At 43.8% G+C, this 72,089-nt stretch overlaps 2 protein-coding genes across 2 annotated transcripts; both read right to left on the reverse strand.

Moving 5' to 3' along the window:
- Window positions 1-270: 270 nt before the first annotated feature.
- On the reverse strand, window positions 271-32,895 carry LOC127427273 (histo-blood group ABO system transferase 2-like). Its single transcript, XM_051674774.1, has 7 exons — window positions 32,770-32,895; window positions 5,369-5,404; window positions 5,201-5,251; window positions 5,004-5,048; window positions 2,900-2,932; window positions 2,642-2,776; window positions 271-1,237 (listed from the first exon to the last, which is right to left on the reverse strand). Exons 1-7 carry the CDS (start codon window positions 32,829-32,831, stop codon window positions 547-549), a joined length of 1,053 nt encoding a protein of 350 aa, XP_051530734.1. The 5' UTR covers window positions 32,832-32,895; the 3' UTR covers window positions 271-546.
- A 29,329-nt stretch (window positions 32,896-62,224) lies between these two features.
- LOC127417399 (globoside alpha-1,3-N-acetylgalactosaminyltransferase 1-like) lies at window positions 62,225-63,855 on the reverse strand (the record flags this gene model as incomplete). Its single annotated transcript, XM_051657433.1, is given in 2 exon segments — window positions 62,225-63,228; window positions 63,231-63,855. Coding segments are annotated over 2 exon segments (714 nt in total), but the record flags the coding sequence as incomplete, so codon positions are not given.
- Between the last annotated feature and the right edge of the window lie 8,234 nt (window positions 63,856-72,089).

The following is a 72,089-nucleotide window of genomic DNA, read 5'->3' on the forward strand; positions in this document are numbered from 1 at the left end:
ACAACTAGAAACCAATAAATCCCCAAAAGTGAGATCATATTTAGGACACAGAAAATACTGAAAATGTAAATCATCTAATTTCACATACAATTTTTGCAGTTGTTCACTAAATAATGAGTTTTAATCTTGTGACCTGTTTGCTGCCATTAACTGAACTTCCTCCCTAAACTTCCTCTATACATCATATTATATTGAATAAAATAGTTCAGACTAAAGGGTTTTAGTTCCTCCAAAGCCAGGCTAAATCAAATGAATAAAAACCAAGAGGAAGAGATTCATATTGTGTTTTGTTGCACAATGAATTGAGAAATAGTGTACAAAGAATAGTTACATAACAAGTTGGTAATTTTCATCAGTTAAGAAGATTTTGTTCTTGATGTTACAGTCCCCATGAATGTCTGTACATGTCTGTGTTTCCAAATATTTTTGAGGCATCTCTGTTATCAGTTTAACCTGTTGAGATATCTGAGATTTGCAATGTATTTGTGGAGGCCTGCGAGGTCACAGCATGTCCATGTGGCTGAATGTTGCCAATGGCAACAGTTGCTATGAATTTGGGCGAACTTCTGCATTGTTTTTAGCCACATGAGAGAAGCGAATGACTCTCACTTGGCTCGTTTTGGCACTGATGTCCCGCCACAGATATTCAGGAGAGAGCAACTTACTGGGTTTGTTATAAAGTAAGTACTTGTTCAAGTGAGATTCATCATGCCATATTGCCTCAATTGACTTTGCAGCATCAATGCCCTGCTGTTCGCGGCAGGTTTTGGTGAGTTCATGTACTTCATTCAAAAAGCCACCAAACGCAGCAGCTGTGTAATAATAATCACCTTCCCCAGCTGGAATGAACGCTTGTGACTCTGGTCTACGTTCATATGTGAATTTATCCCGTGGGAAATCATAGAACCAAGGGTGTATCACAGCTACTAGACGACCTAAAGTCTCCACACCCCAGTGGCCGTAGAACTTTGTATCCACATCAAGGCAGAAAATGTAGTCAGCCTCATTGACCAGTTCGCTCTTAGTTAGTTCTTCCAATATTTTCATTCTGCCCATACTGATGTCCTGCCACCTGTTCAAACCCGGGACTTTCCGTACTGTTAGACGATGTTTGTCACCTAGCTTTACTTCAGGAACTACTTCTGGTTGATCTGTAAACAGGTAGTAATGAACTTGAAAACCAACAAAATAATGTTGCTCCGCAGACTCCAGAAAATCTTTAAGAAAACGTGTGTATCTGAAAAAGTAACAGACAGAGAAAAATAGGGAGTGATATTTCAGTAAATTTTCACATTCTACATTTCACATTAGCATTTCCAGAAAAAAAAAAAGGATTTTTACGTCTTTGCAGACTATTTATGGCCAAAGTAACTTTAAAGATAGTCTCAGCCACAGAAGGCATGCCCACAGATTGCCCATAGCCATTTAACTGACTGTCTGATGCATATAATTATGGAATCACCACACTTAGAGGATGTTCACCCAGATTTTTTACTTCATAGCAATTAAACAAATGACAGATATGACACAACATTTTTTGGTTTAATAGCAGAACATTCTGGCTTCGTGAAACACCCCTCAAACAAATTAAATAACATTATTTTAATTAATGGCATATTTTTTTTCCAGATCAAGTAGAGGAAAAAATTATGGAATCACTCAATGTTGAGAAAAAATTATGGAATCACTCAATGTTGAGAAAAAATTATGGAATCATAAAATTAAAAAAAAATAAAATAAATAAAAATAACAATTAGTACTTTGTTGCTCCTCTTCTGGCTTTTATGATGGCCTGTATTGTTTGAGGCATGGACTTCAATAATGTTAGTGGGGGTTAGTCTAAGGTGCTTCATGTACACTCACTGAGCACTTTATTAGGTACACCTGTACACCTACTTATTCATGCGATTATCCAATCAGCCAATCGTGTGGCAGCAATCAAATCACGCAGATATGGGTCAGGAGCTTCAGTTAATGTTCACATCAACCATCAGAATGGGGGAAAAAATGTATCTTAGTGATTTTGACCGTGGCATTATTGTTGGTGCCAGACGGGCTGGTTTGAGTATTTCTGTAACTGATGATCTCCTGGAATTTACACACACAACAGTCTCTAGAATTTACTCAGAATGGTGCCAAAACCAAAAAACATCCAGTGAACGTTAGTTCTGCAGATGGAAATGCCTTGTTGATGAGAGAGGTCAATGGAGAATGGCCAAACATGGTTTGAGCTGAAAGAAAGGCTACAGTAACTCAGATAACCACTCTGTACAATTGTACTGAGCAGAATACCAATTTAGAATGCACAACACTTCGAACCTTGAGGTGGATGGGCTACAACAGCAGAAGACCACGTCTGGCACTTTATTATGACCATAGTGTTCCTTATAAAGTGCTCAGTGTGTGTAATTTGTCACTGCTAAACTACAATAAAAACTTAAGCATCTTCAACTCAAGACCAAGATGTCCTTCCTTCCTTTTTGTATTTTTTTTTTCTTCCAATGTTGTCAACACCCTAATAACAATCACTCAGAATATATCATCTAACACTACAGTTGAGCCTACAGGGGAAATAAACACAAATCAGAGGGAAAAAAAGAGAAGGATTGATAGATAGAAAAAGGTATAATGTGGTGCTCACTTTCCCAAAGCAAACACTGTGGTTGCTATGGTGATGTTTTGTTGACTGTGCAGAGAGTCCATCAGTATGGGATCAAAAGTCCCCTCCCAAATAATTGGGGCCAACCATGGTGTCACAGAAGCAACATCTGTCCGACTGTTTAAAACACACAAATGCACACAGACACAGTGCTGTAATCATTGCACCTATCAGTGTAAACTGCAGAGCCAGTTAAACTGGAGCTAAAACAAGTTACTACTGCAAGCACATTATACTCACCCCACCAGGACACTGGGTTGACTGTATACAAACCTGTAACTCAAATGCAGAAAGAAAAACAGATATTCTTTCATTGGTTCATGGATAAACGAGTCGATGCACATAAAACTACAAGCTCTGTAGTCACTTTTTCATCTATTTTCCCTTTTTGAGCTGAAGTCCAGGAAGTGAGGAGCAGTGTTAGATGTAACTGGATTACAAAGTAATTAGTTACTGTAATCTAGTTAAAAAGTAGTGTAATGCATTACATTATAAATTCTTGTAATCTGATTACAGTTACTGTCTTTCATTGAAAGTAATACTTTTAAGTACATTACTTGGGTTATGTGTAATACAATTTAAATGTGAATTCATATGTTCTTATGTACGTCTGTTTGTGTTTCTGTGACAGCTGAAGGGTGTGCGACAATGACCAAGGAGAAAATAGACATTATTTTGAATTTGTGGAGCTGAAAAAAAAAAAACCCAATGCTTGTGACAAGTGTTTTAGAAAGTAACTTAAAAGTAAAGTAATTAGTAATGTAATAATTTTTTCAATTAAGTAATCAGTAAAGTAATCTGATTATAATTTTAGAGAAGTATTTAGTCATTGTAGTGCATTATTTTAGTAACTTACCAAACACTGTTGAGGAGGCAATATCATCACTAACCTCTCACTGGTCATCAGCTCTTTGAAGAGCTACCATATTCAGCACCATAATTTATTTTAATTTTTTTTCCCCAAAGCAGTAGTCCTCATTAAAGGTGAAGAGTGTATTTTTTGCAGCACCAAACGACATAGTGGCTTCATCTAAAAATGTAGGCAGCTGACTTACTGTTTAATGGCTTAAACCAGTGTTTCTCAACTGGTGGGTCATGACCCAAAAGTGGACTGGGTCCAAATTTTTCATTATACATCATCACCTTTACAAAATTGTTTCCCGATTTTACATGAGTAAAAGTAACTGTTATATTTTGACAAAATGTTATAGTTTCTTATTAAATAATCTAAAGGTAGAATCTATTAGACCTCATTTTATATCAACAGTGGCAGTTGTAGTTAAAGTTTCAAGAAATGTTTCAGCTAGTATTTATTTTTTCATAAATACTATAATTTGTTATTATTATTACTATTATTTAAGACTAGCTACACTGACCTAACCATGGTAATGAGGAGCCTTTCCTCCTGTGTAATATGTATGTTCTGTTTGAATTATGTTTGAAATTAGGAAACAAATGTGATAATAATGGGCTCATATAAATAAATATGCTCTTCAATTTGTAAAAGGGGGGAGAGAAAACTTCCTGTCGCTTTTGTTGTTGACGTCAGCAACAAAAATAATGTCACTTGATGCATGTCCTTGTACTTGAAAACCATGAACAAAACTATGCAACATAAAAGGAAATGCGACCCAGGATACATTAAATACAGGTTAGGTTTTTACAAAGGTGGGTCGCCACTTGATCTCCAATGTAAAATCTGGGTCCTGAAGCAAAACCAGTTGAGAACCACTGGTTTAATCGACAGCATTTTTGAATGAATTAAACTCTTAAGGAAACTGGTCTCAGTTTGAAAAGCTCCCTACCTCCATATACAGCCTCCGAAGGCAGAATTTTTCAATTTTCGGACGCATCGAAGTTTTCAGTTTTCAAACAGTTTTCCCAGAACATGCTCACTGCCTTCTATAAGTCGGACAAAGGATAGACCCGCCATAAAACCACGCTATTGGTTAAGCCAACATTGCTTTGCTGTGATGCTCAAACAAACAGAGCAATGTTTTAATAGTGCCACAAAGCCACAGTATTTACATTTTTGGGCAAGTCAATCAACCGAAGGCTTACTTATAGTTGTACATAAAAAATAAAATAAAAAAAGCTGTAAAAATCTGCATTATAGCTGCAAAACTGGAACAGGAGTATTTTAACATTAAACTTTTTTTTTTTTTTCACAGCTCATTGGATACTGTACTTGAATAAGTTTTTTTTTTTTTATATATTAATGAAATCCCGTGTAAAAAGAGAATAAAATTGTATTCTAGAAAATACAATGTTGATTGTCCTTTTATTAGGGGGTCCATCAACTTGCTAAGTACTATAACAACAGATGAAATGAAATTTTACACACCCTGGTGATGAGCGCAATCCTAAATTCTTCTGCTTCACCTCTGTCCTAATAATAACACAATCAGACTCTTATATGAATTGTTATCAAATGGTGTCTTTTGCTGTTTCTAAATAAAAATGTCTATATGAGTGTGTGCACATGTTTGTATGTTGAAGAGAGAGTGCATATATGTGTATAAGCATTTCATCAGTACTTACTTGACAGTAGCTGGTTCAGTTAGTTGTTGCTGTTGTTGTTGTTTTCTGCAACTACAAACAGCAACAAGATTATTATTCAGCATCGCACCATTTTCAAGTAGACAGCTATAGTTAGTGGTTGGTAATGGTGGGTGTTATGCAGTGGTAAAGTAGTTGTTCCAAACTCACCTGTCCTGGTTGAAGGTGTAGCTCAGGTACAGGACCCTGTGATGAAAGAAACAGAAAAACTCCATAATAAGAGATCTTTGGAAAGATGTGTGACTGTTCACTCCTCTTCTCTGAGTTTAAGTTCAAGTTGTATTTGATAAGTACACAGAATTGATTTATGTACACATGTAGTGGATGCAGACTAATGAATTATTTGCTCATTGGTGGGCCCACACACGTAATTGTAATTGCATCTTTATTGAATATTTTGGCTGATGAGTGTAGTACTCTAAGCTCCATTGAACACATTTTTATCATGTTTAAATTAATTCCAAAGAATAAATTTTTGCCCCTCAAAATCATGGCAAAAAATGCAAAAAAAAAAAAAAAAAAAAAATTCTGGGCCTTCACAGTTAGCAAATATGTGGATGTTAGTAAGGAATTAATTGAAATGTGGACAAAAAGAATCAGTTAATCCCTGATCCAGTAGCCTTTTTCCACCATAAGTCCAAACAATTCTCATCGCAAAACTGCAACGTTCCATGCCGTGGTTACAGCTTCTTTACCCACTGTGTTGCAGTGAAATCAGAAGAACGAATGTCCATAACAGATCCATCTGTGGCAACGGCATGAAAGGTAAACATTGGAGGGATTGCATTATGGAGGATGATCACATGTTCCGGTTCCCTATTTGTCACTCACTCGACGATGTGTCAATGTAGTGACACTAGGGGTCACACTTGGGAGCCCCAAACACCTCTGATATTTGAGAATAGGCCAATGAAAAATCGGCGAGTGGAATTTGCATGCCACTCCCCCGGACATACGCGTATAAAAGGAGCCGGCTTGCAACCACTCATTCAGATTTGTTCTTCGGAGCCGAGCGGTGTCTATGTACTCCACTGCTTTTCCATTCACCTCAAAAGAGCATTTTAAGCTGTTGGATATACAGTGCATTGCAGCGAGTTCTCCCCCTCTCGCACAGATAAGTGCAGAGAACGCCCCTGGGTGCTTCGACAGCCACACTAAAAGAGTATATTCCTCTAAAAGAGTGAGCACTGATGGAAAGCTTCTTTTTAAAGATTCCTTTCCATCTGTGTGTAGTTTCTGGATGTGGTCGATATCTCTCCGCTTCTGATGGCCACGATCGCTGCCTCACGTATATGGGCCGTAGCCACGTGGAGACAGCATTCGTAGATGGTTCATGTTCTCACTGCGAGAACATGACCATGGCAACGTTGCGGTCGTGGCTTTCCTTCTTCAGAGGGAAAGCCACCCTAGCCGCTCTCCACCCCGTTCCTTCTACCTACGTGTATCAGGCCGTGACGGTTAGCACTGGGGGCGATTTGGGGACCCCAATGGGAGTGGTTTCGCCGGGTGATCCTCCTGTGGCAGCAACACTGGCTCTGCCACAGCCTGAGCCAAGTGCTCGGCCCCGGTGTAGAGCCCCCTGCCCCCCATCCCACAAGCCGGTGGCAAGAACCCCAGGAAGTCTTTGAAGCGCCCCTGAGACGAGCGACCCAGGGGCGAGGAGTTCCGCTGGAAGTTTGGAGGTGGTGAACAGACCACTCCATCCCCCGGTGGAAGACCGGGAGGAGAATCTTTTGTTTCTTTTTGTGTTCATTTCGCTGCATGCCCGAGGGGCTGCTGTACCCACACTTTAAAAAAAGAGCGGTTTCCTCATTCCCTGGGTCACACACTCTGTGTTTACAGCTGTTGTTCTCACAACCGCTGGACATCGAACATTCGCGGCCAGGGCACTATGAATGCAATTTCCCCGCCTTCGCACACCCAGCTACAGCACATACACACCCATGCTCAGGTGGTTGTGACGAATCATGAGGATGCGCAGCCTCCTCCCCCATCACTGACTGGTCCTATGGTGGGCATGCGGAGCAAGGTAAGTGCTTGAGCGGTTCCTTCAGCACAGCCACAGGCTCGAGACACCAGGCTCCTCAACGTGGCAGTTCCTGCGAGGCCCCCGTTGGCGTCCGTTTCACCTCGGTAAGATGAGGACACCACTGTCCTGCGTGCGGAGATCGTAGTCCTTCTACAGAAGGACGTGATAGAGCCTGTCCCTCCAGCTGAGATGAAGAAGGGGTTCTACAGCCCCTACTTAATCGTACCAAAGAAAGGCGGTGGATTGCGGCCAATCTTGGACCTGTGAGCGCTGAATCGAGCCCTGCACACACTCCCGTTCAGGATGCTGATGCAGAAGCACATCCGGTTGTGCGTCCGACATCAAGAATTGTTTGCGGCGGTAGCCCTGAAGGACATGTACTTCCATGTCTTGATTTTGCCTCAGCACAGACCGTTTATTTGATTCGCTTTTGAGGGCCGGCATATCAGTACAAGGTCCTCCCCTTCGGTCTCTCCCTTTTGCTTCGCGTCTTTACGAAAGTCGCAGAGGCAACCCTTGCCCCGCTAAGGGAAGTGGCGCCCGCATCCTCAATTATCTCGACGACTGGCTGATTTTAGCTCACTCTCGAGATCTATTGTGTGCGCACAGGGACCTGGTGCTCAGACACCTCAGCCGACTGGGGCTTCAGGTCAACTGGGAAAAGAGCAAGCTCTTGCCAGCGCAGAACATCTCTTTTCTCAGGATGGAGTTGGACTCAGTCGCTATGATAGTGCGCCTCACGAACGAGCGCGCCCAGTCAGTGCTGAACTGCCTGAAGTCATTCAGGGGAAGAACAGAGGTCCCACTGAAGCAATTTCAGAGGCTCCTGGGGCATATGGCTTCTCGGCGGTGGTTACGCTGCTCAGGTTGATGCATATGAGACCGCTTCAGCACTGGCTTCAGACTCAAGTCCTGAGATGGGCATGGTGCTGCGGCACACATCACGTGGCTATCACGCCAATCTGTCGCCGCATGTTCAGCCCTTGGATGGACCTTGCATTTCTGCAGGCAGGGATCCCCTTACAGCAAGTGTCCAGGTGGGTCGTCGTCACGACAGACACCTCCAAGTTAGGCTGGGGTGCCATTTGCAACGGACATGCAGCCTCAGGTTCCTGGACAGGACCTCGACTGTGTTGGCATATCAACTGCCTCGAGTTTTTGGCAGTATGGCTGGCCCTGCGGAGGCTTCGGCCGTTGATCCAGGGTAAGCATGTGTTGGTCCAGACAGACAACACAGCGACAGTAGACAAGGCGGTTTACGCTCACGTCGCAAATTACCCGCCGTCTCCTCCTTTGGAGTCAGCAGCGACTGAAGTCGTTGCGGCCACTCACATCCTGGGCGATCTCAACTCTGCAGCGGATGCACTGTCATGACAAGTCACGCTCAGGGGAGAGTGGAGACTCCACCCCCAGGTGTTTCAGCTGATTTGGAGTCGATTCGGCGAAGCACAGATAGATCTTTTTGCTTCCCGGGAATCCTCCCACTGCCAGCTCTGGTACTCTCTGACCGAGGCCCCCCTTGGCACAGATGTGCTGGTACACAGCTGGCCCCGGGGCCTGCGCAAATATGTGTTTCCCCCTGTGAGCCTGCTTGCACAGACTTTGTGCAAGTTCAGGGAAGACAAAGAACAGGTCGTGTTGGTGGCACCGTACTGGCCCACCCAGACTTGGTTCTCGGAGGTCACACTCCTCCTGACAGCCCCTTCCTGGTGAGTTCCTCTGAGGAAGGACCACCTTTCACCTCTGGAATATCCACGTCTGGCTCCTGGACGGGACGTGGAAGACCTAAGACATTATCATTCAAGCCAGGGCTCCCTCTACGAGGAAGCTATATGCCTTGAAGTGGCGTCTGTATGCCAATTAGAATTCTTCCCGAGGTGAAGAACCCCAGAGATGTGCAGTCGGGTCGGTGCTTTCCTTCTTGCAAGAGAGGTTGGAGGGGCGGCTGTCCCCCTCCACCTTGAAAGTGTGCGTAACTGCTATAGTGGCACACCACAATGCGGTGGACGGTAAGTCTTTAGGGAAACACGATCTGATCATCAGGTACCTTAGAGGTGCTAGAAGGTTGAATCCTCATAGACCACGCCTCGTGCCCTTGTGGGATCTCTCAGTGGACCTGCTGGGCCTACGTAGAGCCACGTTTGAGCCCTTGGAGTCAGTTGAACTAATGGCCCTCTCCCTGAAGATGGCCCTCCTGACTGCGCTCACATTCATCAAGAGGGTTGGGGACCTGCAGGCGTTCTCTGGAGTTCGGTCCAGCATACTGTCACGTGGTCTTAGGACCTCGACCGGGCTGTCTCCAAATAGATGGCCCACTGGATCGTGGATGCCGTCACCTGGGCATATCAGGCCCAGGGCATGCCGTCCCCCCTGGGAGTATGAGCCCACTCCACTAGGAGTGTGGCATCCTCCTAGGCCTTGGCGAACGGCACCTCTCTAGCAGATATCTGTAGAGCAGTGGGCTGGGCGACACCCAATAACTTTTCAAGGTTTTATAATCTCTAGGTTGAGCCAGTGTCATCCTGTGTGTTGGCAGGTACGAACAGGTAAGTGGCGGGCAGCTGGCAGGGTGTACCGCTTGTACACAGCGCCTTTCCCCTCCCCGAGGTAAACCGTGCACTTTTTCCCCCATGTGACTTCCTGAGACCGGTGAACTCTGGATGTGTTTCCTCCTCAGCCCTGCGGCAGGTGAGTTCGGTAGAGAAATTCGATGCCGGGCCCAGTACTTGCGCTGGTATGCCCTGTACTGGGGTAGGTGCTCCACGTGTGAGGTTACCGATTGTAACCCCATGTGAGGTATTTTCCACGGTATGGTTTCCCTGATGGCAAACCCATGTCTTCCCTCGGGCAGAGCCTCCTCTGCCCCCAGCCACCACGTTTGTAGAGCTCCTCCCCTCTAGGTAGGACCTACCGCAGGGGCTTCTTTCCACATGTTTACTACCAGTTGGTAAGTCAATGTGACATATTCCCCACATGTTCACCTCCCCTTCGGGCAGGATGTGGTCTCCATGGTGTCTTTTCCTCTTGGGAAAAAGAACACCTTCCCCAACATGAATACATCTGGCCCCAGCTGAATGATTTTTCTTTTTTTTTTTTAAAGAGAAAGTGGGAGAAAAAGAAAATAAAAGGCCGAAGCGGCTGTCAGTACTAATGCTAATATTAATCTTTCATGAATATCTGGTTTATTTATCATTTTACAACTATATATCATGAATGTTGTCATGTTTATATCTCATTTTACAACTATATACCATTAGCTACTGTAAGAAGTGTCTTGGCATGAGGCATGTTTGTATTTGCTGCAAGTTCAAGATTATCCGTTGAACACAACAATGACTATATTTCAACCTGTACTGTTTTAAAATTCAGCAGGTAGCTGTTAGAAGACAAAGGGTTAAGATGAGATGATTCTTACTTAAAAAACAAAAACATATACAATTAACCAACATAAAAGAAAAAAGGTTCCACATATAAGTTTTAATAAAACTCATCTCTCTCCACTGCTTCTCCCTGGCAACCTTCTAAGATGGCCAGATAATTGCCCCACTTCTTCCCAAATGCACCCAGACTGCCCAGTTGTCTATGTGCCATCTCTTCGAACGCCGCCACTCTGCCCAGCTCTGTGCACCACTCATGAAATGAGGGCGCATCAGCCGACTTCCATCCCCTTAACATTACCTGCCTGCCGATCATCACGCTGGTAAGGACCCAGCTCTTTACATGTTTATTCATTATATTAATACCTGCCCCATCACCCAAAATACAAAGTCTGGGGCAAAATAAGATCCGAGTTCCCAAGACCTCACAAACAAAATTCTGAACCTTTGACCAAAACTCTTGAATCTTAGTATAGGACAAAAAACAAAGGCTTTGTCCCCATCCTCCAACTGGCATCGCCAGCAAGTGGGTGTGTCTTTAAGGCCAAGCCTATACAATCTGGAGGGAGTCCAATAAAAATGATGCAGAATCTTAAATTGAATGATGTGTACCCTTGCATCTCTAGATGCAAACTTGATGTTTTTTTTAATCTTACCCCATTCTCCATCTTCCAGTACTAAATTCAAGTCTCTCTCACATAACTTCTTAAGATGTTAAAACCTCGTCCCCTAAACTCTGAATTAGCCAGGAATAGTACACTGAAGCCTCGTGATCCTTTCCAAAAGCAGCAAGCACCATCTCAAGAGTATCTGCCGCTTTAGGGGGCTGCGTACTACACCCAAAGATGGTGCAAAGTAGATGGCGCAGCTGTAAGTACCTGAAGAATTGAGATCTGGGAATCCCAAACCACTGTATAATATTTTCAAAAGATTTCAATGCTCCATTTTCATACAGGCCACCCAGCGTAGGAACTCCCTTCTCAATCCATTATGTCCTCAATCCATTATGTCCAGCAGAAAGGGTACATGTTAATGCACAATTTAGGGGCTAACCAAATACTTGCGGCAACGTTCAGGTAAATGTCTGAACTGAACCTGCGGGAAACTTTTGTCCACACTAAATGCATGTGCGAGATAACGGGATGTGTCTTTACTTCTCCGGGCAGCTTGGTAGAAAGACTTTGCAATGGCAAGATAGGGGCAAGGACCTCCTGTTCAATAAAGAGCCAGGGAGGGGCTCTCTCAGGCGGAAGCGACCAATGAGCCAAATGTCTGACACCAAAAGCATAATAATAAAACAAAATCTTTGTCAACTGGCCTGTGTAACTTGTAAAAAAGCATCCGAGGATGTTTACCATTCCAGATAAAATATTTAGCAATACTATCAAATTGTTTAAAAGAGGGGAACTTCAATGGGGAGAGACTGTAGTAGGTAGTTGAATTTTGGAATATAATTCATTTTTATAACATTAACCTTTCCAGTCATAGATAAATGTAGTGAGGCCCACCTGTCCACATCGCTCAAAAACCTTTTTATTAAAGGGTCAAAATTAACTCTGACTAAATCACATAAATTTGCTAGGAATAAAATACCCAAATACTTAATGCCCTGTTTAGGCCACTGAAAGATGCCTGGCTGAAAAAACGTTACCGGGCAGTATGCTGTCAGAGCCAAAGATTCGGATTTAGACCAATTAGATAAGGAATTAATAATTCTGTGGATGCAAGGCATAGATCTAGTAGGGTCGGAAACGAATAATAAAATATCATCAGCATAAAGCAAAGGCTTATGCACCATACCTCCCGCCACCACCCCTGGAAAATCATCTTTCTTACTTATTGCGGCTGCTTATGGTTCCAGGGCAACACAGAACAATAATGGGGAAAGAGGGCAAACCTGCCGGGTGCCCCTATCCAGAGTAAAATAATCTGAAATTAATCCATTTGTTTGTACTGTTGCTGAGACTAAGATATTTCCAATTGAGCAATCCACAACAGATGAAATGAGGGACTTAGATATAAAAAAAAATCTATTCTAGAATAAATCTTATGGACTGATGAAAAAAATGTATAGTCCCTACCAGATGGGTTCAAAAGTCTCCAAATATCTGTAAGACCAAGATTTTTACACATCCTGTGAAGCATCAATGTTGCTCTAGGGGGCTTGCTCACTTTTGCTTCACTATGATCAAGGACTGAGTCCATCAAAAGATTAAAATCTCTTCCCTTATATCATAAGTGGTGCTAGCGGCTTGCAACATCCCTTCAAGATCAATAAAAAAGCCCTGATCATTAACGTTAGGTGTGTAAATATTAGCCAAAATCAACCTTTGCCCCTGAATTTCTGCTAAAACAATAATGACTCTTCCTAATTTATCTTTAATCTGTTTGAGACATTTGAATTGTAGATGCTTACTTATCAATGTAATGACTCCCCTGCTCTTACTTGAGCCAGCACTAAATAAAACATGTCCACCCCAGATCTTCCCAAATTTTTCAGCTTCTTGCAGGGAAAGGTGCATTTCTTGAAGAAACACAATATCATATTTCTTATGTTTAAGAAAAGTAATAGCCTTCCTTCTTTTTATGGGGTGCCCCAACCCATTCACATTCCACGTGGAGAGAGACAATCCACTCATATTAACATTTGATGTTTTCAAATATTAGAAAAAATAGATTGTGTGTCAAAAACAAGATTATAAAAACCACATTCCAACATTCCAACTCCAAACTTCCCCCTGAACCAAACAAACAGAAAAAAGAAAAATAACTTTGCCATCGGATTGCTCAAGTCCGGTGCTTCTATACAAATTTTGTGGGACAGAATTACATAACAGAAGAAAATCTATAAAACTGTGTTTTGGTGGTGTAGTGGGTAAAGCACATAACTGGTAATCAGAAGGTTGCTGGTTCAATCACCAGCCACCACCATTGTGTCCTTGAGCAAAACACTTAACTCCAGGTTGCTCTGGGGGGATTGTCCCTGTAATAGATGCACTGTAAGTCGCTTTCATAAAAGCGTCTTCTAAATGCATAAATGTAAATGTAAAACAAACTCCAGCCAATAGGCAGAATAAACACAAAGAACGTGTAGATTCATCCACATACTGTCCCAAAGGTGCGTTCCTCACCAAAACAAGCTCCGGCTTTTTTTTTTCTCTTCGGAGCCGAGCGGTTAATGCTCACTGAGCTGAATTCCCACGGCTGTTCATTCACCTCTGCTGGATCTGACGGCGCATTTCAGTGGCTTCTACCCCCTCTGCACTGATGCACTGCAGAGAACGCCCCTGGGTGCTTTGGCAGAATAAATGAGTATATTTCTCTAAAAGAGTATATTTCTCTAAAAGAGCGGCACACACGGAATGTCTTTTTAAAGACGCGTCTTTTTAAAGATGTCTTTCCGTTTGTGTGTTATTCCTGGTTGCAGTCATTATCTCTCGCTTTCTGACGGCCACGATCACTGTCTTTCGTGTCTGGGTGCTGCCCACACGGTTTGTGGATGGGTCATGTACTCATTGCGAGAACATGTCCATGGCAACGATGTGGTCGCGGCTTGCCTTCGTAAGAAAGCAAGCCACCCCAGAGGCTCCCTGCCTCGGTCCTTCTTCCCACGGGTATGAGGCCAGCGTGGCTAGCACTGGGGGCGATTTGGGGACCCCAATGGGACCACCTCCGCCAGGTATCCCCCCCACGGACCTCCCATAACCCCAGCACGCTCGTCTGCCCCGATTGGGCTTCCAGATGTGTCCACCGGCTTGTCTCACAGCGAGTTCGACCTCTTATTCGGAGCCTGCGAAGGTGATGAGCTCTCGAGCGCAGCATTGGAGAGCGGGCTCGTCCAGTTGGACGTGGAAGCCTCAGCTGGGCTCCTCCCTTCGGGTGCGGTCGCCCAGTCACAGGCTGACGCGGAGATGACGGACATGCTTTCCCGGTCAGCCGCGAGCGTTGGGCTAGAGTGGAACTCTCCGCTCTCTCCTGAACCCTCGCAGCTCGATGATTAGTTCCTGGGCTTGCGGCGCCGCTCACAGCCACGGCCCACCCCAGTTCCTTTCTTCCCGGAAGTGCACGAGGAGCTGACAAGGTCATGGGAGTGTTCTGAATGCACTAATGTAATAATATAATGCACTAAGTTCGATTGTGCTTTCGTGTTGGATGATAATGGGAAGTTCGGTGTGTGTGCACGTGCACGGCGCATGGGGGTGTGTGAGAGAGAAGTGAAGGAAAGATTTTGAGAAAGAATTGTTCATTAACTTTGTGTTGCCTCTTACCTGTTGTACGGCCAAGAATAAATCTCAGAAAAGTTGAACGACTGCACTCGTTCATTAACAGTGATTGTTACAGTAATAGACTATATTACAAGATGACCTTATGCATGTAATCCGCTGTGTTGAAATTTCCCCCTTAATTATCACTCCCTCCCTCCTCTGCTGCTGTCTGTCAGACCATAACAAAAGTTTACTCATGTGCCTGAAGCCAAACCGGGGAGGGAGAGATGATAATAGCACAGATCAAGGTAATCAAATAGCAAAAAAAAAAAAAAGGTCCCCTCTGACAAACCATCAGTAAAATCGCAAACCCTGTATCAACAAGCCATGTGATGTCATAAACCACTATATGGATGGGAATTGTTTTATTGTGGGTTGATAGAACTACTCATTGATTTTAATCTCGTCCAAAATGAGCATATCAGTATTTGTTCTGACTTTTTCCGGGAACGCCTGCAACAATAAAGATTACAGTGTTTTTATCTTCTATAAAATGCCCTTCAAAAAGAACCCAGGTAAAGGTGGCCCACTGTGAATTGGCATGCTGGTAAACAGCCAGTGAATATGTGCTGTCTGTGAGCACTTTAACTATTTTTGTTTCTGAAGTTCTCTGTGTCTTAAGTCATTGGTCAAAGACACCAGAAAATGATAAGACGCACTTCACATCCTCAAATAATCACTTAAGTTTATTTATTTATTTATTTTTTTACATGTACATGCAAAAATACACCTCCCACAACAACACCCCCAACATAAATCATCTTCCCACGGCCCTGGACACGTGGCTAGCCCACAGTATCATGTCTGACCATGCTCATGAAAATAAAAATAATTTTTCTCAGAAATACAGCAATGGTGATATTGTTTTACGCAGTGCTATTAGCTTAACTACAATTCCCAGTAGCGTCACTAGTTTTTAAATCATGTAGCTTTTCAGTAGCAAAGCTATTTTATTGATTAGGTAGAGGTGTAGTGTTGACAAAAGCTACAACTCCACATCATGCTATGTAGTATCAAAAGTATCAAAACAATTAAAAAAGTACCATGGCATTACCATGTTTTTGGACATACCATTACCTTGAAGCACCATATCAATACAATGGTATATGAATATGGTATTCATACTGTATATCGAAGTTCTGGTAGTACCATGGTATTCTTTGAATTACCTTGAAGCATCATGTTAATACAATGGTATGTGACTATAGTAATCATATATCAAAGTACCACAGTATGACCATGGTATTCTTTGAAGGACTTTGAAGCACCATGTACTGTAAATACAGAATGATAAATCATCAAAAAACATGGCACATTTATCATCGCATGCATATCGTCACACATTGAAAGATTTAGTTCATATTCGCAGAGGTACTCTGACTACGTATGTGTTACTGTGTCCTCAATTTGATTAACTTTTGATTGTTGGCAATGCGGAATATTGCTGTAGTGACGTTGAGCAGTTACTGATTGTCCTACTGAATAGCTGCTGGGCACAATCGATTTTCAGTGGATCCTCTCCTGACTAATATCTTGTAGCGAAAATTGAGCTTGGGAGGTTAAGGCTTATTGTAGTTACTAGTAACAAATGTAATTCTTACTAGTCATTTATGATGTAAGTATGTATATGAGAAACACTGTATACATTAGAAACATAATGCATGACATTCATAGTGTTTCTTTGATGTTTTCTTTTCCAACAACAGGACTCAACTGCTGCTGGACTGTGCATCCCAAGCACTCCCTGCATTCTTATCATGGGTTTGTAGTCTGTTGTATCATATTAACATATTTTCTCACCCAAGCTAACCTGTGTTATGTTTTTCACTTGTTTTTAGTTTTGCTGCTAAGACAATTTGATAATTTGGGACACAATTTTTAGTGCATTGCTGAAAATGTCTGGAGTTTGTTGATTTGAAATAGTGCTTCTGGACTATGTAGGTTGGTGGGGACAAAATCTTTAAATGTATGTAAAATTAAGAGTCTGGGAAAACAGAATGTCAAGAGAGAAAAAATGTTGGTTGCTGAATACCCTTTCAAGGCATTTTATGCTTGTTATTACCAAAACCATATATGGTCAGTAGAAAACCAAATTGTTTGAGTATGGAAGATTTAAACAACTATGTTTGGAGTGGTTTTCTGACGTGGACATGTAATGTTTTTCTTTTCATAATACCGTAATCTTATATGTTTAATCTGTTGATGCTCATTGACCCCACCCATGGGTTTGACTTTACTTTGCTTAAATGAGTTCACATTTACTATATAGTGTGCTGTTCAAAATTGTTCATAATGTTGACAAATTATACATCTTTATATGTCAACATTATTAACTCTTTTTTGACTAGACTATATAGTATATGTGAACTAATTTAAGCAAAGTGACATCAGTTCCATCGGTGATGTCCGATTCAAGATTGCTTTGGGGGCATGTGGAAGCGGGTTTCGCACAGGGCGCCATACAAGCTAGAACCTCCCTGGCCCTGAGCTACACTTTCTCTTTGTTTTATGTCATAAAATACCCAAAAGAGATGGCACTTACCCTGGAATTCATACAAAAGTAAGCAACACATTGTTTACGTTTTGAAATGTTGTGTATAGAGCATATTGTTGTGTTGCTGTTTATTAAATTGAACATTGTTGAATCTTGCTTTCCCCTGGATGAAATATATTGTAAGACGTAGTTGAGCTGACAAGCTCACATGGCAGATGCAAATGGCAAGCATTGGAAACATAAGTCATAGCATTTTAAATACAATGGTCGGTTTGGAAAGGATGGCAATTTCATGGTCTTAAAAATGTATGCAAAATTTTAGCACATCTAAGTCACAATGTAAATACTGTGTACCAAAGTTTGGCAACCCAGTCTGTTCTTGGCAACATCTTTAATGGATACAACTTACAAATGTTAACTTGTTCTAGTAGTTGTTCTGTTAGAAGTAGTACTTGCAGTAGCAGTGATATTAACAGTGGTAGCAGCTGCAGTACTATTTGCAGTGGTAGTTGCTATAGTAGTATCCAAAGTACTTGGTACATGTTCATCTAGTCTTAAGTTAAATTAATGCGAAGCAGGTTTTAATAAAGAAAATAGCAAATATTACAAATATGACTTAGCTGAAGCATGCACACCAATTAGTTTTATCATACTTTATGGGATGGAACTAAAATTAAATTCCCTGTGCCACAGACACTTTGGTTGCTATTGCTCTTTTCCCTGCTTATCTATGAGCATGTGTTTCACATTTCTTACCTCAAGTCTAGAGCACTGACAGAGTAAAAAAATTCACCCCGCATTAATTTGAACAAAGGAGGGCACAAAATGCACTGGCTTCCTGTTATGAATAGATCTTGCCTCATTTGCCTCGCAAATATTTTAAATCTGGCTGAACTTTGACCAAAATCACATTGCCGACATATGCTCAACTAAAACAAGAGGAAGTAGGCGGGCTTGGTCTCTACCATTTTGCTTAAAATTGGAAGAGGCTCTTTTTGTAGCGGTTTCAAAGTTGTTTATGTATTACACATGGTATGTATAATCTAATTGTTTACATAATTGTGAACTTCAACAAATTACTTTGGCAGTAAGCTTCCGGTTCCCACCTATTTTGCCACAACATTACTTGTCATTACTTGTGTAGCTAATAAAAACTTATCCATTTCCTTAAGAGTTTTCCTGGGAATTAATCCTGAACAAGGGACAAAGCTCAAAAGGGAACTTGTTGGACTGAGCATGCAGACAAAAGGAAAAACTGGAGGCTGTATTCAGTAGCTTGCTCACACTGGCACATGGAGAGAGGTACCAAGAGCATGCACGCATGGAGCCCTGCCTCTTGCTTCATGCTTGCTCTTCCCTCAACCTCTGATTGTACCATTTTCTTTTAGTTTCACATTGAATATTGTTGTCAGGCATGAGTGCTTGTGCAGCATTTTGAAATATTGGACAAAGATACAAGAAAGCATTGTTGCAGAACCATGCCAAATAAAATTGAACACTACCATAATTTAGCACTTGAATGAATTAGAGGTTAATAACCCAACCTAAAGAATATTTAATGCTCTGTTAAAGAAAAATGGCACCAACATTGAAACATTTCAATGGTGACAATAGAGTTGTTATGTAGCATAGCAATTGTTATTGATGATAAAAGCTGCAGCCCTGGCATTGTATGCCAGGTTTGGGTTGGTGCTTGTAATTTGTTTTTTGCCATGTATTTGAAAATGGTTTTGAATGTTGAAAGTTTCACTTGTTGTAAAGTTTAACTTTATTGTGACCACCCTTTGGTGCAACACCAATAATGTACAGGTACATTGCTCTTGTTTTGATTTGTTGTTTTAATTTTGTTTGTTGCTGTTTAAAGCAAAATAAAATAAAAAATCTTCCACAAAACAAGTACTTTTTAAATGGTGCTTTGCACATTGTTAAATGAATTGTTGTCATTTCAGTGTTTTAGTCTGTATGTTTAAAGCAAACTGTAGCAGCGGGGGCGTGGTCAAGCGTCTGTCCGGAGAGAGAGAAAGCGGTAAGGGCACTTGCACCTGAGCTAAATTATGTCTAACACCTGTCTCTAATTACAGTGAGCACGGGGAGAGCGGCATAAAAGAGCCACACCGCCAGCAGACCAGGGAGCAAGAGCCTGGGTCCAGAAAGTGATTGTTGTGAAGCTGAAGAGATTATTTTAAACTAAGTATTTATTATTGTGAAGCTAAGAATTTATTATTGTGAAACTGAAGAGAATAGTGTGTGAAGCTGTGAGTGCTGAAGTGTGGTCATTAAAAGCCTTACCTGTGAGTAGAGCAACCTGCATCCCGTGCCCTCCTTATCGACTGTCCTTACACTGGTGCCTAAACCCGGGAAATCTTGGTTGAAGATGGACGGAAGTCGCCCCGTAGAGTCCTCCCAGTTGGCGGAGATCCTCCAATCCCTCGCTGGCCTACATCAGAACCACCAGCAAACCCTGCTTGAGCTCCAGCAAGACCAAGATCACCGGTTTGTGGAGCTCCTACGGGCTCAAGCAGAGGACCCGCACGCCGTTGCCCCCGCCCACGTTACAGAAGATGGGGACGGCGGACGACCCAGAAGCGTTCCTTGATCTGTTTGAGCGCACCGCCGAGATCTGGGGAGGGCCGCTCGGCCAGTGGGCGGCCTGACTTATTCCGCTGTTGTACGGGGAAGCCCAGCTCGTGGCTCAACAACTGCCGGCAACGAGCCTCCTGGCTTATGATGACCTAAAAAAAGCCATCTTGCAACATGTTGGTCAGAGTCCGGAAGAGAATCGTCAACTCTTCCAGAGCCTGAAGCTGGAGAAGTCCGACCACCCTTTACCTTTGCCCAACGGCTCCGTGATGCCTGCCGGAGATGGCTGCTAGCGAGAGACAGCGGCATTGAGGGAATAATCGACCAGGTGGTACTGGAACAGCTAATACATCGACTGCCAAAAGGGATAGCAGAGTGGGTCCAGTGCCACCACCCAGCATTACTGGAGGAAGCCGTCCGGCTTGCGGATGACCACATGGTGGCGATTCCGAGGGTGGAAGAGTCCTCCTACTCTCTCTCCCCTCCCCCTGTGTTTTCCCCGTCTCATCCCCCTCCCCTCTCTCCTATCGTTCTGCTCTCTCCCCAGGGCCCGTTCCTGCCCCACGCAGGCGAGGAGGACTTCCACCACCGAGACCAGCTCCCCGGGCGTGGGAGGCAACACCTTCCCCTGCCCCAATGCCCCGCCGCTCTCCCTCTCAGGTGGGGGCATCTGCCGATGCAAGTGCGGGCATAGTGCCTGGGCCAGAATGCTGGAGGTGCGGAGACCCAGGCCACTTCCGGGATCAGTGCCCTCTGATGGAGCTGGGGACGGTGGTACGGGTCTCCGACATCCCGCAGACTGCCCCCGACTGGGCCGGAGCATACCGGATACTGGTAAGTGTCAAGGGGGGTACTCACCAAGCATTGGTTGACACCGGTTGTAATCGAACCACTATCCACCAATGCTTGGTTCAACCCAAGGCTTTGGGCACAGCTAAAATGGTGAGGGTGAAGTGTGTGCACGGGGATATTCACAAGTATCCTGTGGTGACTCTTACGATTAAATTCCGGGGGAAAAAGAATAGAGTAGAGGCCATGGTTAGTTCCCGCCTCAACCATCTGCTGATTTGGGGACGGACTGGCCTGATTTTAGAAATGTATTGAAGGTAATTTGTGCGGATGGGTCCTGCACTAAATTAGGGAGATGTGAAATATGCGATGCTCTGGCAGGGGAGGCAGAGCCGGTGCCATCCTCGACAGCTCCATGTCATAATGACGAGAGAGGGGGAGAGGCTGTAGCCCCTCCCCTTCTCAGGGAACTCCCTCAGGGAGATTTCCTTTTGGAGCAGTCGTGAGACGAAACCCTCAAACACGCCTTTGACCAAATGAGAGTCATCGATGGTCAACAACTCCAGCCAGACATCACCCTTTCATATCCCTGTTTTGCAATTATAAATGAGCGGTTGTATAGAGTGACGCAGGATGCTCAGACAAATACAACCCAGCTTTAGATTCCACGGAGCCGTCAGGAAATGGTATTCCAGGTGGCTCATTACAATCCCATGGTGGGTCACTTAGGAGAAAGGAAAACACTGAACCGTCTAATAGCCCGTTTCTATTGGCCGGGCATTGGCGGCGATGTCCGCAGGTGGTGTGCGGCATGCCACGAATGTCAGCTGGTTAAACCACCGGCCACCCCAAAAGTGCCATTGTGCCCCCTTCCATTGATCGAGGTCCCCTTTGAAAGAATTGGAATGGACCTCGTCGGGCCATTAGAACGGTCAGCACACGGACATCGTTTTGTATTGGTCCTAGTGGACTATGCAACGTGATATCCGGAAGCAGTGCCTCTTCACAACATCTCAGCACACAGTGTTGCGGAGGCACTCTTCACAATAATCTCCCGGGTGGGGATTCCGAAAGAAATCCTCACTGATCAAGGCACAACATTTATGTCATGGACACTACGCGAACTGTACGAATTATTGGGCATTAAATAGATTCGCACCAGCATGTACCATCCACAAACAGATGGCCTGGTGGAACAATTTAATAAAACCCTTAAAAACATGATTCGTAAGTTTGTGCACGACGATGCTAGAAATTGGGATAAGTGGCTCGACCCCCTGATATTCGCAGTACGAGAGGTCCCACAAGCCACCACTGGCTTCTCCCCATTTGAGCTGCTGTATGGGCGGCACCCACACGGTGTGCTTGATGTCTTGCGAGAAGCCTGGGAGGAGGGACCTTCAAATAGTAAGAATGAAATTCAATACGTTCTTGATCTTAGAACAAAACTCCACACTTTGGGGCAGCTAACACAGGAGAATTTGCTCCAAGCTCAAGAATAACAGCGCCGACTGTATGACAGGGGAACTCGGCTAAGGGAATTTGCACCGGGAGATAAAGTGCTTGTATTGCTTCCCACATCGAGCTCTAAATTACTCGCCAAGTGGCAAGGACCCTTTGAGGTCACACGACGAGTGGGGGATCTCGATTATGAGGTTAAACGAACCGATAGAGGGGGCGCACGTCAAATATACCACCTCAACCTCCTGAAATTGTGGAGGGAGGCGGTCCCTGTGACGTTGGCTATGGTAGTTCTGGAGAGGGCGGAGCTCAGGCCTGAGGTGAATTCAAAACACAAACAGTTCACCCCGGTCACTTGCGGAGACCACCTCTCACCGAGTCAACTTGCGGAGGTTGCCAGGTTGCAACAGGAGTTTGCAGATGTGTTCTCCCCTCTACCGGGTCATACGAACCTCATTCAGCACCACATCGAGACCGAGCCGGGGGTCGTGGTACGTAGCCGCCCCTACCAATTACCCGAGCACAAAAAGAAAATCGTTCAGGATGAATTGGATGCAATGCTCGATATGGGGGTAATCGAAGAATCCCACAGTGACTGGTCCAGCCCAGTTGTTCTAGTGCCTAAGAGCGACGAGTCTGTACGGTTCTGTGTGGATTATAGAAAAGTCAACGCGGTGTCTACATTTGACGCATACCCAATGCCTCGCGTTGATGAGTTGCTCGATCAGTTGGGCACTGCTCGATTTTATTCGACATTGGATTTGACGAAGGGTTATTGGCAGATCCCCTTGACACCAATTTCCTGTGAAAAAAACACCTTCTCCACACCGTTTGGATTACACCAGTTTGTGACACTTCCGTTTGGTTTGTTTGGTGCCCCGGCAACATTTCAGCGTCTCATGGACCGAATCCTCAGACCGCATTCAGCTTACGCCGCTGCCTATTTAGATGACATCATCATTTACAGCAATGATTGGCAGCGGCACATGCAGCATCTGAGGATGGTTCTGAGATCGCTGCATCGAGCGGGACTCACAGCAAACCCAAAGAAGTGCGCGATTGGGCGGGTGGAGGTACGGTATCTGGGGTTCCACTTGGGCCACGGCCAGGTGCATCCCCAAAATGATAAGATGGTGGTGATTGCGACCTGCCCGAGGCCCAAGACCAAAAAGGGGGTGAGACAGTTCCTGGGGCTGGCTGGCTATTATAGAAGATTCGTACCTAACTATTCGGACATCACCAGCCCGCTGACTGATCTCACTAAAAAGGGAGCTCCAGACCCGGTCCAGTGGACGGAGCAGTGCCAGCAGGCGTTCACACAAGTTAAAGCGGTGGTGGATTTATTTGATCACGTTGCGGTATTAGCTGTTTAAATAGTTATTTTATCACATTAGAACACTATATTGGGAGTCGCGTGGCGCCATACGAGGTTCGGATGTGTGAACGGCGAGCTCTGCACACTTTGCTAGTTTTAATACTTTTTGTGTCATAAACCGGTGAGATTCGACACACTCTGTTTCATAACTGTTCTATGAAGACAATAATGTCAAAGAATTCAAAATCCTTGGGCTCTGGAGACATTAAAAGACACTTAGGTGCTCAAGCTGAAGCCCCTGAACAATAGCTCGAAAGCCCAGGACTCAATTTGGCCAGTGTGGTGGGGGAGATTCAGCATCAACTGTCGAGCATGTCAGTAATGCTGACGAAGGTCGTTGCTGACTTGTTGGATCTTGCTGTAATACGTCAATCGATCACTGCCATGGAGAAGAAATTCACTGAGTTGGTTACAAGAGTGGGGTAAGTCGAGAAACGGATCGATTATCTGGAGTCATCGGAGAGGGAATTAGCTGCTAACCCACTAGCGACCAAGGTGGACTTGGAGTGCATTTGGGAAAAGTTGGAAGACCTTGAGAATCGTAACTGCCGAAACAACATCCGAATTGTTGGAATTCCTGAGGACGAAGAAGATGTGGTGAAATTCCTAGATGAGCTCTTCCCGAGTCTGTTCAAAATAACAGGCCATAAGCTGGAAATTGAGCAAGCTCACAGAGTTCCGGCTCAGAGATTTGCAGAAGGAGACAGGCCCCGATCAATTCTGGCCACATTTCTTTGATCATCCGATAAAGATCTTGTGTTACGAAAGGCGAGAAGTAAAGGAAGGCTTTCTTGGAAGAACCACAGCATTTTCTTGTTTCCAGACTTTGCGAATTCGACAAGAGAGAAACGTGATTGATTCAAAGAATGCAAGAAACTCTTACATCAATGGAAGGTCACTTTTACACTGATGTTCCTGGCCAAATTGAGAATAGATACTAAGGACGGCTGCAAAATATTTACATGCCCACAGCAAGCGATGTCCTTTATAAAGTCAATGGAGTGAGTAAGTCATTGTGTAATGCTCTCGATTCAGCCGAGTGGGCCTGACTCACTGAACATGCACTTGACCGTCCAAGGAAACTGGGCGCCTTTTTTGTTTCTTTTTGTGTTGTTTATGCCTAGTGGCTGGAGTTTGTTTTGTTGAATATTTCTTGAAAACATTGGAGTAGGGCATTTGTTGCACTCGTGTAACAGCCGAGTGGGCCTGACTCACTGAACATTCTCTTGACTGTCCAAGGAAACTGAGCACCTTCTTTTTCCTTTTTGTGCTGGTTCCGCCTAGCGGCTGGAGTATGTTTTGTGGAATAACACTACTTCGGGACATTTGTGGATGAATCTGCATGTTCGTTGTGCTTATGCCTCCTATTGGTTGGAGTTTGTTTTGTGGAATATTTCTTGCAAATCATTAGAGGGATTAGGGCATTTGTTACACTCTTGTAACAGCCGAATAGGCCTGCTCACTGAACATACGTTTGACTGCCTGAGGAAACTGAACATTCTTTTTTTGTGTGTGTGTGTGCTGGTTCCGCTAGTGGCTGGAGTTCGTTTTGTGGAGGAACACACCTTTGGCACAGTTATGCAGATGAATCTACATGTTTTGTGTGCTTATTCAGCCTATTGGCTGGTGTTTGTTTTATAGATTATTTTCTGTTGTGTATTTCTATGTCACAAAATTTGTATAGAAGCACCAGACTTGAGCAATCCAATGGCAAAGTTGTTGCGGGGACTATCATAGGCGTACATGGACTGAACCCCATAAAAAGAAGGAAAGTTATTTCTTTTCTTTCTTTTTCTCCCCAATTTGGAATGCCCAATTCCCAATGTGTTCTAAGTCCTCGTGGTGGCGTAGTGACTCAATCCGGGTGGCGGAGGACGAATCTCAGATGCCTCCGCGTCTGAGACTGTCAACCTGCACATCTTATCACATGGCTTGTTGCGTGTTATTGCGGAGACATAGTGCATGTGGAGGCTTCAAGCTATTCTCCGTGGCATCCACGCACAACTCACCACGCGCCCCACTGAGAGGTTACCCCATGTGACTCTACCCTCCCTAGCAACCGGGCCAATTTGGTTGCTTAGGAGACCTGGCTGGAGTCACTCAGCATGCCCTGGATTTGAACTCGCGACTCCAGGGGTGGTAGTCAACGTCTTTACTCGCTGAGCTACTCAGGCCCCCATAAACAGTTATTTCTTTTCTTAAACGTAAAAAAACATGATATAGTGTTTCTTCAAGAAACACATCTTTCCCTGCAGGAAGATGAAAAATTTGGGAAGATATGGAGTGGACATGTTTTCTTTAGTGCTGGCTTAAGTAAGAGCAGGGGAGACATTACATTGATAAGTAAGCATCTACAGTTCAAATGTCTCAAACAGATTAAAGATAAATTAATTAAATTACAGGAAGAGTCATTATTGTTTTGGCAGAAATTCAGGGGCAAATGTTGATTTTGGCTAATATTTACGCACCTAACGCTGATCAGGGCTTTTGTATAGATCTTGAAGGGATGTTGCAAGCTGCTGGCACCCCTCATGATATAATATTGGGAGGAGAATTTAACATTTTGATGGACTCAGTCCTTGATCATAGTGAAGCAAAAGTGTGTAAGCCCCCTAGAGCAACATTAACGCTTCACAGGATGTGTAAAAATCTTGGTTTTACAGATATTTGGAGACTTTTGAACTCATCTGGTAGGGACTATACATTTTTTCATCAGTTCATAAGATTTATTCTAGAATAGATTTTTTTTTTTTTATATCTAAGTCCCTCATTTCATCTGTTGTGGATTGCTCAATTGGAAACATCTTAGTTTCAGATCATGCCCAACAAATGTTAAAGGCTGAAATCAAAGTTTATATGGAGATCAACTGGTCTTCAGTATTCTCTGTGGGTGTGGCTTGGGAGGCACTTAAAGCGGTTCTTAGGGGTCAGATCATACAGCATGCCTCATTCATCAAAAAATCCAAAGCACGAGAACTCGTGGAGTTGGAAGAGAATATTAAAAGTGCCGAGGCAGAGTTGAAGTGCCGAATGTCGTCTGATGGCCTCAAAGAATTGACCCGATTGAAATACAGATATAATACTATTTTGTCACGGAAGGTGGAGTTTTGGCTATTCAGGGCAAGACAGTCATACTTTGAGTCGGGGGACAAAGCAGGGAAGCATTTGGCTAGATATATAAAGCAGAGAGAGTCTTTTTCTACCATTCCCTCAGTGAAATCTGCTGGTGGTGAAATTTTTACCTCAGCCACTGATATTAATAATGCGATTAAAGAATTCTATCATGATCTCTATAGTTCCACGTCTTCGTCTACTGATGAAGATATTAGAAACTTTGTGGAACCTGTTGGGCCTCATGTATTCAGATAGAAGACAAAGGCAGGCCTAATACAGTCGTAAAATCCTAACTCAAGCCCCCACCTTCCAAGTCGTAAATTTTACTGATAAAAATCGCGCCAAAATCAAACAAAGGGAGTCCAGAACAGACTACAAATCCATGAAGCCTTGCTCACTAAAGGATCGAACTCTCAACTCCTATTGGATGAGGCACACCACACAACGTCCCTCAAACATGACATCATCAGGAGTTGAAATACCTCTGAAATGCTTCCAGAGTGGCTTCCAGCGACTTTGCTCACCGAATATAGATGTAGCTCTTTGCTGCTCTCAGGTGCAACCTCGTGGCACAAGGAAGTAACGTCCGACTTGAAACTGTAGCCATACAATCTCCATCTCGCTGGATGAGTTGAGATTACTCTGTGTTCAACTGAACACTCTATGGATCCGAAGGAGACCACCGAGCAATTCGCATCTTCATCCGTTTGCCTACAGAAGTGAAGAGATTAAAGATTTCTCTTCCATCTTCAATCAAGTCGATATTTCTGAGTTCTCTGCCAGCCCGCCGAGAATCAACAGCCGTACCGCCCGCCGACAGAGCGAGGAAACGGCCTCCCGTCATCACCCGAGCCTCAAGGAACCAGGTCAGAGTTAAAGGACGGAGGAAAACACATTCTATCTGTGTCCTCATGCGATTCAAGTATGAGGTTTACGTCTGGGCAGAGATAGAATATTATAGTGTGTTATTCTTGTGTTTCAAGGTTTTTGCTTGTACAGTTTACGGACCGCCATGTCCGCTCATTATTAATACTCAGGGTATTAATTATCACAAATTTGTTTTGCTGTATTGTGGTCCAACCAAATTGGATTGTTGTGCAATTTTGCCATCGCGGGTGAGACAGCAACTGAGTTCATCCATTAAAGAGTCAAATAACGTGGGACTGTTTACGAGCCGTCCACCGTGTCTCTGAGTGATAAACTGACAGCTGTTTTCTCTCCCACGATCGCGAAATCGGCTTTAGGGCTGACACTTCTCTCTCTCTCACTCGTACTAACCACACACATACACACACACACACACACACACATACAAACACCTTATGTGTTATAGGATTATTTTATTTCCATATATAATCATATCACTGTTTAGTTTGTAGTTGTAAGTCGGAAGTTCATTGACTGCATTGTATTAATTATTAATTGATATTACTGCATAAATAAACTTTGTTTATATTACAAAGAGAAGCGTTCTGGTTTGTTTTGCATACGCCTGTGTCGTGCTGATGGGATGTCAGTGCTCGGATTCAAACCTTCATTCATTGTTTTTTTTCCCGAAAATCGATATTCTTCGGATGTCAATTTTCCTAAGAAAACAATCTAATAATGAGACTGTTTTACTATTTGGTTATTAGTCCCTGATTTCAGGGTGGTGCCCCATCAATGTTAATCCTTATTAATATTCTATTGGTTTTTGATAATTGATAATTATCTTTGATGATTGAATTTGAATGATCAATAAGCTAGTGTTAATTTTAATTAATGTTTCATCGATGTTAACAATTAACGATTATCTTTGATAATTGTTGATATAAAGGATTTTAAAAAGCTAACATTGATTCTCATCAATGTTCTATTGATTTTAATAATTAATAATTATCTTTGATAATTATTAATTATTGCTAATAACCAAACTTGCTCCTAAACGTAGCACACTACATTTACTGGAGCCCCATATGAGGTTTTAATGAGTTAGATCCAATTAATTAATTTAAATATTAATTAATAACTACAGAAATAAATATTAATTATTTCTGATAGTAACACTGATCTAAACAACCAGTAAAGCCCTACAAACCATTAGAACTCCCTAAACTGATGAATGAGCAAAAAAACTCTCTTGATTCTGAGATAACCTTGGAGGAGCTTGGCGAGGTAATTAAGGCCTTGCCTACAGGCAAGGCTCCGGGGCCAGATGGCTTTGCCGCTGAATTTTTTAGATCTTATGCTACAGAACTGGCTCCACTTTTGCTAGAAGTTTATACGGAATCATTAAAGAATGGAAAGCTTCTGCCAACCATGACACAAGCCCGGATGAGTTTGATTCTTAAAAAGGACAAAGACGCAAGTGAGTGTAAGAGTTACCGTCCAATTTCCCTAATTCAGCTAGATGTTAAAATACTGTCAAAAATTTTGGCTAACAGATTAAGTAAAATTATGACATCTCTTATACATATAGATCAGGTGGGGTTTATTCGGGGCCGCAGCTCTTCTGATAACATCAGGCGTCTCATCAATATCATGTGGTCTGTGGCGAATGATCAGACTCCAGTCGCTGCCATCTCACTTGACGCCGAAAAGGCGTTTGATATGGTAGAATGGGATTATCTTTTTAAGATTTTGGAAATATATGGGTTCGAGAAAACTTTTATTGGATAGATTAAGTTACTTTATAGACACCCGGTAGTGGCGGAACAAACAAATGGATTAATTTCAGATTATTTCACTCTGGACAGGGGCACCCGGCAGGGTTGCCCTCTTTCCCCATTATTGTTCTGTCTTGCTCTGGAATCATTAGCAGCCGCGAAAAGAAAGGAAGATGATTTCCCAGGGGTGGTGGCGGGAGGTATGGCGCATAAGCTTTTGCTTTACGCAGACGATATTTTATTATTCGTCTCTGACCCCACGAGATCTATGCCTTGCCTCCGCTGAATTATTAATTCCTTTTCTCAGGATACAGAGTCAATCGGTCTAAATCCGAAGCTTTGGCTCTGACAGCGTACTGCCCAGTAACAGCTTTTCAGCCAGGCGCTTTCTGGCCCAAACAGGGCATTAAATATTTGGGCATTTTATTCCCAGCAAATTTGTGTGATTTAGTTAGAGTTAATTTTGCCCCCTTAATAAAAACATTTTCGAGCGATGTGGGCAGGTTGGCTTCAATACATTTATCTATGATTGGAAAGGTTAATGTTATTAAAATTAATTGTATTCCAAAATTCAACTACCTGCTACAGTCTCTCTTATTTCAAGCAATTTGATAGCATAGCAAAGTCCTTAATTTGGAACGGTAAACGCCCCAGATTGCATTTCAATAAATTACATAGGCCGATTGACAAAGGTGGGCTAGGCCTACCCAAGATTTTGTTTTATTATTATGCATTCGGTCTCAGACATTTGGCTCATTGGTCACTTCCACCTGAGAGAGCCTCTCCCTGGTTTTGTATTGAACAGGAAGTTTTTGCCCCTATTTTACCATTGCAAAGCCTTTCTATTAAACTAACCAGAGAAGTTAAGTTACACCTCGTTATCTCACATTTGCACTCGGTATGAACAAAAGTGTCCAGAGTGTTTAATTCAGACATTTATTTAAATGTTGCCTCGAGCAAAATTATGCATTAATAAGTCCCCTTTCTGCTGGACAGAGTGGATTGTGAAGGGGGTTACAACACTCGGTGACCTATATGAGAGTGGAGTGTTGAGATCCTTTAAAAATATGGTTCAACATTTTGGGATCTCCAGGTCTCAATTCTTTATGTATTTACAGGTACGACACCTGCTCTGCACTATTTTTGGGAGTAGTATACACCCCCCTAAAGTGGCAGATACTCTGGAAGTGGTGATTACTGCTTTTGGAAAAAGCCATGAGGCATCAGTGTATTACTCCCTGCTAATTCAGAGTCTGGGGGTCGGAGCTTTAACTTCTATCAAGAGATTATGGGAGATTCTAAAAAACATCAAGTCTACATCTAGAGATGCACGGGTGCACCCTATGCAATTTAAGATTTTACATCAATTCTATTGGACCCCCTCTAGATTGTATAGGCTTGGTCATAAAGACAAACCCACCTGCTGGCAATGCCAATCAGAAGATGGAGACACAACCCATGTTTTTTGGTGGTGTGTTAAGATCCAAGAATTTTGGTTGAGTGAACAGAGTTTTATGTGTGGCGTATTGGGTACTCAAATATAATTTTGCCCTAGACTGTATTTTAGGCGATGGGGCAGTCATTGATGTAGGGGATAAGTGCATAAAGAATTGGGTCCTGGCTGGAGTTATGACAGGCAGACAGGTCATCCTTAGGGGATGGAAGTCAGTTGGAGCACCTTCGTTTCGTGAGTGGTACGCAGAGATGGGCAGGGTAGCGGCATTTGAAGATCTGTCAGATAATGTTAGGAGGGAAGGGTTGTAAATTTATATAATTTGATTCCAAATATTCTGTTATGTTTTTTTTAATTATTATTATTTATTTATTTTTTATATGGAATCAATAAAATTGTTAATAAAAAATAAATAAAGAACACTACATTGGTCTGATGATGGATAACAGTCATTACTGTGTTTTAGCATTGTTTTAGAGTGGAAGAAAATACATGTATATTTACCAGAAAATGTAGGCTACTATAGTGACTATACAGCATTTTACATTTCAGCTTTGAAGAAACTGTCCATAGAAATGGTACAGATTTGATAATTAGAATTTTCAGTGGTGAAGAAATTTTCTGCAAATGCTACTGAGGATTGACAGAAGTGTCCGTGAATGGTAGAGAGGATATACTGTAAATCTACTGAATTATCCATTTTAGGAATAACAGAAGTGTCCTTGAATGGTACAGAGGTTATACTGTAAACCTATGGAATTATCTGTTTTTGGATTAACAAAAGTGTCCGTGAATGGTACAGAGGGTATACTGTAAATCTACAGAATTTTCCGTTTTAGAGTTGAAGGAAATGTCCGTAAACTTAACGGAAATTGTACTGGTAATTTTCTGCCAGGACATTATCCGTTTTTCTATTTTTTCTATTTTTTTCTTACAGTGTATACTATACTGTACCATGGCTTTGATCGTCATATGAATAAGTCTTTTAGATGCTTTGTCTATAACAATATGCTCCGTGCATTTGGTTGAAAAACAAAATGAAGTAGCTTAAATGTAGCAAGTTACTTTTGGTGTGGATAGACGTTATCATAATTATCACACTGGTGTATATATATATATATATATATATATATATATATATATATATATATATATATATAAGGGGTATAACGGTACATGTATTCGTCCCGAACCGTCACGATACTGACGTCACGGTCACAGGTGATCCACACTCCAATCCAGAAGGGGGCGCGCAGTAATGCAACGCTTTTTGCTAACCGCCACAACAGAAAAAAGAGCAGAAGAAGACACCATCTACGCACCAATATAAAACAAGAATGGCGAGTTCATACAGAAGCTCTGAACCGCACTGTGAAAAAATAAAAAATGAGTGAAAAAAAAAATAAAATAGTGTCTCAGTTCCTTCCTGAGCCTAAGTCTTACATTTTTTCTCTCTTCCTAAATTTGTTTTTCTCTCTTCCAAAATGTTTTCTTCTCTCTTCAAAAAAAAAAATGTTTTTTTTCTCTCTTCAAATTTTTTTTTTGCTCTCTTCAAAAAAATGCATGCAGTACCAACCTTGGCTACCAGGTGCCACTACCAGTAAACATGTAATCTTATGCTTTTAATGCTTTCTCTGTTGCTATATAGCTGAATACTACATTTATTATTTATTTAAGGGTTTGCAAACCTTAATCAAGACAAAATCAGGTTTCATATGTTTGATAAGGCATTCGTTGTCGTGTAACAACTGTAGTAACAACCCACACATTTCCTATATTTGACTATGAAAAATTACAATCTGTTTAAAATTGCTATATACTTGATGTACTCCTCCTAACCCTTGAGAATTGACTGCTCCTCCTGGGACACTCAGTTAAGAGATTGCATAAATACTTCATTATTGTTACATCCAAACAACAAAGATAAGAGCAAACCAGGTACATATTTCAAAAGTAAATAATTACATACCCACTGAATAGCATGCCCACCATCACAAGAATGAAGAATATTAAATTCTGACGGAGTGGCATTATTTCTGTATAAGTAATGCCCACATCTGCTTTGAAAGCTAAACTGGAGTGTGAGTGAGAGGATGAAAGCAGGAGGGTGTCAGATAGGAAGGAGGAGTGTCTCCCTGTGGTGAGAGAGATAGTAAAATACAGAGAGTTGGGGCTATATATCAGAGCACAACAGGGACGTGCACAGACATTTTGGGGGGCAGGGGCTCAAGTGATAAAAAAGGGCACTTCTCACAATTATGTAAAAACATTTTTTAAACAAAATTATTATTATTGCTAATATAATTACACTTACCGTGCGTGCACACACACAATAACTGATGGAGACAAGGACTTAGTTTCACATTTGAGGGAGGGCTGTCTGTATCATGTAAAGATCTATCAGCATACAACAAACTAATTGAATGGATAGTTATTAGATGAGGAGCCTACGATCAAAATTATGAAGTTACTGTTTAAGGCAGGACACTTTTTTCATGTAGTGGTCAATTTTGAGATTTTGGTCTATTTTGCTGAAAGAAAACTTCCAGAATAGTCTGTTTTAAGCCTACTACCCTCCGTCTGTTTGCATCTGTAGATTTCTTCTAAATTAACGAAAACAAGCTAATCTGCATATTTAAACATAACATTTCAAGGGAAAAGACTCTTGATGTAAGTCATTAACTGGGGATGTTCTGTGGTGATATGCTTTTGTTATTTTGTTTGTCCTATTCACCTATAGTGCCTTGTCAAATGTATGCATTAGCACATTTTAATTAGTTAATGCCTAATTTGCATATCAATGTGGCGATTGTGATGATGTTATAATAATAACAATACGTTTTATTCATATAGCACCTTTCCACAAGCTCAAGGACACTTTACACTCCATAAAAATTTAACAGGACAAAGTACATTAATATACATTTCAACAGAAGTTACAATTTCAATTACAAAGGGAGAAATAAAATATCATTCAGTAATAGACAAATAATGCGCTGAGAAAAGATGTGTTTTAAGCTGAGATTTAAAGACAGAAATAGAGATGTCCCGGAGGCTCTAAGGAAGTGAGTTCCACAGTTCCCTATCTGTCACTCACTCAACGTTGTGTCGATGTAGAGACACTAGGGGTCACCCTTGGGAGCCCCAAACCTCTACTTTTTTGAAAAAAGGCCAATGAGAATTGGCGAGTGGAATTTGCATGCCACTCCCCCGGACATAAGGATATAAAAGGAGCTGGTATGCAACCACTCATTCAGATTTTCTCTTCGGAGCGAGTGGTTCTATTCATTGAAGCTGAATTCATCCGTGAGTTCATCTGCTGGATTTTACGCCGCATTTCAGCGGCTTCTTCCCCTCTGCATCCGTGGAGTGCAGAGAATGCCCCTGGGCGCTTCGGCAGAAACAACAAAAGAGTATATTCTAAAAAAAAGATTATATTTTCATTCTAAAAGAGCGGCACACACAGAACGTCTTTTTAAAGATGCCTTTCAGTTTGTGTGTTATTCCCTTGGTCCCCCTCGCCCAGAGTTTGGGCGCGTGTCTCGCGCTTTCCAACCCATCGCGATGGCTGACCTGGACCGTCCGACTCGGCTACGTGATTCAGTTCGCCAGGCGCCCGCCCAGGTTCAGCGGCATCCGCTTCACCTCGATGAAGGGTGAGAACGCCGCTACCTTGCGTGCGGAGATTGCTACCCTTCTGTGCAAGGGCGCAATAGAGCCTGTCCCTCCAGCCAAGATGAAGAAAGGGTTCTACAGCCCTTACTTCATCATACCGAAGAATGGCGGTGGGTTGCAACCAATCCTGGACCTGCGAGTACTGAACCGGGCTTTGCACAGACTCCCGTTCAGGATGCTGACGCAAAAACGCATTCTAGCGAGCGTCCGGCATCAAGATTGGTGCGTGACGGTAGACCTGAAGGACGCGTACTTCCATGTCTCGGTCTTACCTCGACACAGACCCTTCCTGTGGTTTACCTTCAAAGGCCAGGCGTACCAGTACAATGTCCTCCCCTTTGGCCTGTCCGTGTCTCCTCGCGTCTTCACGAAGGTCGCAGAGGCAGCCCTTGCCCCGCTAAGGGAAGTGGGCATCTGCATCATCAACTATCTCGACAACTGGCTAATCCTAGCTCACTCTCGAGAGTTGCTGTGCGCACACAGGGACCTCGTGCTCCGGCACCTCAGCCGACTGGGGCTTTGGGTCAACTGGGAAAAGAGCAATCTCTCCCCGGTTCAGAGCTTCTCTTTTCTTGGTTTGGAGTTGGACTCACTATCGATGACAGCGTGCCTCACAAACGAGCGTGCACAGTCAGTGCTGAACTGTCTAAAGGCGTTCAGACGGAGAGCAGCGTTTCCACTGAAACTTTTTCAGAGGCTCCTGGGGCATAAGGCATCCTCAGCCACACCACTCGGGTTGATGCATATGAGACCGCTTCAGCACTGCTTCAGACTCGAGTCGCGAGATGGGCATGGCGCCGCGGGACACATCACGTGACCATCACGCCGATCTGTCGCTGCCTCTTCAGTCCTTGGACCGACCTTGCATTTCTACAGGCAGGGGTTCCCCTAGAGCAGGTCTCCAAGTGCGTTGTGGTTACAACAGACGCCTCCAAGATGGGCTGGGGTGCCGTATGCTACAGGCACACAGCCGCCGGCTCCTGGACTGGCCTGCGGCTGCATTGGCACATCAACTGAGTTGTTGGCAGTACTGCTCGCCCTTTGGAGGTTTTGGCCGTTGATCCAGGGCAAGCACGTGTTGGTCCGGACGGACAACACAGCGACGGTAGTGTACATCAACCGTCAAGGTGGTCTACGCATGTCACAACTTGCCCGCCGTCTCCTCCTCTGGAGTCAGCAGTGCCTCAAGTCGCTATGAGCCACTCACATCCCGGGCGACCTCAACACCGCAGCGGACGCGCTGCCACGTCAGGTTTCCCTCAGGGGAGAGTGGAGACTCCACCCTCAGGTGGTCCAGCTGATTTGGAGTCGATTCGGTCGAGCACAGGTAGACCTGTTTGCTTACCCGGGAATCCTCCCACTGCCCGCTTTGGTACACCTTGACCGAGGCACCCCTCTGTATAGATGCACTGGCACACAGCTGGCCCCCTGGACTACGCAAATTTCCCCCAGTGAGCCTACTTGCACAGACCCTGTGCAAGGTCAGGGAGTATGAGGAACAGATCGTCCTAGTATCACCCTATTGGCCCACCCAGACATGGTTCTTGTATCTCACACTCCTCATGACAGCCGCCCCCCTGGTGAATTCCCCTGAGGAAGGACCTTCTTTCTCAGGGATGGGGCACCATCTGGCACCCGCGACCAGACCTCTGGAATCTCCATGTCTGGCCCTTGGACGGGATGCGGAAGACCTAAGTGGCCTACCACCCGTGGTGGTAGACACGATCACTCAGGCTAGGGCTCCCTCTATGAGGCGCCTGTATGCCTTGAAGTGGCGTCTGCTCGTAAGTGGTGTTCTCCCCGATGCGAAGACCCCCAGAGATGCACAGTCAGATCGGTGCTTTCCTTCCTGCAGGAGAGGCTGGAGCGGCGGCAGTCCCCCTCCACCTTGAAGGTGTATGTAGCCGCTATTTCGGCTCATCACGATGCAGTAGATGGTAAGTACTTGGGGAAGCACGACTTGATCATCAGGTTCCTGAGAGGCGCTAGGAGGTTGAATCCCTCCAGTCCCTGCCTTGTCCCCTCGTGGGACCTCTCTGTAGTCCTTTGGGGTCTACAGGGAGCTCTCTTTGAGCCCTTGGAGTCAGCTGAGCTTAAGGCACTCTCTTTGAAGACTGCCCTCCTGACTGCGCTCACTTCCATCAGAAGGGTAGGGGACCTGCAGGCATCCTCTGTCAGCGAATCGTGCCTGGAATTCGGTCCGGGTTACTCTCACGTGATCCTGAGACCCTGACTGGGCTATGTGCCCAAGATTCCCACGACCCCTTTTAGGGATCAGGTGGTGAACCTGCAAATGTTGCCCCAGGAGGAGGCAGACCCAGCCGTGGCGTTGCTGTGTCCGGTGCGAGCTTTACGAGCAGCTCTTTGTCTGCTTTGGTGGACAGCGGAAAGGAAGCGCTGTCTCCAAACAGAGGATCGCCCACTGGGTCATTGACGCCATCGCGATGGCATATCAGGCTCAGGACGAGCCAACCCCTGCGGGGTTACGAGCCCACTCTACCAGGAGTGTGGCGGCCTCCTGGGCCCTGGCCAGTGGCACCTCTTTGGCAGACATCTGTAGAGCAGCGGGCTGGGCAGCACCTAAAACCTTTGCGAGGTTCTACAATCTCTTGGTTGAGCCAGTCTCGTCCCATGTATTGGCAGGCACGAGCAGATAAGCTCTGGGACAGCTGGCCGGGTGTACCGCTTGCGCATAGAGCCTTTCCCCTCCCTTGAGGTGAAGACGTGCACTCTTGACTCCCATTCGTGTTCACAGACTGTGATCCCTGGATGACTTTCCTCCTTAGCCCTCTGGCACTTGAGTTTGCGGAGAAACTTGCTGCTGGCCCAGTACATGCGCTAATGAGACCCTGTACTGAGGTAGGTGCTCCACATGTGCTGGTTCCCCAAAGGCGACCCCATGTGATATCTTCCACAAAATCGTTTCCCTGTCGGTAAACTGCATCTTCCTTGGGCAGAGGCCCCTCTGCCCCCGGTCTCCATGCTTTGTAGAAACTCCTCCCCCTTCGGGTAGGACCTACCATAGGACCTCTCCATATGACATACTTCTGACAAGACTCGGTAAGACCATGTGACGTATTCCACTCAAAATACCCCCCCATCCTCTTTTTGGGCAGGGTGTGGTCTCCACTGTGTCTTCCCCTTGGGAGGGACACCCCCCGACGCAGACACTTAAGGCTCCCAGTCGGTTAACAAATTCCACTCTTTTTGGGGAGAAATGAGAGGAAAAGAGGCTTCGGCTGGGCTAGCCTGTCCCTATCGTTGGGCAGTCGACTTGTTCCTGAAGGACCATTCGACACTCATAAGAGTACTGGGGGATGTTACGTGATGGCCTGGTGCACTGGCTACGAGGCACACAGCAGTCTGCCCGTCACACACCGGCAGTTCACATAACACAGTTCAGATAGTTGTGGCTTTTTGTATAGGGACCCCAAGTGTCACTGCATCAACACAATGTCGAGTGAGTGACAGATAGGGAACGAGACATTGTGTCCCTCTTGCCACAACGCTGAACTACCTGCTGAAATGGCCGGGACCTGGTCTCGGCTCCTCAGCACAAAACCTGAATGAGTGGTTGCATACCAGCTCCTTTTATACCCGTATGTCTGGGGGAGTGGCATGCAAATTCCACTCGCCAATTCTCACTGGCCTTTTTTCAAAAAAGCAGAGGTGTTTGGGGCTCCCAAGTGTGACCCCTAGTGTCACTACATCGACACAAAGTCTCATTCCCTCCTTCAGGGAATGGAGGTTACGAAAGTAACCATGACATTTAGGTGCAACTACACTGAAGGATCTCCCACCAAAAGTGGATAGACGAAATCTAGGGACAGACAACAATATGGAATCAGAAGAATGAAGAGTGCATGCTGATGTGTATGAATGCAGCAGATCACATATATAACGAGGTGCCAGATCATTGAGAGCTTTGTATGTCAGGAGAAGAATTTTAAACTTAATACTGCCTGAGATAGGCAGCCAGTGAAGACTAAACAAGATGGGAGTAATGTGTGCAGAACGCTTGGTGTTAGTGAGAAATCTAGCTGCAGAGTTTTGGATGAATTGGGCAATAGTTTTAGCTGGTAGGCCAGTAAAGAGGCAGTTACAGTAGTCGAGACATGATGATATGAAAGCATGAACTACTGATTCTGCATCCTTCAAACTGAGAATTGGGCGAAGTCGTGCAATGTGACGTACATGGAAGAAAGCAGTTTTAGTGATGGTTCTAATGTGGGCTTCAAAAGTAAGAGATGGATCGAAAGTGATTCCCAGATTCTTAATGGTTTTAGAGGGTTTGGTCAGATTTCCATCAATATTGACAAATATGTCAATATTTCTTATAAGTGTATGTGGCCCAGAAATCATGATCTCAGTTTTGTCAGCATTGAATTTGAGGAAATTACTGTTTAACCACATTTTTACATCACTGATACAGGCAGTTAATGAGCTGATGGCATGTGTTTCATCAAAACGTGCAGATGTATAAATCTGGGTGTTATCAGCATAGCAGTGATAACTGAGACCATGACAACGGATGATCTGACCTAGCAGAAGAACGTAAATTATGAACAGTAGTGGACCTAGTACAGAACCTTGGGGGATACGCTGAGTGAGAGGAGCAGTAGGGTATTTGTTTTTCTTAATAGAGATGAAATACTGTCTGTTAGTGAGGTAGAAAGAAAACTAGGATAGAGCAGTGCCAGTAATACCAATATCTGAGAGTTGGGAAAGGAATGTTTTGTGGCATACAGTGTCAAAAGCAGAGCTCAGGTCAAGCAAGATCAGAATACTGAGAAATCCAGAGTCAGCACAGAGGAGGAGATCATTAATAACCTTCAAGAGAGCAGTTTCAGTGCTGTGAAAAAGGCGGAAACCAGATTAGAAAGGGTCATAGAGATTATTAGCTGCAAGATGTGATTGTAACTGGGAGGCTACAACCTTTTCCAGAAGTTTAGATATAAAAGGCAGTTTGAAATAGGATGATAGTTGCAGAGGGAACATGGATCTAAGTTGGGACCTTTAAGGACTGGCGTAACAGCGGCAATTTTAAGATCAGTTGGAACAATGGCAGATGAAAGAGATGTGTTTACCATATGCGAAATAGGTGCCGAAATGACTGACTCACAGTGTTTAAAAAGGGAGGTTGGGGCAGGGTCCAACTGACAGGATGATGAGTTAGAATGTAAAATTAAATCACTGACTGATGACGGGCTAGTGGGAGTGAAGGAGGAGAAAGGTTGGACAGGGTGTTTAGACAGACATTCATGCAGAGGATCTTCAGAAATGGTTGACAATTTTATCTTGAAAGAAGTGTAGAAATGAGTCACAAAGTTCATCAGAGCTGTGTGAGTACTGAGCCGGCAGGTGAATTAGTTTGTTCACCGTAGCAAAGAGGGCTCTAGGTCTACAACTTGCTTTTTGGATGATAGAGGAAAAGTACATTGAACGTGCAGTGTTGAGTGCTGCTCTGTACTTCAGCTGATGTTCTGTAAGAGATAATGAATGAACAGTGAGGCCTGTTTTTCTACAGAGCCGTTCAAGATGATGACCCACTCTCTTCATTGCCCGCAGTTCAGGAGTAAACCAAGGTGATGAGCGAGAGGAGGGCACCAGCTTTGTCTTGATGGGGGCATGCTCTTCAAGAGCAGCTGAGCCCTTTCCGTGAGGTCGGGGTTTAGACAAATATTTGTATCCATGTGGAGTAAGCAAATTTAATTGTAAAACGTCATTAGGTGTTTGTCAGGTTTCAGTTAGCAGTAGGATGTCCAGTTTTTTATCAGTGATGAGTTAATTGAGAATTGACGCTTTGTCCGTTAGAGAGCGACAGTTCAATAGTGCCAAATCCTGATGAACAAATCTGAAGTGTTTTGATGTGGAGTCGTGATCATCTTTAGTTAAATGCCTCAGTGAACGTGAGTTTGAGCATCTTGCTGATGCAACATCAGTTTTACAGCACCGTCTTTTTGTCCAGATAGATGGAATTGCTGTGGGAGATGAGCGATAGACAGACTAGAGATTTTGTGGTGAGTGATGGATATACCGCGGCCGCCGGAGGATTCCAAGTTCACGACAGAGTTCATGTGTCTCAGAGTCTAAACGTGGATGGCAGTTTAAGACTCTAAGTCGTGATGTCAGTAGTTGAATTTCCATGGCATGAATGCCAAGGACAAGAGTGAGGAAGATAAAAAACGCTTTAATAGATGAAATCCAAGACATGTTCATATGCGAGATATAGAGCAAAAACAGTCATGAGATGCCAGCTACAGCAGCCACAATCAATGATATCGCGTTAGCCAGAACCCTGCCTAGTCTACACCTAACAGTTGATCGAGAGGAAGGCTACCCAACTGGTCAAAGAACTGTCGACACAGGTGATAAAGAGAGTGGAGACTCACTCAATACCCATGCTGAGAGAGGTGAATGACAGACAAAGTGAGGGCTCGCGACATACCCGTGAAATGGAGTGTGAGCTGTCCAGTCTCCAATGGCAGGTAAATGCTGTTTTTCTCAGGTGAGCAGAAAGAAAGTGAGGCATAGAATCCAATTCCAAACGTGTAATAAATCCAGAAGCCAACAGGATTTAGCTTTATGCACAGACTAATAAATGAAAAGGAAAAACAAACGGAAACACACACACAAAAAAAGAATATATAGTCCGAATGTGAAGCGGCAGCTGAACGCGCACAGCGTTCTCACACCGGAAGTAAAGCCATCTTGCATACGGTGACCTGTGGCAGTGTTAGTTACCCACAGAAATTCCGCATCCCGACCAGCGCTCCAATAGACAAAGATGTTATTAGACACAAATTGTACTGTATTCACCTATAGTGTCTCCATTAAGTACAGTACATTAGCCTGTATGGCCATGATATATTGCCTTAGCTAAACTTTAGCTAACTTATTACATTAGCTAGTAGCTCATGAGTCACGCATGTTAGCAAGACACAAGTTAACTATATTTGTCTTTTGGCTATTAGCTGTAAAGTCGAGGCACTGGTAGCTTAGTCTTTTGTTCATCACCACTCACCTCCACACAAGCCAAGAAAAACAACTGGGATAGGAGCTGGGAGGGGCTGCTGCCTGCCTGTCTGTGTGTCTGATGTGTGCTACACTGCTGCGCGGAGACGCGGAGAGAGAGAGGGAGGGAGGGAGGGAGGGAGGGAGGAGGGAGGGTGGGCATCGGAACTCGACAAAGTCTCATCTCCCGACCTGATATTTTGATTTTTTATTCAATAAATATATTTGTTTGACAGGGAAGCTATGCACAAACAGGAATATATATATATATATATATTCATTTATTTAAAAAAAGAAGAAGAAAAAAAAGCACCTCAGAAAAAAGGGCTCTTTCTCTAGAGAAAGCAAAAGGGCTATGTGTGCACGTGCCTGGAGCACAATAATTAGATAAGACAGTCTACATGAGATCCGAAACTCAAAAAATACTTCTTACAAACCAAAAACCCATTGACTGACCACAACATTATTGTAAACCTCAAAGAGACTACAACTGAGTTGCATGGACTGCAGAATAATTAGGATCCATACCATTTTTCCCTAAAGCATGTGATATATGAAACTCAATGTATCTAGCACTCAGTGCATGTAGTCAGGGTTGGCCCATGGGTTTGTGGGGCCCTAGGCGAAATCATCAAAATGGGCCCCCCCGGTATGAAAATTGTCATACCTTTAAAACATCCAAAGAACCAATGCAAACATGATAAGTAGATTTGTTTAATAGAAAGCACTAAAAAAGAAGCAGGAGATCTCAGGAGATCAACAGTTTCAGAAATACTCAAACCAGCCCGTCTGGCACCAACAACCATCCATGTGAATATCTAATCAGCCAATCGTGTGGCAACAGTGCAATGTATAAAATCATTCAGATACGGGTCAGGAGCTTCAGTTAATTTTCACATCAACCATCAGAATGGGGAAAAAATGTGATCTCAGTGATTTGGACCGTGGCATGATTGTTATTCACATGCAACAATCTCTAGAGTTTACTCCGAATGGTGCCAAAAAAAAAAAAAAAAAAAAAAAAAACATTCAGTGAGTCGCAGTTCTGTGGATGGAAAGTAACCACTCTATATAATAGTAATGAGCAGAATAGGTTCCACTTCTGTCAGCCAAGAACAGAAAGCTGAGGCTGTAGTGGGCCTACCATCTGTGTACCTCAGCAGAAATTGAGATTCATCAGACCAGGCTATGTTTTTCCAGTTTTAACTGTCCAGTTTGGGTGAGCCTGTGCCCACTGCAGCCTCAGCTTTCTCTTCTTGTCTGAAAGAAGTGGAATCTGATATGGTCTTCTACCACTGTAGCCCATCTACCTCAAGGTTTGACATGTTGTGCATGCTGCAACCTGGCCTCATAGTGAAAACATGACTTTTCAAAACTTGTTATACGTGTCTCTAGCAGTGGCGGAGCTAGGGGGTGGCCAGGGGTGGCCGTGACCTCCATGGACCGAAGCCTGGCCAACCCATTCGCAATTGCTGTTTTGGTAATTTTTTGTCTTGGGCACAATTTAGTTTTTTAGAGGTGGAACCATCTCTGTACAACCACAGCACACAGGAGACTTAACATGTGCACACACCAAGGTCACCGCACCTCTCTGTCCTGATTGTCACTGGCTGTGTCTCGTTTGGAAGGCTGCATCCTCTGGAGGTCGCATTTCTTGGCTGCATACATCATCGAGGCGGTCTCATTTCAGAAAAGCGAGTAGGACACTTCAAATGCAGCCTTCGAATGCGCCCTTCTTTCACGGGAATTCGGAGGATGCATGAGGTGTATCCTTCGTGGGCACTCACAACCCACAATTCTTTGCTTTCAACGGAAATGTTTAAAAAAAATGACACCAATTTGCCCGTAAATATGATGTTCAAACGCAAGGAATGATCCCAAGTTGAAGTACCTCAGTAGATGGGTGCAGAATATATAATATATATATAATTATATTAATATATAATTAAAATAAAGTATTAGACTAAAAGTACACCTGTAAAATCTGTTTTCTTTTCTCTTTACATCATTATAACGCTCCTAAAATGTACCTCATGCATTCCTTTCCAGAGGGACTTTGTTCCCTTCTCACTCAAAGTGCTTGCACTTGTTAAAGAGTGGCGTGCTGTCATAGCAACCATGTTACGTTCCATTTCCGTTTGTCAGATGAAGGCCAACTCATTTAAAAGAGGCTTGTTTAAAGGGGGACACTTGCATCCTTCAAAGGACACGTCCTACCTAGCACACAGCCTTCGAAACAAGACACAGCCACTGTATCCACTCCACTCTGTTTTTGTATCCACGCACCTCCACTTTCTACACCAACAATCCAATATGATTAGCTTGCGCAGTAGCACACCTCTTAGACCGTTGGACTTTGAGGGCCACGGTTCAAAATCAGACAAGAACTCAATCTGACACATGACACGACAATGACATAGAAGCGAGACGAATTGACGTGGTTGCTTCAAAAAATGTGCTTTTCATTTCGCTTCTGCATTTTAAAACACTATCAATTAAGGTTAGGTGTTGGTTATGGGTAAGGATGTCTTTTTTTTTTAATTCTCATTTCTCTTCTCGGACACTATTGGTTAAGTTTAGGGTACATTTTATTAAAACCTCCATCTAAAATTCACCTTAAAAACATCTAATTTCGCTCGGTTTTGGTGCCCCGTGTTGGACATTTCACTTGAAAAGTGCAGCCAAATGGAAGCACATAAAAATTCAGTTTGGCAAAAATGTTGCAATGCTCACGTAAATTTCATGAGACCAGGCTGGCATTCTGAAATGCTAGTCTGCTCACTACAATTGTACAGAAGTGTTATCTGAGTTACCGTTGCCTTTCTGTCAGCTTGAACCAGTCTGGCACTGCTGCTCACTGGATGTTTTTTGTTTTTGGTACCATTCTGAATAAACTATAGAGACTGTTGTGCGTGACAATCCCAGGAGATCAGCAGTTACAGATATACTCAAACCAGCCCGTCTAGCACCAATAATCATGCCACGGTCAAAATCACTGAGATCACATTTTTCCCCATTCTGATGGTTGATATGAACATTAACTGAATGTCCTGACTCTATCTGCATGATTTTATGCACTGCACTGCTGCCACACGATTGGCTGATTAGATAATTGCATTAATAAGTAGGTGTACTGGTGTACCTAGTAAAGTGGTTGATGAGTATAAATTACAATCTTTCCTCAAATGTGAATTTTTAAGCCGTTGTGTGTGTTTTTTTAAGTATGCAATTCAATACATTTTCAAAATTCATGTTTGAGGTATTAAATGCATAATTTATGTTGTAGAACAAAAAGTCCACATATCATCAAGTAACGTTTACCACAGACCTTGTTTTATTCATAAATTCAAAAACCTCATTTGAAAACCTATAGAAAAATCCAAAGGGAACCCATGGCGTATTCTCTCCTGGGTCTTTGGACTACAACCTGAACAGCTCTATATCAGCACACTGTGATTCAGCCATAGCAGCCATGTATCACAGGTGATCAGATTTTTTTCATTAATGTATTCATTTATACTGTGAAGCTCTTTTGTGCAGTATTTTATTTGAATGCTGATATGCCTGTATAATATCAGCACACGTACATCACCCAGATGTCTATTTGATTTGTGTGTTAACATATGGAAGACGTAGTTTTCTGGTTGTTTGTCCATCTGCAATACATCTATAAGACGTTTCCATTCAGATGTCAATAAGACATTCAGCAAATGTCTTTGAAAGGTTTATGATTCAGAATGTTTGTAAATCTGATCCTTTTAAAGATATTTAGCAGATGTTAATTAAAATTCAGTGCTTTCCAGATTAAATGCTCTTAAGCTATCTGGGTATATTTTATTTTATTAAAGCTTTAAGTATTCATTTGATTAAACAATGTTTTAATGATAACATTTAATTAAAACATGAAACATGGAATCCAGAAAAAATTAAATGGATAATGCAACTGATTTGCAACTGCAAGACTTTATGCAGTTATTTTAATTAAGTCCTTTTCTGTGTGATTTCTTCAGAAAATCCGAGGCTTTTTATTTGTTGCCAAAGTATCGATTTTGTATCGATCCCGAGGTACCAGGGCTGGTATTGTATTGAAGCCAAAATTCTGGTATTGGGGCACATTAGACCACGTTGTCTCCATCGTTGGCATGTACACTGCTGTTCAAAAGTTTTGGGTCACTTGACTGAAATGTTTCTCATGATCTTAAAAACCTTTTGATCTGAAGGCATATTCTTAAATGTTTCAAATTAGTTTTGTAGACAAAAATATAATTGTGCCAACATATTAATTTATTTCATTACAAAACTAAAATTGTATAAATAAATAAATAAATAAATAAATAAACGTTTTTGAAATGGATGACTTTGACTGAATAATAAAGGAAAGCAGCCAATAAGTGCCAGGCATAGATGGAAACTCCTTCAATACTTTTTAAAAAAGCATCCCAGGGTGATTCCTCAAGAAGTTGGTTGAGAGAATGCCAAGAGTACATTTCTGCAAATTCTAGGTAAAGGGTGGCTACTTTGCAGATGCTAAAATATAACATAGTTTGATTAATTTTGGATTTTTATAGTCACAATATAATTCCCAGTTCCATTTCTGTTATTACATAGTGTAGATGACTTTACTATTATTCTAAAATGTGAAAAAAATAAAGGATAAGTAAGTGACCCTAAACTTTTGACCGGTAGTGTAAATGTGACTAGCATGATTAGTGCATACACTCAGGTGAGCAACTACCCATTTTCGAGTATGTATGTATTTTATAGTTTGAATGAGTACATGTCTGAAAATGATCAAACAAATGTAGAAATTTCAATTCCTTCACTACATTAAATGTGTCTATTCCCAATAAATAAACTAGTCAACTGTAACTAAAAACTACACCATACCATTCCCTTGAAAAAATATAGTATAACTTAATAGTATAACATCTTTACATAGGAAAGCAATTGAAAAACACAGCAGATGGATGGAAAAACACATTCAGTGTGAACAGCCCCTAAGACTATATTTGATAACATTATAATACTGAATTTCCATGTTCTCCTAAGATAATAAAAGCTGACAAAATCTTATAAACGCTTTGTTTTGAGCAATCTTTTTCACATGGTTTTATGACAAATCAAAGTACATGTTTTATCAGATTAATACTGCATTTGTAATAATTAGTCTACTTACCCGAGTGGCAGTAGCGGTATTAAAACTTAGTGGTATGGCATCTTACGTTTTGGTGCCTTTGGCACATGTCGTTGGAAGTTGTAACCCATCCAGTGGCATATCTGGTTGCCAGTGGCACATGCCATGACTTGTGCCATATTGGCTTTGTGGTTGATACATTCTTGAGGGTATAGTAGTTGTGATGTTGTGAGATTTAATAGATTAATTCCCACATATTAGCATGATATTACCAGAGGATATTTGTTCAACATCCCTTTTGGCTTTTTTATATGGTAAGGACGTTTTGGCTCTGCCTTCAATTCCATGTTAAACAACATGCAGTGTGACAGCCACAGCCTCCAGTGGCACATGCCACTCGCAACCGGATGTGCCTCAACTTCCAATGGCATGTGCCAGATGCACCAAAACGTAAGATGCCATGCCACTGATTGTTAATACCCCCTCTCTGTTGAGTTCACAATCCGAGAGTGCCATATGTCACCATTATATTACGAGAACCTTTTTGTTTTGTTTCAGCAGCAAGTGAAATTAGTTTGCACCAGTTGCAATGGTAGCGATTCCACACCCTCTCGTACCGAAAACTCTTAAAAGGATGAAAATTATTTTCAGAAATTAGTTGCTTCTTTTTAGTTATTCATTCAATCAGTCAGTCAGTCAATGGTCAGTCACTTTATATTTACGCACTTAGTGCTTTTATTAGGTTGGCTTGAAAAAGTAATTATAATAATCTTACATGCTTATTATTATTCTTCTGTACACTTTTTCGGCACCTAACTTGTCCCACACTGTTTGTCATAGACCCACATATGAGGTGTCAAAATGACCGACCTATTGAGGACACCTGTGCTATGACTTTTCAAAGGGATGGTGGGTACGGTGCACCCCGGGGGGCAAAAAACATCTAAAAAAGTCCCATAGGGTACTATGGGAAGGGATTTTTTTCCTGCTATGACAAGTCAATGCAAGAAATTTGTCGGATCATATCTCCCAATCAGAATGTCATAGAGACACGGGGGCAGGCTCATTTCACTTGGGCTACCAATCAGTCTTTAAGTATTATCTTGGAAATGGCGTAGCCACACTGTAGCAACCATTTACGGCACCCTAGGAACCACTCCATAGACTTCCATTGAAAATGGCTCAGAAGGATATCTTCAGAACAGAATCTCACAGAGACATGGGGGTGGACTCTACTGACTCGGGCTGGCAAGCACTCTTGAACTATCATCTTGGAAATAGCCTAGCCACACCCTAGCAACCATTTAGAGCACCCTAGCAACTGAATCACATAGACTTGCATTTAAAACGGATATTAGGGTATCTTCGGAACAAAATCTCATAGAGACACTGGGTTGGGCTCATATGACTTGGGCTATCAAGCAACTGTTACAGTATCACTCTGACAACTGCCTAGCAACCAGAAGAGGTCACCCTAGCAACCATTCAGCAAAACCCATATCTTTGCACCAGAACATCATAGAGATGTGGGGTTTGATTCTTTGAGTCAGGATTGCAAGCAGCCTATAAGTATCAGCCAATAAACTACATAGCCTCTCCCTAGCAACCATTTAGGGCACCCTAGCAACCAAACCACATAGACTTCCATTGAAAATGACCCAGAGGTATATCTTCGAATCAGAATGCACTCGAGACATGCAGATTAGCTATTTTGAGACAGGTTAGTAATTAGCCAATAGAAATAACTCTGGTAACTGGCTAGCCACACCCTAGCAACCATACAAAGCACCCTAGGAACCAAATAGCAATACAAACATTTCTGAACCAGAACATTGTAGAGGAATGAGAATGGGCTCATTATACTCGGGATGGCAAGCAAGCAATTAACATGCTAGCGACACCCAGCAAGAAGCTAGCAATGTGTAACTAAGTGCCAAAACATGCTAGCAATTCCTAGCCAAAAAAATAAATAAAAATCACATATCTCTGCACCAGAACATCGTAGACACTTCCGGGTTGGCTCATTTGACTCAGGCTGGCAAGGAGCCTTTTGAGTATCACCCTGGTAACTGCCTAGCAACCTGGAGTTACTCTAGCAATCAAGAAACAAATCACATATCTCTGCACCAGAACATCATAGAGACTTCTGGTTTCATTAATTTGACTCAGGGTAGCATGGAACCTTTTGAGTATCACCTTGGTAACTGCCAAGCAACCAAATGGGGTTACCCTAGCAACCATGAAATCACATATCTCTGCACCAGAACATCATAGAGACTTCTGGTTTCATTCATTTCACTCAGGGTAGCAAGAAACCTTTTAAGTATCACCTTGATAACTGCCAAGCAACCAAATGGGGTTACCCTAACAACTGATTAGCAAAACACATATCTCTGAACTAGAACATCGTAGAGACTTCCGGGTTGGGTCATTTGACTCAGGCTAGCAAGGAATCTTTTGAGTATCACCTTGGTAACTGCCTAGCAACCAGATGGGGTTACCATAGCAACCAATTAGAAAAACACATATCTTTGCATCAGTATATCGTAGAGACTTCCTCATTGGGTAATTTACTCAGGCTAGCAAGGAATCTTTTGAGTATCACCTTGGTATCTGCCTAGGAACCAGATGGGGTTACCCTAGCAACCAAGTAACAAAATGAGGAGAAGCGATTTATCTGCAGGAGTCTGCAGTTGCATGTAAGTGTGTTTATTTCATTGTTTTACTTTGTTGTAGAGTAGTATTCATTGCTAGACTTGTGCTATTTGTTTACTGGCTTGAATTCGCATCACTTAAACATGTGTTGGTGTGTGTGCTATATTGTTTTGACTTGTCCCAGGTTATTCACTGCTAGATTTAGAGTTGTTTGTCCAATGTGTGTAAATCCATTGTTGTTTTTAGTGTCTATAAACAGTGCTTCACTTGTTTTAGAGTTTTATTTATTGCTAAAGTGTAGCATAATTTATTTGCGGTGTACTGAAGTCGCGTTTGTTCTCGCGCTGTTCACCTCGCGCGACCCATAGTTTCAGTTGCCCATGTGACTAGCTTTGTGATAAGTAGCATTAAAGGCATGGACAGCGCCAGGTAAGGTATTTAAACCACAGGATCCATAGTCTTTCCAGGAGAAGCAATTTATCTACAGCAGTCTGCAGTTGCATGTAAGTGTGTTTATTTCATTGTTTTACTTTGTTGTAGAGTAGTATTCATTGCTAGACTTGTGCTGTTTTTTACTGGCTCGAACTCGCATCGCTTAAACGTGTGTTGGTGTGTGTGCTATATTGTTCTGACTTGTCCCAGGTTATTCACTGCTAGATTTAGAATTGTTTGTCCAATGTGTGTAAAACCATCATTGTTTTTAGTGTCTATAAACAGTGCTTCACTTGTTTTAGAGTATTATTTATTGTTAAAGTATAACATATTATTTGCAGTGTACTGAATTCGTGTTTGTTCTCGCGTGACCCGTAGTTTCGGTTGCCCACGTGACTAGCATTGTGCTAAGTAGCATTAAGGTGTGTCCTGCTTTTTTCAATGTATGGCTCGTTAGCATCGTGTATATATTTGATGTGAATGCTGACGCGGAAGCGGCAGCGGAAGTGGTAGCCCTTGTGTAAAGCCCTCCTCATGTGAAGACCTTCTTGTGTAAAGACCAGGGAGTCTACCTGTGCGAGTCCACTGAGCAAGGACACAGACAAGGTGCCACTCACCATAGCACTTAAGTATCTTTTAATTTTATCTCTTTTTTTTTTTCCTTGTACATACTTCAAAAATAACATACAGTTGTGCTCAAAAGTTTGCATACCCTTGGAGAATTTGTAATATATGTACCATTTTTAAAGAAAACATGAGTGAGCAGGCAAAACACATTTCTTTTATTTCTTATGGGATTCATATTCAACTGTAGGTTATAACAGAATGGCACAATCATAAAACGAAAAAAATGAAATTAACCCTGTTCAAAAGTCTGCATACCCTTAGTTCTTAATACTGTGTATTGCCCCCTTTAGCATCAATGGCAGTGTCCATTCTTTTGTAATAGTTGTCCATGAGGCCCCAAATTCTTGCAGGTGGTATAGCTGCCCATTCGTCTTGTCAAAATGCCTCCAGGTTATGCAAAGTCTTTGGTTGTCTTGCATGAACCATATGTTTGAGATTTCCCCAGAGTGGTTCGATGTTATTAAGGTGTGGAAACTGTGATGGCCACTCCAGAACCTTCACCTTTTTCTGCTTAACCACTGGAGGGTCAACTTGGCCTTGTGCTTAGGGTCATTGTCATGCTGGAAAGTCCAAGAGCGTCCCATGTGCAGCTTTCGTGCAGAAGAATGCAAATTGTCTGCCAGTATTTTCTGATCATGCTGCATTCATCTTACCATCAATTTTCACAAAATTCCCTGTGCCTTTAGAGCTCACACCCCCCCGAAACATCAGTGAGCCACCACCATGCTTCACAGTGGGGATGGTATTCTTTTCACTATAGGCCTTGTTGACCCCTCTCCAAACATAGCGCTTATGGTTGTGACCATAAAGCTCTATTTTGGTCTCGTCCCTCCAAATTAGAGACTCTAAAGCTCTGCATATGATCCAAATAGATGCGTAAAGCATGCACCGGACACAGCAACGTCAGGGCTGGGTCTGCCTCCTCCTGGGGCAGTGCTTGCAGGTTCACCACCTGGTCCCTAAAAGGGGTCGTGGGAACCTTGGGCACATAGCCCGGTCAGGGTCCCAGGATCACGTGAGAGTAGCCCGGCCCGAACTCCAGGTACGTTTCGCTGACAGAGAACGCTTGCAGGTCTCCTACCCTCTTGATGGAAGTGAGTGCACTCAGGAGGGCAGTCTTCAAAGAGAGTGCCTTAAGCTCAACTGACTGCAAGGGCTCAAAGGGGGCTCTCTGTAGACCCAGAAGAACTACAGAGAGGTCTCATGAGGGAACGAGGCACAGTCTGAAGGGATTCAACCTCCTGGTGCCTCTCAGGAACCAAATGATCAGGTCATGCTTCCCTAAGGACTTAACGTCCACTGTGTCATGGTGTGCCGCTATAGCAGCTACATACACCTTCAAGGTGGAGGGGGACAGCTGCCCTTCCAACATCTCCATGCAGGAAGGAAAGCACCGATCCGACTGCACATCTCTGGGGGTCTTCGCGTCGGGAAGAACACCACTTAGCGAACAGATGCCACTTAAAGGCATACAGGTGCCTTGTAGAGGGGGCCCTAGCCTGAGTGATCGTGTCTACCACTGCGGGTGGTAGACTGCTTAAGTCTTCTGTGTCCCGTCCAGGGGCCAGACATGGAGATTCCAGAGGTCTGGTCACGGGTGCCAGATGGTGCCCCATCCCTGAGAAAGAAGGTCCTTCCTCAGGGGAATTTGCCGGGGGGGCTGTAGCGCGGCGCGTGAGGTCCGAGAACCACGTCTGGGTGGGCCAGGATGACCTGCTCCTCATCCTCCCTGACCTTGCACAGGGCCTGTGCAAGTAGGCTCACTGGGGGAAATGCATATTTGCGAAGTCCAGGGGGCCAGCTGTATGCCAGCGTGTCTATACCGAGAGGTGCCTCAGTCAGGGCGAACCAGAGTGGGCAGTGGGAGGATTCTTGGGAGGCAAACAGGTCTACCTGTGCCTGCCCGAATCGACTCCAAATCAGCTGGACCACCTGAGGGTAACCTGCCGTAACAGCGCATCCACTGCAGCGTTGAGGTCACCCGAGATGTGAGTGGCTCGCAGGGACTTGAGGTGCTTCTGACTCCAGAGGAGGAGACGGCAGATGAGTTGTGACTTACAACGGGAGCGCAGACTGCCTTGACGGTTGACATATGCTACCGTTGCCATGTTGTCTGTCCGAACTAACACATGCTTGCCCTGGATCAACGGCCGAAACCTCCGCAAGGCGAGCAGAATTGCCAGCAACTCGAGGCAGTTGATGTGGCGGCTGCGTGCCCATTGCATATAGCGCCCCAGCCCATTTTGGGGGCCTTTGTCATAACCATGATGCACCTGGCGGTACCATGCCCATCTCGGGACTCGAGTCTGAAGCCAGTGCTGAAGTGGTCTCATATGCATCAACCCGAGCGGAGTGGCCACCGCTGAGGATGCCATATGCCCCAGGAGCCTCTAAAAGAGTTTCAGTGGAACCGTTGTTTTCTGTCTGAATGCCTTCAAACAGGTCAGCACTGACTGTGCGCTCGTTCGTGAGGCACACCGTCAACGAGACCGAGTCCAACTCCAAACCGAGAAAAGAGATATTCTGAACCGGGAGGAGCTTGCTCTTTTCCCAGTTGACCTGAAGCCCTAGTCGGCTGAGGTGCGAGAGCACCAGGTCCCTGTGTGCACACAACATATCCTGAGAGTGAGCTAGTATTAGCCAATCATTGCGATAGCTGAGGATGCGAATGCCCACTTCCCTTAGCGGGGCAAGGGCTGCCTCTGCGACCTTTGTGAAGACACGAGGGGACAAGGACAGACCAAAAGGGAGGACCTTGTACTGATACGCCTGACCCTCGTATGCAAACTGCAGGAAGGATCTGTGACAAGGTAGAATCTAGACGTGGAAGTACGCGTCTTTCAGGTCTACCGCCGCGAACCAATCTTGATGCCGGATGCTCACTAGAATGCGTCTTTGCGTCAGCATCTTGAATGGGAGTCTGTGTAAAGCCAAGTTCATTACTCGCAGGTCCAAGATTGGCCGCAACCCACTGCCTTTTTTCGGTACAATGAAGTAGGGGCTTTAAAACCCCTTCTTCATCTCGGCCGGAGAGACAATCTCGTCGGACGCACCAGCGGGTGGGGCCTCGCAGCGGGGTGAAGCTTGAGGTGCCACACAGTGTGTGAGTTCAGGAAAATCAAAGTACTTACCTGGCTTCTTGTGACCACCCCCGGAACAGCCTGGGACGGGGAAGGAAGAGGCCTGTTCTCGTGACCCGTGGAGAGTGTCACATTGGGGCGGATTTGTGCCACAGCTGGGTGCTCAGGGGTGGAGAGACCGCAGCTGGAGCGCCAAACCTGCCAAAATGAAGTGGTGGACGGTGGTCATGATAACGGCCATGCACACCGGGTATGTGACCCAGGGAACAAGGAAACCGCTCTTGCTGAACTCTTGGGTACCACAGCCACTTGGGCATGCGGCACAATTAAATGCAAAGGTAACAAAAGATTCTCATCCCGGCACTCCACCGGAGGATGGAGTGGTCTGCTTACCAGCCCCAGAGCAGTGGGTTTTGTTGTCCCTGGGTCGCCCGTCTCAGGGGCGCTTCAAAGCCTTTTGCGGGTTCTTGGCGGCCGTGAGACTGGTGGCGTCTGTTTCCTGCAGTGGGCTCCACGCCGGGGCCGGGCCGCAGGGGTGGGCTGCAGCGGAGCCAGTGCAGTCACCGCAGGGGGACACCCTTGGGTCCGGGCAGTAAAAGGTGCCTCCTATGACCTTGTCAGCTCTTCATGCACTTCCGGGAAGAAAGGAACGGGGGCGGGGCGTGGCTGTGATCGGTGCCGCGAGCCCAGGAACCAATCATTGAGCCGCGAGGTTTCAGGGGAGAGCGGAGGGTTCCACTCTATCCCGACGCTCGCGGCTGCCTGGGAAAGCATGTCATCATCTTCGCATCAGCCTGTGACTGGGTGACCGGACCCGAAGGGAGGAGCCCAGCTGAGGCTTCCACGTCCGACTGGACGAGCCCACTCTCTGATGCTGCGCTCGAGAACTCATCACCTTCGCGGTCTCCGAATAAGCAGTTGAACTCGCCGTGAGACGAGCCACCGGACACATCCGGAAGCCTGATCGGGGCAGATGAGCATGCTGGGGAATGGGAGGTCCGTGGGGGGATACCCGGCGGAGGTGGTCCCATTGGGGTCCCCAAATCTCCCCCAGTGCTAGCCGCGCTGGCCTCATACCCGTGGGTAGAAAGACTGAGGCGGGAAGCCTCTGGGGTGGCTTGCTTTCTTACGCAAGCCACGGCCGCATCATTGCCATGGACATGTTCTCACAATGATTACATGACCCATCCACGAATGCTGTTTCTGCGTGAGCAGCACCCAGACACGAAAGACAGTGATCATGGCCATCAGAGGGCGAGAGATAACGAGCGCAACCAGGAATAACACACAAACGGAAAGGCATCTTTAAAAAGACGCGTCTTTAAAAAGACGTTCCGTGTGTGCCGCTCTTTTAGAGAAATATACTTTTAATTTCTGCCGAAGCACCCAGGGGCGTTCTCTGCAGCGCACCAGTGCAGATGGGGGAGAAACTGCTAAAATGCGCCGTCAGATCCAGCAGAGGTGAATGAACAGCCGTGGGAATTCAGCTCAGTGAGCATCGACTGTTCGGCTCCGAAGAGAAAATCTGAATGAGTGGTTGCATACCAGCTCCTTTTATACCCGTATGTATATTCATTGGACTTTTATCATAGACCAGAGGTGTCTCGGGCTCCCAAGAGTGACCCCAAGTGTCACTACATCGACACAACGTCGAGTGAGTGACAGAAAGGGAACTAAAGATCCAGCAGATCTAGGTAAGTATCAGTCTCTGCTTGCAACTTTTTCAGATAACGTTAAATCTGCAAAAACTTCCTACTACCAGAACAAGATCAACAGCACCACAGACACTCGCAGCTTGTTTAGAACATTCAACACACTTCTCTGTCCTCCCCATCCACTGCCTGACACATCACTGACAGCAGACGTCAACGCCACATTTTTTACTAATAAGGTTACAACCATCAGCAATACATTCTCAGCACCTCACCCTGTCAAACACCTGTCTCCCATATGCAACTCCTCAGTCTCTATGTTCTCTCATCTGACTGACACTGAGGTCTCTAAACTCCTCCTCTCCAACCACCCCACCACCTGTTCCCTTGACCCCATTCCTTCTCACCTTCTCCAGGCCATCTCTCCATCCATCTTACCTGCACTCACTCACATAATTAACACATCTCTACTTACAGGCACTTTTCCCACTACATTTAAGCAGGCTCGAGTAACCCAGCTGCTGAAGAAACCCACACTTAACCCCACACAAATTGAACACTACAGACATTCTCATCCCATTCATGGCAAAAACCCTTGAAAGGGCAGTTTTCAATCAAATCTCTGCCTATCTCTCACAGAACAAGCTGCTGGATGACAATCAGTCAGGCTTCAAAAGTGGACACTCCACCGAGACTGCCCAGCTGTCTGTCACTGAGACAGTCGCTGAGACAGGCGAAAGCTAAATCCAGATCATCTATCCTGATTCTACTGGACCTTTCTGCAGCCTTCGACACAGTCAACCATCAGATCTTACCCTCCACCCTATCTTCGCTGGGCATCACAGGAATTGTGATTGACTGGTTTAATTCCTATCTCTCAGGTAGGTCCTTCAAGGTAGCCTGGAGAAGTGAGGTGTCCAAATCACATCAGCTACTTACTGGGGTACCTCAGGGTTCAGTGCTTTGGCCACTTCTCTTCTCTATATACACAAAATCACTGGGACCCATCATTCAGGCACATGGTTTCTCTTACCACAGCTACGCTGATGACACGCAATTCTACTTGTCTTTCCAGCCCAACGACATCACAGTGACTGCTCGAATCTCTGCCTGCCTGGCAGACATCTCGGCCTGGATGAAGGAATACCACCTGCAACTTAACCCAGCCAAGACTCGCGCCCAAAGCTCCCATCCAAGGCCTGTAGGTTTACGTCGTCCCTGACAGCCAAAGCCTACAGTGCCGCTGGACAAGCCACCGCCGCCCTGCAAGCCATGGCTCTCCTGCAAGTCCACCAAGCCAAGGTGCTAAAGGAACTGCACAAGGGTAGTTCCGCCCCAGATTTGATGCAGGAGCTGCGCTCGGTGACCGACCTCGCTCTCTGGGCAACGAAGGTCACAGCACGGTCTCTCGGGCGGGCAACGTCCACCTTGGTGGTCCAGGAGCGCCACCTTTGGCTCAACCTGGTCGAGATGGGTGAGGCCGACAAGGCACGGTTTCTTGCTGCCCCCATTTCCCATGTTGGCCTATTCGGCAACACCGTCGAGGACTTTGCCCAGCAGTTCTCAATGGTGAAGCAGCAGACGGAGGCTATCTGGCACATCCTGCCCCGGCACGGCTCAAGATCCCGCACGCTGCCTGCTCGTCACCAAGGGCATCCCCCTGCGGTGACTGCACTGGCTCCGCCGCAGCCCGTCCCTTCGGCCCGGCCCCAGTGTGAAGCCCACCACAGGAAGCAAACGCCACCTGTCTCACGGCCGGCCGCCAAGAACCCGCGAAAGGCTTCGAAGTGCCCCTGAGAAGGGCAACCCAGGGACGACGAAACCCACTGCCTTGGAGCTGGTAAGCAGACCACTCATCCCCCTGTGGAGGGCCAGGAGGAGAATCTTTTGTTGCCTTTTCATTTAATTTCGCCACATGCCCAAGTGTCTGTGGTACCTAACAGTTCAGCAAAAGAGCGGTTTCCTCGTTCCCTCGGTCACACACCCGGTGTGCACAGCCGTCATCACGATCACCGTCCACCATTCCATTTTGGCAGGTTTGGCGCTCCAGCGGCGGTCTCTCCACCCCTGTGTGCCCAGCTGTGGCAAAATCCGCCCCCGATGTGACAGTCTCCATGGGTCACGAGGACAGGCCTTTTCCTCCCCATCCCAGGCTGCTCCGGGGGTGGTCACAAGGAGCCAGGTAAGTGCTTCATGTTCCTGAACTCAGCACGGCCACAACATGGCGTGGCACCTTGGGCTCCACCCTGCCACGAGGCCCCACCTGCTGGTACGTCCGACGAGATTGTTCCCTTGGTCCCCCTCACCCAGAGCATGGACGCGTGCCTTGCGCTTTCCAATCCGTCGCGATGGCTTATCCAAACCGTCCGACTCGGCTACTCAATTCAGTTTGCCAGGCGTCTGCCCAGGTTCAGCGGCATCCACTTCACCTTGGAGATGGGCGAGAATGCTGCTACCTTGCATGCGGAGATTGCTACCCTCCTATGGAAGGGTGCGATAGAGCCTGTCCCTCCGGCTGAGATGAAGAAGGGGTTTTACGGCCCCTACTTCATTGTACCGAAAAAAGGCGGTGGGTTGCGGCCAATCTTGGACCTGCGAGTACTTAACAGGGCTTTACACAGACTCCTGTTCAAGATGCTGATGCAAAAACGCATTCTGGCGAGCGTCCGGCATCAAGATTGGTTCACGGAGGTAGACCTGAAGGACGCGTACTTCCACGTCTCGATTCTACCTTGACACAGTCCCTTCCTGTGGTTTGCATTCGAGGGTCAGGCGTATCAGTACAAGGTCCTCCCTTTCGGCCTGTCCTTGTCCCCTCGCGTCTTCACGAAGGTCGCAGAGGCAGCACTTGCCCCGTTAAGGGAGTAGGCATTCACATCCTCAACTATCTCAACGATTGGCTAATCCTAGCTCACTCTCGGGATGTGTTGTGTGCACACAGGGACCTGGTGCTCTTGCACCTCAGCCGACTAGGGCTTCGGGTCAACTGGGAAAAGAGCAAGCTCCTCCCAGTTCAGAGCATCTCTTTTCTCGGTTTGGAGTTGGACTCGGTCTCGTTGACGGTGCGCCTCACGAACGAGTGCACGCAGTCGGTGCTGACCTGTTTGAAGGCGTTCAGACAGAAAACAGCGGTTCCACTGAAACTCTTTCAGAGGCTCCTGGGGCATATGGCATCCTCAGCGGTGGCCACTCTGCTCGGGTTGATGCATATGAGACCGCTTCAGCAATGGCTTCAGACTCGAGTCCCAAGATGGGACACATCGCGTGGCCATGACGCTGATCTGTCACCGCTTCTTCAGCCCTTGGACCGACCTCACGTTTCTATGGGCAGGCGTTCCCCTAGAGCAGGTCTCCAGGTGCGTCGTGGTTACGACAGTTGCCTCCAAAACGGGCTGGGGCACTGTATGCAATGGGCACGCAGCCGCCGGCTTATGGACGGGCCCGTAGCTGCATTGGCACATCAACTGCCTCGAGTTGCTGGCAATTCTGCTCGCCCTGCAGAGGTTTCGGCCATTGATCCAGGGCAAGCATGTGTTAGTTCAGACAGACAACACGGCAATGGTAGCATATGTCAACCTTCAAGGTGGTCTGCACTCCTGTTGTATGTCACAACTCACCCGCCGTCTCCTCCTCTGGAGTCAGCAGCACCTCAAGTCGCTGTGAGCCACTGTGTGGAGACTCTACCCTCAGGTGGTCCAGCTGATTTGGAGTCGATTCGGGCAAGCATAGGTAGACCTGTTCGCCTCCCAAGAATCCTCCCACTGCCCGCTCTGGTACGCCCTGACCGAGGCACCTCTCGGTATAGATGCGCTGGCACACAGCTGGCCCCCTGGAAAATATCGTTTTCCCCAGTGAGCCTACTTGCACAAACCCTGTGCAAGGTCAGGGAGGACGAGGAGCAGGTCGTCCTGGTAGCACCCTACTGACCCACCCAGACGTGGTTCTCGGACCTCACGCTCCGCGCTACAGCCCCCCCTGGCAAATTCCCCTGAGGAAGGACCTTCTTTCTCAGGGATGGGGCACCATCTGGCACCCGCGACCAGACCTCTGAAATCTCCATGTCTTGCCCCTGGACGGGACGCAGAAGACTTAAGTGGTCTACCACCCGCGGTGGTAGACACGATCACTCAAGCTAGGGCCCCCTCTACGAGGTGCCTGTATGCCTTTAAGTGGTGTCTGTTCGCTAAGCGGTGTTCTTCCCGACACGAAGACCCCAGAGATGTGCAGTCGTATCGGTGCTTTCCTTCCTGTAGGAGAGGTTGGAAGGGCGGCTGTCCCCCTCTACCTTGAAGGTGTATGTAGCCGCTATAGCGGCACACCACGACACAGTGGACGGTAAGTCCTTAGGAAAGCACAACCTGATCATCAGGTTCCTTGACGCCATAACTATGGCATATCATGCCCAGGACGTGCCGCCCCCGGTAGGGCTACGAGCCCATTCTACCAGGGGTGTAACGGCCTCCTGGGCCTTGACCAGTGGCGCCTCTCTAACAGACATTTGCAGAGCAGCAGGCTGGGCAACACCCAACACCTTTGCGAGGTTCTACAATCTCCGGGTGGAACCAGTTTCGTCCCGTGTAGTGGCACGCAGGTAAGTCCGGGACAGCTGGCTGGGTGTATCGCTTTCGCATAGCGCCTTTCATCTCCCCTGAGCTGAAGACGTGCGCCGTTGACTCCCAGTAGTGTTCACAAACTGTGTTCCCTGGTTGATTTCCTCCGAGCCCCGTGGCAGACGAGTTTGCGGAGAAACTCGCTGCCGGCTCAGTACATGTGCTAACTAAGCCCTGTACTGGGGTAGGTGCTCCGCATGTGGTGGTTCCCTGTAGGTAACCCCATGCGACGTATATCTTCCGCTAATTCATTTCCCTGTTGCTAAACTGCATCTTCCTTGGGCAGAGGCCCCTCTGCCCCAGTCACCATGCTTGTAGAAACTCCACCCCCGCAGGGTAGGACCTACCATGGGACTTCTCCACATGGCCTACTTCCAACAAATTTCGGCAAGACCATGTGGTGTATTTCCACTCAAAATACCCCCCCTCTCTTTGGGCGGGGTGTGGTCTCCACTGTGTCTTCCCCTTGGGAGTGACACCCCCCCCACAAGACCTGGTGGCCCCAGTCGGTTAATTCCTTTTTTTGGGGAGAGGAAAAAAAAGGGGATAAGAGGCCACGACTGGGCTAGCCTGTCTCTATCTTTTGGGTAGTGGACTTGTCCCCAAAGGGCTGTTCGACACTCATAACAGTGTTGGGGGAGGTTACATGTCGGCCTGGTGTGCTGGCTACGAGGCACACAGTGGTCTGCCCGTCACACACTGCCAGTTCACATAACACAGTTTAGCCAGCTGCTGCGTTTCGTATAGGGACCCCTAGTGTCACTACATCGACACAACGTTGAGTGAGTGACAGATAGGGAATGTCCTGGTTACTTGCATAACCTCCGTTCCCTGATGGAGGGAACGAGACGTTGTGTCCCTCCTGCCACAACGCTGAACTACCCGCTGAAATGGCTGGGACCTTGTCTCGGCTCCTCAGCACAAAACCTGAATGAGTGGTTGCATACCAGCTCCTTTTATACCCGTATGTCCAGGGGAGTGGTATGCAAATACCACTCGCCAATTTTAATTGGCCTTTTATCAAAGACCAAAGGTTTCTCGGGCTCCCAAAAGTGACCCCTAGTGTCACTACAGACACAACTTCTCCTTCCCTCCATCAGGGAACGGAGGTTATGCAAGTAACCAGGATGTTTTGTTCATTTGACTGAGGGTAGCAAGGAGCCTTTTGAGTATCACCATGGTAGCTTCCTAGCATCCAGATGGGGTTACCCTAGCAACCAAGTAACACAACATATATTTCTGCACCAGAACATCAGAGACTTCCGGGTTGGGGCATTTGTCGTTGACCCGCAAATGAGGTGTCAAAATGACCGATCTTTTGAAGACACCTGTGCTATGACTTTTCTAAGGGATGGGGGGTACAGTGCACCCCTGGGAGGCAAAAATCCATCTCAAAATGTCCCATAGGTTACTATGGGAAGGGATTTGTTTCCTACAATGACAAGTCAATGCAAGAAATTTGTCGGATCATATCTCCCAATCAGAATGTCGTAGAGACATGGGGGCGGGCTCATTTCACTCGGGCTACCAATCAGTCTTTAAGTATCATTATGGAAATGGCATAGCCACGCCCTAGCAACCATTTACGGCACCCTAGAAACCAGATTTCATTCATTTGACTCAGGGTAGCAAGGAGCCTTTTGACTATCACCTTGGTAACTGCCAAGCAACCAGCTGGGGTTACCCTAGCAACCAAGTAACAAAACATATATCTCTGCACAAGAACATAATAGAGACTTCCGGGTTGGGGCATTTGACTCAGGCTAGCAAGGAGCCTTTTGAGTATCACCCTGGTAACTGCCTAGCAACCGATTAGAAAAACATGTATCTCTGTATCGGTATATCGTAGAGACTTCAAGTTTGGGTAATTTACTCAGGCTAGCAAGGAGCCTTTTGAGTATCACCCTGGTAACTGCCTAGCAACCAAATGAGCTCAACCTAGCAACCAAGTAGAAAAACACATCTTTCTGTTTATCTACTGTCTGTCTGTATTTCTATAAACTTTCAGACTAGGCTTTTTCAAGCCAACCTAAAGTTTGTCCACAAACTTTTCAATCTAGTTAATCTGTTCATATGTTCTTAAGCCTCCTTTGTTCCTTTCAGAGTTTATATGTACTTCCAGGGAATTTTTCCATGTGTTCCTGTGTGCTGGATCATAGGGGATTAACACCTCACAAGATAATTCTGAAATCGCTTAATATCTGAGCAGATAAAACCAAATAAACATTTTAATGAGACATGATTAAATTCAATTCTGCTTTTTGAGCTTTAAGTCATGATTAGCCATAAAATGAAAGATGTTGGTCTCTTCATTGATATTCCCTCATGGCCACTACTTTTCCCCCCTATATGTTTAACTGGTGTTTTTTGTAGTTTTGTTATTTGAAAGGACATAATAGAAGGGTTCTTTGCACCATTGACATAGATCTTCTTTGGGGCATGTACATGCATTTAGAGAAGACAAAAACTCAAATATCTCTTCTTACTATCATGTAATCAGGCAAATGGCACTGAGTATTAGTGCAGAAATTAGAAATGGCTGTACAATGTAAAATAAAATTTAAATAGAGTACTTATGGGACACATAGGCTTTCTTTCACATGAAAATAGCATTTGTCACATTGTGCATTGGTAAAAATAATGGATATGTGTCATGAAAGATAGAAATATCTTAAAGAATTACAGTGAAAGTTTTCCCCCACATAATCAAAAACAGAACACAGTGCTAAAAATGAGACGTGATCTCTTACCTACATTCAGGATTTGTCATTAACAATAAAAAACCTATCACTCTCATTTGTAGTAAATGGAAATGAAAGTAAATGGAAAAGAGCATTAAAATAATTTCTCCATGTTTGTTTTCAGTTTAAGCTTTATTATCCATTCAATTAGCTATAAAATGAAAATATGTCGCATAAAAAATCATGAATACAGTAATTACGCAATTTTGAGCTCAACTGGATTTCTTTGCCTTTTCTTTTGCCTCTGCAAGTGCTGATATGTACGGTAATGTTCACTGATCACAAAGTATGTAGAACTGACATAAACTCCAAAACCCAAAAAATTTAAATGAGTGATTTTTATGCTATAGTAACAATGCCTTGTATAAAAAAGAAACAGATATGGCTTTTAGCTCTCACTAATTCCATTAAATGTTGTCCCACAATGTTATACCTGAATTAAATTTTCATCCAAATGCCCACTGAGAGCAGTTATTGCTCTTGATGTTATGTATTTATTATTTATCTTGATGTTACTGAAGTAATTTATTGATGTTATGTCTTGCCGTAAATGTTTACTTACAATGATATAAATATATTTGGCAACAGATTTGGCACACAATAATTAGAACAACAGTTAGAACAACTAAATTGTAATGCTTTGCAGCTTCTTTTTTATTTTTTACACCATTGCCAACTTCAAAAAAAAGGGGGATAACAGTTTCAGTTGATAACAGCTGCTATGGGTTGGGACGAACTGCAGCATAGTTTTTAATAACTTGAGAAAAGCAAATGATTTTGACCTCTTTTGTTTTTGCTTTAAAGTCTGCCACAGAAACTCAGGTGAGAGCAACTTACTGGGTTTATTATAAAGGAAATACTTGTTCAAGTGAGACTCCTCCTGCCATACTGCCTCAATGGACTTAGCAGCATCAATGTCCAACTGCTCCCGGCAGGTTTTAGCAAGCTCATGTACATCTTTCACTAAGCCACCGATCACAGCTCCACCATAATAAAAATCATCCTCTGCAGATGGAATGGAGGCTTGTGACTCTGGCCTACGCTCATATGGGAATTGTTCATGTGGTGTTTTGTAGTAACCAGGGTGTATCACACCTACCAGACGACCCAAAGACTCCACACCCCAGCGGCCATAGAACTTTGTATCTACATCAAGGCTGAAAATGTAGTCGGCTTCATAGGCCAGTCGATCCTCAATTAGATTCTCCAGCATTTCCATTCTGCGCAAAGTGATCTCCTGCCACCTGTTAGAACTAGGGACGTTTAACACCATCACATGCCGTTCTTTACCCAGTTTTACTAAAGGAAACTCCTTTGGTTTATCAGTAAACACATAATAATACACACGAAATCCAACAAAGTAATGCTGCTCTGCTGACTCCAGAAAAGCTGTAAGAAACTGTGTATCTGAAAAACAGAGGAGGGGGGAAGTTGAAAATTATTAAATAAATGTCCATTACCATTTCTACATAGAACAATCTTAAAGAGGTCATAAAATAGAGAATACAATTTTCTTTGAGGTTTAGACATATAAGAGGTAACTGTACTATAAAAACAGTGTACATTTCAGAACTCAAAACTTCCTCCCTAGTCTAAAAAGAGCATTTATAGTTACCACCCTGCTGAAACATCATGTTTTGGAATCTGTGTTCATGACATCATGACATATTGCTCATTTCTACATCCCACAACATCAAGCATCATTTCACCCTTGGCCCCGGCCACTGGTGTTCAGTTCATATTGTAAACAGAGAGAGAGTAGGACAGACAGGCCTAGTGTGGCCAACTTTTCCTGAACACCAAAGGGGACCCATCTGGACTATTTTGAATTATTTTTGTATATAAAAATGCACTAGACAGACATCTTTGACTATTATCATATATTTCGCGCAGCTTTTAAAAGATGCAGTGTCAAGTTACAACTCTGAAGAGGAGATTCATTCAGCATCTCTGCCTCTTGCTGTTTTGAGAACAAACTCGTTCAGGAAACGTTCTTGCACCTATCTTTGCTATTTTTAATTGTTGGTGTATGTAAACATACACTAGATCAGGGGTGTCAAACTTGGTTCCTGGAGGGCCACAGTCCAGCAGAGTTTAGCTCCAACCCTAATTAAACACACCTGAAGCAGCTAATCAATGTCTTCAGGAGTGCTTGAAGATTACAAGGAGGCATTTTGGAGCAGGGCTGAACTAAACTCAGCAGGGCTGCGGCCCTCCAGAAACTGAGTTTGACACCCCTGCACTAGATGGACGTCGTTGACCGCTTTGATGTGTTTCTGGTGATACGTGTGCATCTTGTTCATCATGCTTTGGACTAAGTGTGTGCGGGGGTTTTTTTCAGCTCATCAGCGTGGATTGTTTGTGAACCAGTCATAATATGATTCAAGTACACAGGAACTGTTATTGAAAGAATGGTAAGTTAAACACTTTTGGACCAGACTGCAAAACCATAAGTAAACATTTTAATTTGTGAATATTTCAAATGTCATGACTGTTTGAAAATTTATGGTGCTGCTGTGCTTGAGTTGACAGTTTAATATATTCGGATGCAATGTGTTGGATTTGTGTTATGTGTAAACCCTGAAATTTAGTTTTATAATGTTGTGGACCTTTGTTCATTTTCTTCTGATTGAGTTTCAAACATATATGGCTGTATTTGAGGAGGTGCACGATGTTAGCCAGTCATAACAGTGGGCGTTTACATTTAAGTTTTATGGAGGCGTTTATGCCAAAACTGAGCGTTTCAGACAGAGGGTGGAACAGGGTGGTTAATGATCAAATATTACTAAATTATGACTGTTTTGGTAAAAAAAAACAAAAAACGTTAACATTATCAGTGGACCTCAGGGAAGATAATATAATTATAAAAAATAGCATTTCATGACCCCTTTTGGCAAATTAATTTATTTTAGCAACTGAACATTTAATACCAAACAAAGTTCCAGGTCTTTGTGATTCTGTGGTACAGGTACTGTGGTATGCAAGTGATTCATCAAATAGAGGCACCTTTGGCTTCTTGAAATCGTGAAACTTCAAATTTTGATTAATCTATTGTGACGAGGAAGAGGGCATGGCCGGGCCATGAGGGTGCACGGCTTGTGCTGAGTCACCTAATTAGCCGGGAGGGGGATAAAGAAGAGCCGGTGTGTCTGTGTATTTTGTTATGTTGTTAAGTTCAGTTTATGTCATAAGTTATGTTGACTGTTCTGCCGGTTCCCGCCTCCTCATTGCCCATCCTTTACCCGTTACATTGGTGCCAAAATCTGGGAAGGTGAGGAGCTGTTCCGTCCACCAGGGGTCAGAGGACTTGCTGCCGTCCGCCAGGGGGGGAGCAGCTGTCATCTGCCAGAGAGTGGAGGAGTGGCTGAGGACCAGACGACGGCGTGTCCGGGGACCGCCAAGCAAGTTTTTTGCGCTCTCTCCTCTCTCTCTCTGTCTCTCCCCCTCTCTCCCAGGGCTCCAGAGAGGCGGGGAATACCTGCCGGCAGCAGGATGGCCGGAAGGGCAACACCTCCCCTCCAGGAAGGGAGGGGATACATCATGCCGGAGGTTTCCCCGGCTTGAATCGGGAGCTGGAGGAGTGTGTGGCCGGGCCGTGAGGGTGCACGGCTGGCGCTGAGTCACCTAATCAGCCGGGAGGGGGATAAAGACGAGCCAGGGGGTGCCAATTCGAGAGAGAGAGAGAGACACACACACGGCCGCTGTGTGTGTGTGTTTTATGTTATGTTTAAGTTCAGTTTATGTCATTATATTTATGTTGACTGTTCTGCCAGTTCCCACCTCCTCCTTGCCCATCCTTTACCCATTTCATCTATATTAAAACATTACATGTTTAAATGACCTTAAATCAAACTTAAAGTTGACTTTGGTATAATGTATGATGGTGTTGATATTGATGTGTGATGGTAATGACATTTTTCTCTGAGATCTTATGGTAGTATGTGTGTACGGGCTAGGAGGGTAGGGGAAGATAATATTATAGTGCACATTTCCTCCATTATAGAGAAGGGCATAGATAATTTTACAGAAGAAGATCAGCTAAATTTAACAGAATCACAGAACAAATTAGACTAGGAAAGCTGAGGGTGCATTCGTTCGCTCTAGGAAGAAATGGCTTGAGGAGGGCAAGCAAAATTCCGCTTATTTCTTCCGACTGGAAAAACAGCGTGCAAATCACAATACTATACATCAGCTTGGTATTAATGGTAGGATTACCTCTGACTCTGTTAATTTCCAAATTTTGCTCTATGTTTTACAGTAAGTTATACACTTCAAATTACTCAGAACAATTAACATCCTCCTTTTTTTCTTCTTTAAAAGATTCTAAGAATATATTAACAGAAGATAAGTTTTTTGTGACAAATCCATAACTATTAAAGAAATACTGGATTCCATTAACCATTTAAAAATTTATAAATCCCCTGGAACAGATGGGTCAATAGCAGAGTTTTATAAATCTTTCGCCCAGCAGATGGCGCCTTTCTTACTGCATGTATTCAATGAGAATATGTCCAATGGTCAGCTGCCATCTAGTATGAATCAAGGTCTTATCACACTTGTTCCAAAGTCAAAGATAGATCTGTTATTTATTGATAATTGGCGTACAATATGTCTATTAAATAATGATTATAAGATACATGCTGAGATTTTTGCCGAAAGAATTAAAACTGTACTAGACTTAATTATTGACCAAACACATTCAGGATTCATGAAGAATAGACATATTGCCAATAATATTAGACTAGTTTTGGATATTCTTGATTATTCCCATCTGATTTCTGATCAAAGTTATATTTTATTTCTGGATTTCTTCAAAGCATTTGATACTCTTGAACACAATTTTATTTTCCTTAGTCTTAAAAGGTTTGGTTTTGGTCCCTTTTTTTTGTAATGCAATTAGAACTTTATATTGTAATGCTAACAGTTCAATTAAACTGAAGCATGGGACTTCATCTAGATTTGATATTAAAAGGGGTATACGTCAAGGTTGTCCCTTTTCTCCTTATTTATTTTTATTGGCTGCGCAGCTGTTAGCAGACCATATTAAGCAAAGTAATCTTACAGGTATCTCTATTGCTGGGAGGGAAGTGATCATCAGTCAGTTGGCGAATGACACTACTCTCTTCTTAAAAAATAGTGATCAAGTTGCAGTAACCTTAGGCATAATAGATAAGTTTTCCAAAACATCTGGTTTACACCTGAATATTTCTAAATGTGAACTATTGTCTATTATGGATTGTACCGCTTCCTCAATTTGTAATATTCCGGTTAAGGAAAAAGTAGTTTATTTAGGAATTGTTATAACCAAAAATGAGTCTACACGCTGTAATAATAATTTTATTCCAATTATAGAAAAAACCCGTAAAAAACTTAACCAGTGGCTTCAAAGAAATATTTCTTTAAAAGGAAAGGTATTTCTTACTAAAGCTGAAGGTTTATCTAGATTGACGTATGCAGCTTTGGCTTTACATTTGGAAAATAAAATTTGTAAAATGATAGATAATTTGTTGTTTGACTTTGTTTGGAGGAATCGTACCCATTATATTAAGAAAACAGTTGTGATGAACACGTATGAAAACGGAGGACTAAATGTTCTAGATTTCAATACTCTACACTTTTAAAGTCAATTGGATGAAACACTTCTTAAAATGTCCCTCTTCGATTTGGAATTATATCCCTAATTATGTTTTTTCACAGCTGGGTGGCTTAAATTTTCTTTCTCTGTGTAATTATAATACTGAAAAATTACCTGTTAAACTCTCAGCATTCCACAAGCAAATGCTTCTTGCTTGGTCTCTTATTTAAAAGCACAATTTCTCTCCACATTCTTTTTTTATATGGAACAATTGTAATATACTCTATAAAAACAAGTCTTTATTTTTTCAGAGCTGGTATAATAAAATAATTTTAGTACGTGATCTTTTTGATGAAAGTGGTCTTCTTCTGTCATATTATGAGTTTTTACAGAAGTTTAACTTTCCTGTTTCACCCAAAGAATTTGCAATTATCTTTGATTCTGTTCCTTCAGGAGTCATCACACTGTTTAAAGGTCTTGATAGAACTCTATGTACCGTACCACCTCTTTGTGATCCACTCCAAACAACAGTGGGTAAAGCTTGTCTCGTTTCACATTCAAGTAACAAACTGATTCGTGCTCTTTTTCAGAAAGAAGTTGTTTCCAAACCATATGTTATTGCCTATTGGAGTAATTTTACAAATATTGCAAATTGGAAAAAAGTTTGCCACATAAATACCTTATTGTGAACAAAGTCAGAGAAGTATCTTTCAAATTAATCCACAGATTCTACCCAGTGAATAGTTACCTAAAAAAATTAAAACCCGATATTGACACAATATGCAACTTTTGTAATATACAAGATGAAACGATTGTACATTTATTTTGGTACTGTAATTATACTAAAGTATTTTGGAATAGTTTTTACAAGTTTGTAATTGATTTTGTGTACTCTCAATTTTCTTTGTTTTGGAAAGATGTTTTGTTTGGTTTAGTGGATACAGATAAAAATACTGAGAAAGAGTTTTATCTTGTAAATCTTTTACTTCTCCTAGCCAAATACCATATCCACAAATGTAAATTCTCCAATAATAAGCCGCATTTTAAGGTGTTTATTAGAGAGTTGCAACAATATTTTGAAACGCTCTCAGTATCGGAAAATACTAAGGAGAGGAAAACGCTAACTTGTTGTGCCTTTTTCAGGATTCCCCTGTAAAATTATTACTTTATATTTACGTATTTGTTTAGTTATTTATTTATTTATCCATTTGCTTACTTGGTTTTCTGTTATCTGTTTTATTATTATTTATTTTTTATTTATATATCACTTTATTTGGATTATAATTGAATTTTCTTTCCCCTGGCTATCATCTATGTTCTTTTTTATATTTCTTGATGTTATGTTGTATTGTACTTACATTTGTTCTATCATTGATTAATAAAAAATAAAAAAAATTAAAAAAAATTAAAAAAAATGGGAGATTGATGTGAACGTCGCGTTTTTTGGTTAAATATTCTCATAAACGGAATGGATGATATTTTTACGTGGGCTGGTATGAAGAGTGACATTGTAATGCATATTTATCCGATTCTTTTGTAAAAGAAATTGTTAAATTACACAGTAATTTGACTAAAAACGGTGGAGATTGTGAATCAGAATCAAGGCAAACGATTATTACAGTCACTTGAAAAGAGAAAAACTTTAATTAATGGCCATTACACAACTAATAACATTTGTGTAGGTGAACAGAGCTGTTCTTAACATCTCATAACACTAATTTGATGCTGTGAACAATTTATTTACTGTCGCTTTTTCTATGATTTGAATCAATACATAAATAATTTTAATGTTAATAAATTATAATCTTTAATTTACCTTGGAGCAAAAGTAGGTGTCAATGTTATAGGTTCATTTGGAATAAGGATGACACAGTTTAATCCATAGCACGCTCTTCATATTCATAAAAAAATGAATAATAATAATTAAAGAAAGAAAGAAAAACAAAAATGTGTGTATCCTCTCTGGGTAACTCGTGTCACTATTACAAATGACCCGGATTATTTTTCTAAAATCCCACTTAAAGGAACTCAAACACACATTACTCCCATAGGCTCTCATTGTAAAAAGGCAAACCCTTGTCTGAATAATGGCGGTGGGGCAACAGTTGCTAAGGCAGGATTGGTCAGAAGAGTTTTTAAACCAGGGCTTAGCGAAGGGTCAATTCTATCATAACTGAATCACCCTCATGTGGTTCCAAATCCGTGTGACTTTTTCTTCTTCAGTGAAACACAAAATTAGATGTTTTACAGATTGACAGCCTCACAGTCATTTCACTTTCATTGCATCTTTTTTCATGAAAATGAATGGTGACTGAGGCTGTCATTCTGCCTAACATTTCTTTTTTTTCTAAGTTCCACTGAAGAAAGAAAGCCAGATGGGTTTGGAACAACATGATTGTGACAGAATTTTCATTTAATATACAATACAATAGGGGTGTAACGGTACACAGAAGTCACGGTTCGGTATGTACCTCGGTTTTGGGGTCACGGTTCGATACGAGTTCGGTACAACAGGAAAAAGCAACCAATCCCAAATGCTAGGTTTCTTTTCATTTATTTTGGACAGACAGTAGTGCAAATTACAGTTTGTTCCACGTAGCGGCATTTAGTCCCCCCTGAGGTAGTTGTTACAGTACAGCCTCCTTTAGTGTATTAAGCACTAAGCAGTAAACAGAATGCATTCTTGCATAGGTCATATTTTTTTATAGGGCTGATAAAAAACGAGGTATTGCTAGAAAACTGAAAAGCATCTCTTTTGTTATAAAAGTATAAAATAAAAAGAATAATAATAATATTACTAATATTAATAATAATAAAAATAAAACTTGTGCATTAGGAGAAGGAGTGTTATAATTTGTTCCACTTATACTATATGTTGTTTGTGTATATGCCAATTGCCTGGGTAATGACTTTGGCCCTGTTTGCTCTCACATCTAGAGGCTGGTTAAAAGCTGCAGGGATAAGTTTTTGCACTCCTGTCGTCTTTTTCTGCCTAGCTCCGGTGATTGGCACATCTGGATGATGTCGTCTGATATGTGTTAGCATGTTGGACATATTTCCACTCACATACCGTACAGCTGCCTTACAACGCCGACACACCGTCCTCGTCCTATCTACCACTCGCTCTCCACTGCTGCCGTAGTTCACTGGGAACCCGAAACTTACCCACACTGCTGATTTAAAACAAGTAGGCGGGTCTTCGAGCTCTTGTGTGTCATCTGAACTCGCCATACTTGTTTTAGGTTGGTGCGTAGATGGTGTCTTCTTCTGCTCTTTTTCCTGTTGTGGCGGTTAGCAAAAGGCGTTGCATTACTGCGCGCCTCCTTCTGGATTGGAGTGTGGATCGCCTGTGACTGACTCAGATGTATTCTTCGTCTGACTACATGCACCGAACCGTGACGTCAGTACCGTGACGGTTCGGGACGAATACATGTACCGTTACACCCCTACAATACAATGATCAGAGAAACAGATAGGAACTTACTTTCCAAGAGCAAAGACTGTAGTAGCAATAGTGATGTTTTGTTGTTTGTAGATAGGATCAATTACCATGGGATCAAAAGTACCTTCCCATACAATTGGGGCCAACCATGGTGTCAGGGAAACAGGGCCTTTTGGGCTGTTTTAAACAAGGAAATCCACACACATATGAATGAAATGCAAATTCAAAAGCACCTGAAACTGATGTGCCAATAAATCATGCTGCTATTTGTACAAAGGTGTTTCTGTACTTACCCCACCACAGTGGGCTGTTTGTACAAAAGTCTGTACAAAAAAAATAAAAATAAATGTTTCAAAAATAAGCATTTATAACAAAGTAATGCCACAGCTTGCCACTTGTTCCCTATCAGTCACTCACTAGGGGTCACTCTTGGGAGCCCCAAACACCTCTGCTTTTTTGAAAAAAGGCCATTGAGAATTGTGAGTGGAATTTGCATGCCACTCCCCCAGACAAACGGGTATAAAAGGAGCTGGTATGCAAACACTCATTCAGATTTTCTCTTTGGAGCCGAGCGGTTCTATTCATTGAGCTGCATTCATCCGCCGAGTTCATTCACCTCTCTCTGCTGGATCTTTCGGCGCATTTCAGTGGC

The sequence above is a fragment of the Myxocyprinus asiaticus genome, chromosome 3 (assembly GCF_019703515.2).
Source record: "Myxocyprinus asiaticus isolate MX2 ecotype Aquarium Trade chromosome 3, UBuf_Myxa_2, whole genome shotgun sequence".
In the NCBI taxonomy this organism is placed as follows: Eukaryota; Metazoa; Chordata; class Actinopteri; order Cypriniformes; family Catostomidae; genus Myxocyprinus; species Myxocyprinus asiaticus.

What these genes read in the sequence shown, in the direction of transcription:
- LOC127427273 (XM_051674774.1), bottom strand. Translation starts at nt 32,831, where the DNA reads ATGCCACTCCGTCAGAATTTAATATTCTTCATTCTTGTGATGGTGGGC. An exon ending in TACACCTTCAACCAGGACAG is followed by an intron (nt 5,252 to 5,368) that starts GTGAGTTTGGAA and finishes TGCTGTTTGTAG; the next exon opens with TTGCAGAAAACAACAACAAC. An exon ending in CAACCCAGTGTCCTGGTGGG is followed by an intron (nt 2,777 to 2,899) that starts GTGAGTATAATG and finishes TGTTTTAAACAG; the next exon opens with TCGGACAGATGTTGCTTCTG.